This window comes from Vigna unguiculata, chromosome 10, assembly GCF_004118075.2.
Source record: "Vigna unguiculata cultivar IT97K-499-35 chromosome 10, ASM411807v1, whole genome shotgun sequence".
NCBI classification, from domain to species: domain Eukaryota; kingdom Viridiplantae; phylum Streptophyta; class Magnoliopsida; order Fabales; family Fabaceae; genus Vigna; species Vigna unguiculata.
In genome coordinates, this window is record NC_040288.1 from 34,356,575 (window position 1) to 34,428,663 (window position 72,089).

General features: G+C 31.4%; 6 protein-coding genes and 1 non-coding gene across 7 annotated transcripts; 2 read left to right on the forward strand and 5 right to left on the reverse strand.

The window, feature by feature from the left end:
• Positions 1-4,117: 4,117 nt before the first annotated feature.
• On the reverse strand, positions 4,118-10,550 carry LOC114165585. Its single transcript, XM_028050171.1, has 5 exons — positions 10,435-10,550; positions 8,063-9,527; positions 7,701-7,816; positions 5,231-6,815; positions 4,118-4,726 (listed from the first exon to the last, which is right to left on the reverse strand). The coding sequence occupies exons 1-5, from the start codon at positions 10,548-10,550 to the stop codon at positions 4,118-4,120; spliced, it is 3,891 nt and encodes a 1,296-aa protein (XP_027905972.1).
• Positions 8,889-8,995, forward strand: LOC114167973. Its single transcript, XR_003600572.1, has one exon. It is a non-coding gene; the product is annotated as a small nucleolar RNA R71 (small nucleolar RNA).
• Positions 10,551-11,058: 508 nt separating the features above from the next.
• Positions 11,059-12,741, forward strand: LOC114165586 (protein MAIN-LIKE 1-like). The gene is made up of 4 exons (XM_028050172.1): positions 11,059-11,076; positions 11,155-11,811; positions 11,899-12,486; positions 12,559-12,741. The coding sequence occupies exons 1-4, from the start codon at positions 11,059-11,061 to the stop codon at positions 12,739-12,741; spliced, it is 1,446 nt and encodes a 481-aa protein (XP_027905973.1).
• Positions 12,742-12,954: 213 nt separating this feature from the next.
• LOC114165587 lies at positions 12,955-14,104 on the reverse strand. The gene is made up of 3 exons (XM_028050173.1): positions 13,490-14,104; positions 13,210-13,401; positions 12,955-13,119 (listed from the first exon to the last, which is right to left on the reverse strand). Exons 1-3 carry the CDS (start codon positions 14,102-14,104, stop codon positions 12,955-12,957), a joined length of 972 nt encoding a protein of 323 aa, XP_027905974.1.
• Positions 14,105-17,763: 3,659 nt separating this feature from the next.
• Positions 17,764-24,020, reverse strand: LOC114167231 (protein REVEILLE 5-like). Its single transcript, XM_028052249.1, has 8 exons — positions 23,621-24,020; positions 22,336-22,393; positions 21,603-21,726; positions 21,329-21,505; positions 21,083-21,217; positions 19,429-19,538; positions 19,256-19,315; positions 17,764-18,387 (listed from the first exon to the last, which is right to left on the reverse strand). The coding sequence occupies exons 1-8, from the start codon at positions 23,851-23,853 to the stop codon at positions 18,289-18,291; spliced, it is 996 nt and encodes a 331-aa protein (XP_027908050.1). The 5' UTR covers positions 23,854-24,020; the 3' UTR covers positions 17,764-18,288.
• A 10,450-nt stretch (positions 24,021-34,470) lies between these two features.
• LOC114165245 (uncharacterized protein At1g01500) lies at positions 34,471-37,591 on the reverse strand. The gene is made up of 2 exons (XM_028049902.1): positions 36,694-37,591; positions 34,471-35,189 (listed from the first exon to the last, which is right to left on the reverse strand). Exons 1-2 carry the CDS (start codon positions 37,375-37,377, stop codon positions 34,959-34,961), a joined length of 915 nt encoding a protein of 304 aa, XP_027905703.1. The 5' UTR covers positions 37,378-37,591; the 3' UTR covers positions 34,471-34,958.
• A 31,657-nt stretch (positions 37,592-69,248) lies between these two features.
• Positions 69,249-69,635, reverse strand: LOC114165588. The gene has a single exon (XM_028050174.1). The coding sequence runs from the start codon at positions 69,633-69,635 to the stop codon at positions 69,249-69,251; it is 387 nt and encodes a 128-aa protein (XP_027905975.1).
• Positions 69,636-72,089: the final 2,454 nt, after the last annotated feature.

Here is a 72,089-nt window from a genome sequence, read left to right on the forward strand (position 1 = left end):
TCTTGCTTTCTCCTTTGCTCCTCCTAAATTCTTTCCTTTATCTACTCCATTGTACCTGAAATTCACCAAAACAGGGATCAAGTGACTTCTTTTCAACAAAAAGAACTTGGAAGCTCATTCTACTCTAAGTTTAAGGAGAATTAATCATGATACAAATACAAATTGAGAATATAAGTGCCCTCATTTCATATGAAAATTACTCATTTTAGGCACTTATCAACTCCCCCCAACCTAGCATTTTGCTTGTCCTCAAGCAAAGTAACAAAATCAACAGCCATTCAAAACTAAAACTGAAATTGGTTATTGAGAAATCATTTTCACAGTTCCTGTCCAGACAACTTTTACATTCCAAACCACAGATTCAAAATCAGAAGCAAATGGTGAGTCCAATTATCAAACAGCAGTAGGATAAGAGTGCAGCCAATTTTTCAGGAAAACTAATTGTAAGAACTAGTGATTATAACCAAGGAAATTCTCTCTTAAGTCTCACAGGCATGTGTCTCTTCTCATTTTCCACTGAATTTCAACTAATCAAAATTGCTAGTCATTTTCAATCCAACCACAAACACACAATCAGCATGGATCTTAAGGTCTTTTCAAGGTTGTAATGAGGCTAGGCTTTCAAGAATAATGGTTTTTCAAGATCACAAAAAGCACAACTGTAGAAAAGAGAGCATAACTACAATTCAAACCCAATTCTACTCTCCATTCCTCACAATTCAGACCTCAATACACCAAGTTTCTTTTTCATTCATAATTCACTCTTATTTCCTTTTTTTTTTTTTTTTTTTGAGTAAATATATACATTCCTACACAATACTAGAGAGTAAATTATGATACTCAGCCCTTTTCTTCCTTAAGTTCAATTCTACCAACCAATTACCCTTACAATTGAAAAATACACCTATGCTCTTTATCCCTAAGTGTGCAAAGGGAAAGGATAATAATTCAAGTTAAGGTTAAGGTGCATAATTCAAACAATTAGGCTCAAATGGGCTATCAACAAAGGATGATTATTTACAGGTTGACTATTTGGCACTGAGTTATAAATTCAACAAAATTGCCTTAATCATTTCCATGCTTTAAATGTGATGTTATTAAATGAAAACTCAAGCAATATCAATTTGTTAACAAACAGTGGAAACACTCAAACTGTTTAAGGATTCACACACTCACTGGGTTTTCTGGTTTATTTCCTTGGTATCTCACTTGTTGTTACAACTGATTATCTTGACTAACTATGCAGCACTAATATCCTAATTTTGTTTAATTATGAATTCAACCAAAATTTCCCTTTTTCACCTCTGTGTTCAGTTCACTCAGTTGTTCTAGACTCAAGATACTTACTGAAATCAGATTTCTTTTTAACCAATTTTCTCAAGAAAGATTTTCAAAGTGATTCCCAAAAAGTTTTAGCTGTTTCTAAGGATTATACAAAATACTAAGCCAAAAAGTAAAATTAAACAGTTAAGCAACTAGAAAATATAACAAACAACTAAAGCAAAATAGTAGTAATTACATAAATACTGCAAAATACTAAAATAAAAAGACAATGAAACCGTATTTATAGAGTTCGAAGGGTGGAATGATGATGTGGATCAATCTCCTCCAAAATCAATCTCATCCTCAATGTTTGCTCCATCTGCGTCAGCAGCTCCTGATGGTCCCTCACCTGCAACAGGTCCACCTCCCCCTGGGAAAATAGGACTGTCCCCAGGCCAATGTAGATAAGTGAAAAAATCTGGTGGAGTCATGCCTGGGTATGGTCCGCGGACATTGTGATAGAGGTACTCCTGAAGGTGGAGTTGTCCTCTATGAATGGAAGCATTTTGCTGGTGAGTGTGCTCCATCTGCAACCTCAGATATCTCATCTGCTCAAGCAACTCATTATTCATGTTGAGTTGAGGTTGCTGTGTGGGCCCTGTTTGCTGTTCTTCCATTGCTGGTTGTTCTGCAGCTGGTTGATCTTCAGCTTGTTGGTCCAGCTGGGGCTCTTCTTGCTGCTCCAAGTCCTCTGGATGAGTACAAAAATGTTCAATGAATCTCTTGGTAATTGCATGTCTTATCTTCTCAGTTAGGTCTACCTCCACCCCTTGTTCCTGGCAAAGAGCTGTGATCAAGGCCGGAAAACCCAAAGCACCTTTGGCCTTGTCATTCCTACTGTTGACTTCGTATCTCACAAATTTATGGATCTCTTCAGATATAATCGTAGCGATGTCAACAGTGAGATCCTCCCTCATTATGCAATAAAGGAGATGACATCTAGGCACGTTCAAGTCTGACACATGACCAATAGGCACTATGTTTGCAAGTAAAAATGTGGTCCAGACTTGGGCCAAGGTTTTCATATCCCCTCTTAGAATTCTGAGAGGATTTCCAGTGGGTCCGACCTGATAGGATCGATTTGCAGCGCATATAAGGAGGGCCACTTCATTTTCGTCATAAGGTTCATGACTCCTCCTTCTTGTTGTGAAGTCACAGCGTTGCCCTGGTTGTAAAGGTAGTGGGTTACTAAGAAACTCACTGATGGCTGCTCTATCATAGTTTATCCACCTCCCCCTAACTTTAGATCTTTTTTCACCAGGATTGTCCTCAGAGTAAGCATTTGCATAGAATTCCCTGACAATTTCTGGGTCAAATTTGGGAAGCGGGTCAGCCAATTTCATCCAGTTTCTCCTGATAAGGCCATTCAAGAAAGGATCATATTCATCTGGAAGTAGAACCACCTTTCTTTCCTTGATAAAGACCCAGTTCTTTATCTTTTCATAACGTTCTTCTCTTTCAGGGTCCCTAAAACGGTTGATTATTGGCCTTTCCGGAGAAGAGCTACTTGCACGTCTTCTCCTTTTCCCTTTATTGGTTTCAATAACGGGATGTTTAGCTGTTGTCTTCGTTCTAGCCATTGACCTGCAAGTATGAGAATTAACCCACCAAAAACATGACCAATTCAGCTTTCACAACTAAAAAAAAACAACCAATACGAAATTAAGTCACACATTTTGTCAAACAGCTTGAATGCACTCTTAAAATATGAAATTTTTGAATCAATTCGTGCATAAACAACCCACATTATTCTGTTACAGCATCAATTCATATTAAAACTCACAATATAACACAATATGCAGCAAACAGAACATGGGCACTCTCCTAGGGTTTGGAGCATACAAAACCGTGACTATGCTTGGTAAAAATGAAGAGAATGAGAAATAGAACTTACCTTGAAGTGAAATTAGCAGAAGGAGACAAAATTTGTGAGCTAAAATTGCAGAAAATTGAGTGAGTGAAGGCGCGCTCAAGCTGAGAAGGGCGAATTTTGGGCGAGAGTTGTGAGCAAGGGTTTGGGGAAAGAAAAGTGAGTGAATTCTGCCCCTGTCCCTCACTTAAACGCGAATTCTCGCTTAAGCGAGCCATTCTCGCTTAAGCGAGATGAGCGTGAGAGGAAAAATTAAAAAGTCTCGCCCAGGCGAGGCTTTGTCGCTCAAATCACCCCTGGTGCAGGGCATTCTCGCCCAAGCGAGCCTGTACTCGCTTAAGCGAGTATATCAGGAAAACTGGATGGCTCAGGTTCTGCATATCTCGCCCAGGCGAGACATGTTTAGCTTGGGCGAGATTTTGTGCAGTTTTGGAAAATTCTGATTTTGCCACTTTTCAGTTTTTGGTTCAACTTTCACACACTCAATTCATGATCCTTTCAATCCAATTAACTCATAAACACACACCAAACCATACTTCAATCAATCCTTTATCATTCCAAAAGGTTTCACATCAACAAACTCAAAATCAAGCTTATAAACTCAAATTTCATAACTTGGCCAAAACAAGGCAATTTTTAGCATTTGATGATCTCAATTCTGGCACCAAAACTCATTCTCATGCTTAATATACCAGTTTTGTTTGAAAACAACCAAAATTGCATGGTTTGCCTTATTGAGATGATTGGATGCTAAAATTCACCTTTTTACACACAAACATAGAACTTTAAATACAAACACATACTTACATACACAAACATATTTAATCACACAAGATGAAATTAAAGTGCAAAAACATAATTAAAACACTGGGTTGCCTCCCAGGAAGCGCTTGTTTAACGTCACGAGCTTGACGCCTGTTTCATTTAAGGTTCATCAAGTTGAATGATTGTGGCGAGCTTATCAATCTCACCACCAAGATAGGGCTTCAACCTTTGCCCGTTTACAACCCAGCTCCTTTTAGATTCAGGATCCTCTAGTTCAATGGCTCCATAAGGTCTCACATTCTTGACAAGAAATGGTCCTGACCACTTTGATTTTAGCTTTCCAGGGAATAGCCTCAACCTGGAATTGAATAATAACACTGATTGACCAGGATAAAATTCTCTTTTGAGAATTTTCTTGTCATGATAAGCTTTCATCTTTTCCTTGTAGAGCTTAGAGGACTCATAAGCGCTGAGTCTCATTTCTTCCAATTCTTGCAACTGTAATTTTCTCTTTTCTCCTGCTGCCTTTGGATCAAAATTCAAGAATTTCAAGGCCCAGAATGCCTTGTGCTCCAGTTCAACCGGTAAGTGACATGACTTACCATATACCAGCTGGAATGGGGATAAACCTGTGGGAGATTTATAAGCAGTTCTGTATGCCCAGAGTGCATCATCCAACTTCATTGACCAATCTTTTCTTGAAGATGCCACAGTCTTCTCTAGAATACGCTTGATTTCCCTGTTTGACACCTCCGCTTGTCCATTGGTCTGTGGATGATAAGGTGATGCAATTTTATGCCGCACTCCATAATGTTCTAAACATTTCTGAAGTTGAGCATTGCAAAAGTGTGAACCACCATCACTAATCAACACTCTTGGAGTACCAAACCTGCAAAAGATGTTCCGCTTGAGAAATTTGATTACGGTTTTGGCATCAGCCTTAGGAGCTGCTACTGCTTCAACCCACTTCGTCACATAATCAACTGCCACCAAAATGTATTCATTTGAGAAAGAAGATGGCAGTGGTCCCACAAAATCGATTCCCCAACAATCAAAAGCCTCAACCTCTAAAATGATATTCAGTGGCATTTCATGTCTTTTTGAAATTCCCCCTATTCTCTGACAGCTATTGCAGTGTTGCACATATTTGTGTGCGTCTTTGAATAAGGTGGGCCAATAAAATCCAGATTGGAGGACTTTTGCAGCTGTCCTCTCTCCATTAAAATGCCCTCCATATGGGGAACTATGACAGTGCCACAGAATGCTCTTTGCCTCATCATTGGATATACACCTTCTCAACAATTGATCAGCCCCAATTTTGAACAAATGAGGATCATCCCACACATATTGGTGTGCATCTCTCAGGAATTTCCTCTTCTGGTGCCAATTAAGATCTTCAGGTATAACCCCGGCAGCTTTGAAATTTGCCATGTCAGCAAACCATGGCCTTTCCTGCACCATCATCAATTTTTCATCAGGAAACTCCTCCTGCACCTCTGATTGAGTGTTGGTCACCTCAGTATTCACCAATCTAGACAAATGATCAGCTACAAAGTTTTCACTTCCCTTTTTGTCCTTAATCACCAAATCAAATTCCTGCAACAATAAGATCCATCTAATTAGTCTTGGTTTTGAATCAGATTTGGTTAACAAATATTTAATTGCAGCATGATCAGTATATACAGTGACAGATGAACCAATCAAATATGCTCTAAATTTTTCCAATGCATAAACTATAGCTAGCAATTCCTTTTCAGTTGTTGCATAATTAATTTGAGCTTCATTAAGGACTTTGCTAGCATAGTGTATAGCATGAAAAACTTTGGATTTTCTCTGTCCTAAAACTGCTCCTATGGCATAGTCACTTGCATCACACATTAATTCAAAGCCTAAATTCCAATCAGGAGCAATTATCACAGGAGCTGAAACCAATTTCTGTTTTAACAATTCAAATGCATGCAAACATTCAACATCAAAATTAAAAGGTGTATCCTTATTGAGCAGATTGCTGAGTGGTTTGGCAATTCTGGAGAAATCTTTGATGAATCGTCTGTAGAACCCAGCATGGCCTAGAAAACTCCTGATACCCTTTACGTTTTTGGGTGGTGGCAGCTTTTCAATGATCTCCACTTTAGCTTTATCAACTTCAATACCTTTGGCAGAGATTTTGTGACCCAGCACCACACCTTCAGTTACCATAAAATGGCACTTTTCCCAATTCAAAACCAGATTAGTATCAACACACCGCTTCAGTACAGTGTTTAAGTTTTCCAGGCATTGATCAAATGAAGCCCCAAATACAGAGAAGTCATCCATAAAGACTTCTATGCATTTTTCCACCAAGTCCGAAAAAATTGCAAGCATGCATCGTTGAAAGGTTGCTGGTGCGTTACACAATCCAAACGGCATTTTCCTGTAAGCAAACACACCAAAAGGACAAGTAAAAGCAGTTTTTTCTTGGTCTTCTGGATCCACTGCAATTTGATTATAACCAGAATATCCATCCAGAAAACAATAGAAAGCTTGCCCTGCTAACCTTTCTAGCATTTGATCCATGAAAGGTAAAGGAAAATGATCTTTCCTAGTGGCCTGATTTAATTTTCTATAATCTATACACATTCTCCAACCTGTGACTGTTCTAGTAGGAATTAATTCATTTTTATCATTACAAATAACAGTCATACCTCCTTTTTTTGGAACTACCTGGACCGGGCTGACCCAGGCACTGTCGGAGATTGGATAGATCATACCTGCATCAAGTAACTTCATTACTTCTTTCTTGACCACCTCTTTCATGGTTGGATTCAATCGCCGCTGAGGTTGTGCTACAGGCTTGTAGTCTTGCTCCATATGAATTCTGTGCATACAGTAGGATGGACTAATTCCTTTAAGATCAGATAAAGTCCAACCTATTGCACCCTCGTTGGCTTTAAGAACTGAAATCAGCTTTTCCTCTTCAGAAGCCGTTAAAGCACTACTGATCACCACTGGTTTGTTACCTCCATCTGCAAGAAAAACATATTTTAAATGAGGAGGTAATACCTTTAGCTCCAGCTTCTGACTTTCAGTTCTATTTTCTTGCTGCAATTTCTCAGGTTGTGTATCATTTGGTTCAATTTCTTTTGCTGAATTTAAATGTGTCATGTATTCATCAACTTCCTTTTCTTCATCTTCCTCCAGATCATCACAAGCACCAATTAAAGCTTTTTCTAATGGGCTTGCCTTTGTCAATTGCTTCCTGGATGACAGAAAAAGTTCATCTATCACATCCATCCTGAAGCATTGTTGCTTGTCCTTCGGGTGCTGCATTGCTTCAAATACATTAAAGTTGACTTCATCATCTTGCACTCTGACCTTCAATTTGCCATCATCAACATCAATAATGACTTTGGCCGTCTTCATGAAAGGTCTTCCCAGTATTAGAGGAACTTCAGTGTCTTCCTCAATATCCATTACTACAAAATCAACTGGGAACATGAATTTGTCAACCTTAACCAAGACATCCTCTGCCACACCATAGGGATACTTCATGGATCTGTCAGCTAGCTGTAATGTCATCCGTGTAGGCCTCACTTCCAGATCTCCTATTCTTTTTAGCATAGACAAAGGCATCAGATTTATACTGGCACCCAGATCAAGCAATGCCTTTCCCACTGGTAATGTCCCGATTGTAACTGGAATAGTGAAGCTCCCAGGGTCTTTAGATTTCTGAGGTAATGATTTCTGAATTATAGCACTACACCCTGCTTCTAGCTCCACTGTCTTTTCAGAAAATTTTCTTTTCTTTGTTAGGAGCTCTTTCATGAATTTTGCATATGTCGGCATCTGCTCCATAGCTTCCACAAAAGGAATGTTAATCTGCAGTCGCTTGAAAATGTCCATGAATCTTGCAAACTGCCTTTCCTTGTCTTTTTTGGAGGGATTTTGAGGGTATGGTAGGCTCTTCAACTGAGGCACCTGTTTCTCACCCTTCTCCCTCTTTTTCTCCTCACTTTTATTTTTTTCTTCCTTTTCTTCTTTTTTATTTACAAACTCTCTTTTATTTTTTTCTTCCTCTCCCTCATACTCATTCTTTTCATTCTCTCTCTCTTTTTCCTCCAACACCTCCTCCTCTACACCCAGGTTGTCTCCAATCCCTCTTCCCACAACTTTACCACTTCGGGTGGTAATAGATTTACAATGCTCCTTGGGATCAGTCTGTGTGTTGGCTGAAAATTGACTTGTCTGCTGATCTGATAATTGTTTCGCCAACTGTCCAACCTGTGTTTCGAGATTTCTGATTGAAGCTTCTGTATTCTTCTGATTAGTCAAAGAAGCTTGCATAAACTTTTCTAAAGTATCCTCCAGTTTAGATGTTCTGTCATGCACCGAAGGATAGTGTTGTTGCTGTTGTTGATAAGGAGGTTGTCTGTTTGAAGGACCAGCATCTTGCTTCCATCCAAAATTCTGATTTGGATTGTTTCTCCACCCCTGTGAAAAATTATTATTGTTGGAAAAATTACCTGGTCTTCCTTGGTTGCTCACATATTGAACTTCTCCTTGTGAGTTATTCTGATAAGAACAATGACCATTTGGATTATCTCCTCCACAGAAGTCACATCTCATGGGTTGTTGACTAGGAGAAGATTGCACAACTTGCAACTGCTCTGGTAATTTAGACATTTGCTTCGTCAATGCTTCAATCTGTTGAGTCAGAATCTTATTCTGAGCTAAGATCGCATCTGTAGTACTAAGATCAAGCACTCCCTTCCTCTGAACAGTCTGCCTATTATGCTGAGCTTGATGATCTGTGGATGCTAATGCCTCAATGATTCTTGTTGCTTGCTCCGCATCTACACTCATCATTGTTCCACCTGCTGCTGCATCTAATATCATCTTGGTGTCAGGCCTCAGACCATTACAGAATATGTTCAACTGAGCAATATCCTCAAATCCGTGATTTGGGCATTTCCTCAATAAGGAATTGAACCGCTCCCAGGCTTCACAGAATGGCTCATCTGGTCCTTGCCTAAACGTTGAAATATCAGCTTTGGCTTTGATGTAGCGAGACGGTGGAAAGAATCTGTTCAAAAATTTCTCCTCAACATCCTTCCAGCTGTTCAAACTCTGATTTGGATGTGACTTAAGCCATTCCTTTGCTTTACCTGCCAAAGAAAAAGGAAACAAACGCATGTATACATGCTCAAGATCTCCTTCTTGAAAGCCCATGGTTCCTATCAATTCATAGAATGTAGAGAGATGAGTGTATGGATCTTCATTATCCATTCCAGTGAATTGATGAGAACTGATCAAGCTGAGGAAAGCTGGCTTCATCTCCAGAGTTTTAGTGGTGGATGGTATTGCTATGCTAGAAAAATATCTTGGCCCTTGTTGCATAGCATAGTCTCCAAGTGTCTTCCTGGCTGGAGCTGGTCTTTGATTCTCCATGTTTTCTGATTGAGGTGTGATGGAAGTACTGGAAGATTCTTCCCTTGTCTTTCCTTGCTTCTTTTTGCTTTTGCCTCTGTTCCTTCTAGCTGTCTTTTCTATCTCCGGGTCAAATGCTAATTGATCTTCAGGAACCTGACCTCTTAAGAGCATAAATCAAACAGCTCAAGCAAGGATTAGTACAAAGGGAAAATTTAATAAGCTATCTAATAAAGAAAAATATATACAAAGCTGGATGAGATAACTAGAAATTTCAAAAGAACACCGTTCCCCGGCAACGGCGCCAAAAATACTTGTTATTCTCTTGGCAAGCGTACCAAAAGTCAACTGTAGTATAATGATTTGAAGTAAGAGTGTCGAACCCACGAGGAACGGATTCAGTTAAAATAACTAATTATCTCGATCAGCATATATATACAAAGATTTTAATTTGATTTGACATTAACTATTGCATAAAATTTATACAATAAAAGCGGAAAAGTTTAGAACAATACAGTAAAAGAAAATGGGATTGAATTTCATCTATCTCCCTTGTCTGTAATCTGGATGAATATAATATATAACATCTGAAAATACCAATATTGATGCACACTCAAAAATCATTTATACCGATCCCTCGCGTATAAAATTCATAAGATTAGTTTCCTGAATATTGATTCCTCACATATTCAACAAACTATCCAGCATTACGATCGAGTGTTAAAAGCAATTGATATATTGAGATCTATTCCTAGCATCACAGTATATCAAGTATCATTGTTCAAATCAGATTTTCAGAAATACTTTCCAGTCAGATCTAAAAATCAAAATCAAAACATCTATTGATCAAATAGAAGTAAGCATTAAGAGTAGAACAATAATACCAATACTGAGTAAAACAGAAATGCTATATATAAATATCACCAGATTACATCCAAGTTTGAGTGGATTACATTCAATCCCACGGAGAAGATTAGCCACTCATGGTAGCCAACATAATCCTATGAGCTAAGAAGAAGAAGAAAATGAGAACTGTGGTGCTCCTCTGGTATCAGCTCTGCAGCACGGACCTTTTCTCTCCCAAAATTCCAAGCTGATTTCGCAGTTCTGAACCTCCAAATATATATACCCACGAAGTCTCGCTCAAGCTACCAAAGTCTCGCTTGAGCGAGACAGCATTCTTCATCCTGAAGAAAGCCTCTCGCTTGGGCGAGATGTGCTGAAGCCAACATCTCGCTTAAGCGAGCAGAGTACTTCAAGCTGAAGAAAGGATCTCGCTTAGGCGAGAATGGCGGCCTCTGAACTCGCTTGGGCGAGAATGGCGGCAAAGGAGGGTCTCCACTGCACGAACTCTCGCTTAAGCGAGAGTTTGCGTCGCTTAAGCGAGAATGGCGGTTGTGGCTTTGGCTTAAGCGAGAGTTCTTAAATTTTGAGCGACCTTGACAGCATATTTTTCCAATTTTCTTCCTTTCTTGCTTTCTCCTTTGCTCCTCCTAAATTCTTTCCTTTCTCTACTCCATTGTACCTGAAATTCACCAAAACAGGGATCAAGTGACTTCTTTTCAACAAAAAGAACTTGGAAGCTCATTCTACTCTAAGTTTAAGGAGAATTAATCATGATACAAATACAAATTGAGAATATAAGTGCCCTCATTTCATATGAAAATTACTCATTTTAGGCACTTATCACACGCATGATATGGGATGGCCAGGTGAGTAAGAAGTTTTTATATAGGTTTAATTTTTTGTTGTTGTTAAGTATTTTTATTGTTGTTTGTTTCTTCTGATAGGATCGAGTTGTGAAAGTGGTCTCCCATATTAAAAAAGTTAAGAAATTAGGACGTCCTCACCCTGCTGTTGCACCTTTTGTGTTAGCTTCGGGATTATCGCCTTTGTGCGACATATTATATGAATATATCGACCTTGGGTTAGTATTGGGTTTCGTGGAGAGATGGCATCCCGAGACTAACAGTTTTCATTTACCCATTGGGGAGATGACCATCACTTTGGATGACGTATCGTCACTTCTCCATCTTTCCATCAGTGGAAACTTTTGCTCCACTGAAAATCTGGAATATGAAGATTCTGTTCAGATTTTGACGACACTTCTCGGTGTTGACCGGGCCATGGCATGTGTGGAGCTGAATCAAAGTCGGGGTGCACAGGTCCGACTGAGCTGGTTGAGAGACTTGTATCACAGCTGTTGTGAAAACGAGCTATGGGAGTTTGCTGCACGTGCATATCTTTTGCACCTTGTAGGGTGCACCATATTTGCTAACAAAAGCGCCACGTATGTTCGTACACATTATCTGGACCTATTTAGAGATCTTTCCACATGTCGTACATATGGTTGGGGAGTTGGTGCTCTTGTCCACTTATATGAGCAGCTAGGAGATGCCAGCTTTGCAAATACAAAGCAATTAGCTGGATATCTACCTCTTCTGCAGGTACCCATTTATATAACATTTTATTCTTTATTTCACTTGTTTTTAGTTTTATATGATAATGGTTAAATGAAATATTATTTGATACAGGCTTGGATATACGAGCACTTCCCTACATTGGGAAGGAAGGAAGTACGGGATACATATGTGGAGACCGAACCCCGTGCTCTACGTTATGTCACTGGACGCGCCATTTCCGCTATAGCTGATGTTAGAGTCCAGTTGGATGGCTTGACATATGATGGGATGATTTGGAACCCATATGTAGCACACAGAGCTGCACGACAACTGGTAACACATAGCATGTTTTCTGGCTTCCTGAGGGTTGGGACCGTCGTACAACGTCATTTGCCTGAGCGTGTGTTACGACAATTTGGGTTCATCCAGCCTATTCCACGACCGCCTAGTTCGCTTCCCATGATGGACTTTGAGGCTATTGATGATCGGTGGAAAAAGCACGAGCAGTTTGTTGTACATCAAGTGGTCCAAGCACCAGCTCCCTTTTCATGTTCGGATGGATATTTGCAGTGGTTTAGGAGAGTCTCCCATCCATACATTTTACGTGGAGCTGAGGCCGATCGACCTAGCCTTGTGCTTGTGCCCCGACTTCGTCGGAATTTGCCAGATGACATAACAGTTCAGAGGACGTCACCGTCATCATCTTCCAGTGGTTTATTGGTATGTCACACATTTAGTTGTTAATATTATTAGTAACTATTAATATTTGACATTAACTTGTTATTATGACAGGGTCTCGTTAAACGCATTGTAGGTAGTCTTCAGCGCATGATAGACTGCAGAGATGTTACTGAGGGCACAGTTGCCTGGGATCGCACTCATGAGTTATTGCAGATGGCTCAAGATGGACTTGAAGAGGAAGAGACTAGAGGAGGATGTAGAGTTCGAGGTCGACGACCATCTACGTCTGGATAGTTGATTTATTTGTATTTGATGTTAGAGTTGACATTTGTATTGGATTTTATGTTAAAATATTTCATCTATATATCGTATTTTATATTAAGTTATTTAATGTTAGCAATGAGGCCAAAATATATTCGTCCCTTGGCCAAAGGAGTTAGAATTTTATATATTGGTAAAATGATTACAAACAACAACAGTGAAATACTTAAATACAATCAACAAATATCAGTCTTCCATGAGATCTACATAACTACGATCCACTATGTGTAAATCTAGGAATGCTTGCATCCTATCTCTATAAAATGATGCCCACCCTTTTGCCTTTGGGTAACAATTGCTAGATGATATGATATCCACTGTCGGTAATGGACAGCCTTCTTGTAGACGAACCTGTAAATACGCAATTAGTCAATAGAGAAATAAAGTTATTTATAAAAATAATATATATATATATATATATATATATATAAACATATATACCTGAACAAAATGAGAATTGTAAACATGTCCGATACAAATTAGTCGATGTTGACTTTGCGAAGTAGGTGGGGATGTACGAAGTGGGAATATAGTCAAATTCTGAACTGATGACAAGCACACGAGGATTACATTATACCGATTAGCAATCGCATACCCCATGTCTGGTATAGTCATCCACTTGTCTCGATTGGCCTGTATATAATTAATTACATTATAATAAAACTAAATCAAAAAAAATTTGTAACACATAAATTTCAACAGTGTTGCATAGAAGTTATACCCCCGATGGTGATTGAACTAGCAAAGACTTTCTCAGTTCTTCCAGACGATCATAGCCTCCAACTAACGTTGCATATTCATCTCGCCATTGGCTAAGTTCTTTGTATAGATCATGTCTGATTAGAGGCCACGACTCCTCACCCATACCCAACAATGCAGCAATGCATCTATATCCACAATGACCGTCCGCCACAACATCGACAACATCGACTATATAAGGATGAAAAGCAGGATTGAACTGTTCTAGCATGGGTATTACTTTCTCTTCAATGACACGTTTGCTCTTCACCTTGTTATCTGTTTTTGCAACAATTGTGTCTTGTGTTGAGGACTCTATGAAGGCGTCCACATGCTCAAAATAGGAGGGATCACGTTTGGTTGACTTCTTTGATCTATGACTCTTAGCTGCACCTTTCGTCTTAACTTTACTCGGTGGTGGTAACATCGATGTCATGGAAGGGCTAACTATGTCAACTAACTTATGTTTTATGGTCACTTTTCCTGCAATATCAACTTGTTTGAAAAGATTAAGCAGTAGATCAACCTCCCTCTGAATAGATAATTGCCCTTCAGATTGTGAAGACGAGACATTGGAGAAGCTCAACCTAGTCCACATGACATGAATTTCTTGGAGAGGAATAATCCCAGGATCATATCGTGCTAATTCACACGCACATGGTAGACCATAAATTTGTCTGAGAATGCAGCCACAACGACTAGTATCGAATCCAATCTTTTTTACTCTTTCCAACTCTGGAGCAAGGAGTTCTAAGGCACATCTAGAAATATTTCCCACTAATCTTCTATAACTCAATGCCTTGAAAGAGTCACTGATCAGATTTATACTTCTTTCAAAAGACGCTTTAATTTCGTTATGTTGCAAGATAATGACGTTGTGAATGCCATCCCAACACGAACAAAGGTCTCCCATACTACTGCCAAGAACTTTCTTCAGACTCCAGTGAGCAGACTCAACCCTAGTACAATTTATACAAGGAAATCAAATAAACCATTAACAAATAATTTTAATTAATACCAAAATGCAAATATACCTGTTTGATGTTGTATTCCCCAAATGCATAACTTTGTTCGTCCATGCCTTCACAAAGAATTTCTTGTAAGGAATGATCCACGAGTCCTTAACATATTCAAAGAATATAGGCCACGGCTGGCAAACAAGCTCAAGACGATGAACACACTCCTTAAACTTTAATTCATCTTCACAGTCCATGACATTCTCCCACGCTTGAAGTACAACATCCCATGCGTCAACAGAATTGACTAACATTTTGCACTTTGCCTGCACATTTTTTTGAATGTGGAAACGGCATAGAAGATGATAACACTCAGGGAACACAATGCCAATAGCATTCATTAGAGCAAGATCCCTATCAGTTACAATTACTTGTGGACCACCCTCGCACGTCATAAACAGACCTCTAAGCCTTTCAAGAGCCCAAATGAAATTATTTTGCTTCTCACTAGATAAAAATGCAAAAGCGGCTGAGAAAGTTAATCCTGTTGAGGTCACACCAACAATCTCAAGTAATGGCAACCGATATTTGTTGGTTTTATAGGTACTATCCATTAAGAACACAATATTGAATGAATTTAACAACTTGACAGCATCAGGATGGGTCCAGAACAAATCGCTAACCACATCAGATTCATCAACACATCTACTAAAATGGATGTAGTGATCACGTTCCAACATCAACATTAACTGTTGTAACTCAGTTCTAGAACCTCTTATTGAGCGTTTGTACCTATATCTTGCATTATACACTTGCTTCATGGTTGTAACATTAAACTCATCTTTTTCTTTCAGGGTGAGAAGTATATTTGCAGGTTTGACTTGACTTTTAGTCATATCAACAAGCAATGAGTGTTCAGTAGACTTCAACCTACCAGCATAGGGGTGACCAACTAGAGTACATGACACATCGTGATTATGGTAACCACATTTTACGTTCAACACCCATCCCTCCCCTTGAGAGATGGGTCTCCCTCTCAATCTAAATGGACAATCACATTTTCTTGTCCCAGATAGACTCGGTTCTGCATCAGACTTGTATTTTCTATATTTTCCACCTCTTTCACAACCTAATAATACATGGGTTTTTCTTCCTGGTTGTCCATTATATTTATCTGATCTTAAAATAATGACAACAAATCCAAGATTATAAGCAACCCCTCTAACCCACTTAATCAAATCTTCACGTGTTGGGAAAATATCATCGGTTGTAAAATGAGATGTATAATCTTGTTCGCAGATATCATGAACAAAATCAGAAAAGTCTGACATGAGACTACAATTTACTTGAGAATCCGCTTGAGAATCCAAAAAACTCAAATAACTAAATTCATGATCTTCCATGATGAACTATAATAAAAATAAAGTATTTTAATACGTAAATTACTCACATAAGAATATTAAAAAACAATGCAATTAAAAGAAATGCATAAAGAATGAAAGACGAATCACATAAGAGAAAAACAGTGAATGCAACACCTATCAAAATTGGAAAACTGATTACATGCTCATATTCATAACTCATTGCATAATTTAGGTTATAATTAATTGCATAATTTAGGTTACAAAATTCACCCGTCATACAGTATAAATTCACTCACATTAAAAATTCACCAATAACACAACATACAAATTCACCAATAACACAACATACGTGTATCAACATTCAATACAGTTTCCATTTCATATATTTCTCAAAAGGATTCGCAAACGGCATACACTTTCCATATCAAATCCATTTCAAAAATTTGTGAAAAAGATTCCTCTCTTAAATTAACAACTTAGAGCATCCCACAACGAACATGTAAAACGGATTACACAATCCGTTTCAGAGTATAATGAAACGGATTGTGTAATCCGTTTCATAAAAAAATTTGCAAATTTTTTTATGAAACGGATTACACAATCCGTTTCACAAAAAAATTTACAAAACTTTTAATGAAACGGAATACAGATTCTGTTTCATAGGTTTATGAAACGGATTCTGTATTCCATTTCGCATACATTATGATTCTTTTGTATTTCACATAAGCAAGCAAACAGAAAAATAAAGTTCAACCTGGCTAAGGTGAAAACTACAGAGAAGAGAAGATAACGCACTTCCTTGCAACCACCTTCCTTCAACCTTCCATTACAAGATGAACAAAAGGCAACAAAACGCTAAGTAAATACAGTGAGTGAAGAAAGTAAAGAAACTGAGTGATACAAACCAGGGATCAGGGACCACGAACCACACAGAATGAAGGAATGAAATTAAATCTTTTCGGAAGCAGGACCACCAACACAGAGAATGAGAGAAAAATCTTAAATGAATTTCTGGCAAAATGAAATGCAGCGAACAAATAACGTTTGAGGGTGCAGGAGTTGGTGACGCAGTAAATGAAATTTACTGCGTCCAACGCACTTTCACCCACTCTTAATTAATAAGGGTATAACAGTACTTTTGGGGGGTACAGAAGAATTCTTTAGGGTGCAGGGAGAAGCCCCCTAAGGAGTTCTTTCACTTTCATAACTCATTATAATGATACTAATGTTTTCGCTCAAATTTAATATATTAAAATCATGCTTACAATGAAGTAGGTTATACTAAGGTGTTCTTTTAATCGAGAAAACAAATTTGATTGAAAAGTTAATATTAATTTATGGACTAAATATATTGTACTCGTTAATTTTATATGCAAAAGTAAAAATTAGAATTCATGTCGATCTCAAATTAAAAATTCCAAATTTTAATGCATTCTCAAATCTTTCAAATTCTAAATATAAATAAATATAATTTCTTTAATTCAATGATATTAATTTTTTTACCGTGTTTCAAACTAGATTTAAATTAAACAATATAAATTATAAGTATAAATTATAACTCAAATATCAGTGTCAACAATATTTAACGAAAGACTTATATCAAATTTTAATCCTTAAGTTTCAACTTACTCATTATTCTTCTTAGTATGAGATTCATAAACACCACAAATACAATAATTGTCTCCACATCAGATGAAGTGATCGCATTAAAAATAAATTAATCTTGATATATGTTTCAAGATCATATCAAGTCATCCATTACGATTTAAAAAACTATTTTAAATAAAAAAAATCTTATTTTTTTCATCCAAAATGTAAATCCAAACTTCAAAAAATCATCACGTGAGCAAAAACTGTTTGAATTTCTGAATGAAAAAGTTGGTGTAACCAGATAGGTAGCAAGAGAGGTTTTATAATAATATATATACACGCATGAAAGGAGAGAAACTTATCTACACTGTTTTATTGCTTTATATATATACAAGGCAAACGATTGCCCCTAATTCCTAACACTGCTCTTAAATATTAAATGCTAATTCAAAGCTTCGCAGCATAACACAAAAACACTCAGACTGTACAGTAAAGCCTCCACAAGTGACCTAACAGGACTCTCATTGTCCTACACTCCAAGGACAACCATCTTCAAAACATATACAAAACACCACCATATCTACCATCTATCACTGCCAGAAACAAACAAAACCTCAAACCAAAAGTTATACATACATATAAGTATATATGTATGTATATATTTATATATGTACGTCTTATATACATATGCAAGCATTAAGAAGCTACACTTCCTTTTACCAAAAACCTTGTCTTTTTTAACCTTCTCGCTCCCTCTTTATGTGCATTCTTCAGTAGATAGATTCAAAACACTCTTCAGTGAAAAACCACTCTCCACATCCTTATGCAGACAGAATAAAACACTCTTCAGTGAAAAACCACTCTCCACATCCTTATGCAGACAGAATAGCACTCTCGGATTTAGTAGTGCTGCAAATATTAACATGCTTCGATTCATCAGAGTCGGTATCATATGATGAAAGCAGCCTTTTCTGCATTATTAAAAAATAATTTGTCAGTAGACCATGAAGAAGTGCATGTTATGGAAAGTAAAATAAAATAAATGAAGCTAGGACTAGGACTTTGTCAAGCAGAATAATAATAAGACAACACTTGCATTTGCATGTCTGTGAATTCGGAACAAACAGAATAAGAATATGATGCGGCAGAATATCCGTGCATGCAATTCAAAATAAATAAATGCATAAAATAGCTTTTCTAAACTTCATACGTGTGTGAAAATAGTCATCTGCAATGAGTGTCATCATTGATTTTATATATTCTATCGAATCTATTAGGACGGGTTTTTCATGAAGACTTCTAAGGAAAAAAAAGACTAAAGATGAAATTAACTTATCCATAAGTTAAATTTAGATTATATATAAACTAATTAGCAGAAATTGTCTTGTATAACACTTCCTCAAAATTTTATTTTTAACTTCTGAATAAATTAATTTTGATTTATGGAAAAGTTAATTTAATTTATTTATTCTTTCTTTTCCTCTCCCAAAAATCCTTTAGGAGTAGCTCGTCTAAACATATCATGCTCCAGAAAATAAATTCAATTTTAAAATCACCCACACTGCTAAACAACAAACGTGCAGTGATAGAGCCAAAACTATAATCATCACAGACCTAGGGGCTTATTGAGGATTCCGGCAACAAAATATCAACATAGTGATATCAATTTATTTACTCGCTTAAAATAACCCCCCCATTTGAAAGCAATTTACATAAACTCACATCTTGGTTAAGTAGCATAATAAAAGCAAGCAACAAGAATTAAAAGATGACTTTGGCATCTAGCTAACGTGATGGGGTCAATAACTAAAAAATGCTAACTGTTGGAAACAAACTTACATGGTCCTCAAACTCTGGACTCATTAAATTGACCGAGAGATTTCTCATCAACAGCAATACCTGCAAAACAGAACAATATAAAATACTCAGGCACACAAACTACGACCATGAACCCAAAATTCTAGACCTTTACATCCCCCCACGATAAAGAGGAAAAGAAAATTATTAATTACCGTTTCTACATTTATTGGGTCCATCTGTCTTAGTTTCTGAAGGTGATTAGTCGAATTTGGATCAAAGACACTGCCAATGAAGCTGTAGACTTGAGCAAAATCTGGCATTACTGCATACACAAGTCAAACTTATCAACAAGTGCATGTATCATGAACATAGGAGTGAAACAATGCTAAACACTCGTAACAGCGGACATATAGCATAGCAAAACCTAACAAACTTAATAACATTAATACTGTTCATAAATATTTCTATTGTTGTGAAAATTGGAAAAAATTACAGTTGTTTATACACACTACTCACTTCAGAAATTATATTCTGAAAGGATAAAAATGCATATTATTCATTGTCAAAAGGTCCAGATGTGGTGGATATAATATACCTACTCTAGCCCAGCCCTACTTGTTTCTTGAAGCCCCAACAACATATGAAAATGCATACGTTGAATTAAGGGCCCAGGCCCAGCTTCAAATCTTTGGGTAGGAGTGGTACAGGGACAAAAAATAACAATTTTACTATCACTCCTACTGTCCCCTCAATATAGCAGCTCTAGAGCTCTATGTATAATCAAGTCACTTTCATGCTTTTGAACTGATTCTAAGGGTCTCTGGCTCTACTTGAACATGATTGAAGATAAACAAATGCAAAGTTCAAGCAATGTGTTATGTTAGCATAATTTTTAATTCCTTGAACTAAAAGCTTTAAGGAACGCCATGACATTCCTTGTGCAGCTTAATTAATTTTTCTTCTTGATCTTAGGTACATTTAAAGCTTATTTGGACGAAGTTTTCCATAACCTCTTCTAGGAAAAAAAAAAAAGAAAATTTGAAATCAAATTTTCCATAGCTAAAATTAGCTTATGCACGAGCTAATTTGTAGAAGTTCTCTTCTTTTATATAGCTTCTCTAAATTTTTATTTATAATTTGTGTTTGACCTAAAATTTTTTATGCATGAGTAAATTTGTAGAAGTTTTCTCTCTCATACAGCTTTTCTAAATTTTTATTTATAACTTGCTTATAAGCTAATTTTAACTTAAGAAAAAGGTAATTTCCTGTTTTTCTTCTTATTTTTCTATTCTAATAGGAGTTATGGAGAAACTCGTTCAAATAGGTCAGCTTCTTATCCATTAAGGTTGACCTAAAAATAACAGAATAATAATACTTCAAACTCCCACTTTTCTCCACTACTACTCCTGCTCATAGTTATACAATTGGCTACGAAACTACTAAAACTTTTGAGTACGATTGGACCTTAAAAATCTCGGCAACTTCTTTATCAAAGCATAACAAAGCTGAGATTCAGTGATGATATTCTAGATTTAGTGAAATAAGTCTATTCTAATTCTAATAGATAACAAGCTGATGCACAATTTCTTTTATTAGTTCACATGATACCTATAAATCAATCCACAACTAGATGAATAACTCTACTAGAGTTCGGACAAATACCTAAACAACAATCATCTCAGAAAGATGATCTTGTTACAATGAAAGTACAAGCTTCAGGACTTCTTTTTCTGTTTTAGTTCAATCAAAAACTCAAGAAGTGCCCCATTATCTAAAACTACAATCTCCAAGTTTTATGATAAGTTCCAGTTAAATATTTTGTGTGCCCACTTCCAGAAGTTGAAGTTAAAGAAAAAGTATTCTAACCTTTAATTGGCTTGCCCTGGCCACCTTGATTCATCTTTTTGCTACTTGGCCAAGTTGGAGGGGTGTTCTCATTACTACTGCTATAGCAACAGTTAAGAGGAATAGTTTGTGCCACTCCGGTCAAGCCCATGTCATCTAACAAACCAAAAAACTTTCCAGGTTAACAGAGCCTTCCTCAATGAAATACATATTTGAATAACAAAAAAAAATGTAAAACAAAACATTAGATTTCAGGACAAATAAAACCTTTAGTCACTTGTGGCACATTGACTGGTGGTTTAGCATTATAGTTCCAAGTCGACAAAGGCATGTTGGTAACTGGAGTTCCAAGAACAGATGAAGAATCCGAGCTATAAATATATGCAGGTTCAATGAAAGCAGATGGAGGTTGCAGTGGGCCCATAACTTGGGATACAGTAGGAGCTGATAAATTGCAAAAAAAAGAAAACGTGTTATTTAAAAATAGATTCAAGACAAAAACCAGCGAACATTAAACATGGTTGACATTGGTTATACTAACTGATTTTAGGAGCCTTTTGAGGGTATGGGTGAGTAGCTTTTCTCTTTGGTCGGGGAGGAGGAACATGTTCACTTGTTCCATTCTTCTGAACTTTTAGAAAATACTTCTGTGCATGACTCCTTATCTGCCAAATAGAATTTACATAGAATATTGAAGAAAGGATAGTTAACGGAACATGTAACAAATATCAGAGATTCGCTACAAGAAAATTGATGAAATAAACACCATAACATTATACAATACAAGATTATATAACTTTATGTCCTTTCTTTTCTTCTTAAGTACACATGCACCAAAGTAACAAATTACAAGTTAATGTCCTTAATCCCATCATCAACCCTTAGATTTTGAAGAAAAAGACATAATAAATTGCATTTAGTTATGATGCAACAAAATCTGACAAGAATTAAAATGACTTGCTAGTTAGAGAAGATATAAGAGCATAAAAAGCAATGGGAAGATCCAAACTCAGGTCAGAGCTTCAATTGACAGTCTTTTGGAATGATCATGTCTCCATTTACTCATCTACAATTCAAGTATGATATTCAGTTTTGAGACACTGAAAATTTCACTAAATAGCCAGTATTGAATAGAAAATCCAAGAATAATGTGAAATTGAACAAATTTATTGTTGAGAAGGTCAAGTTTCACTCCTTTTAAATACACACACTCAATCAGCTAGCATCCGCTAGTAACTTGTTCTTTGTTTTCCTTTGGCTTCTATAGTAATTACCTGGATAACAGTTTTTGAACCAACAAATGCTTCAATCTTTTTCCAGTCCCGATCAAATCTGAAATTAGTCAAGAAAAAGAATGAGAAATACAGAATAAAATAAGCAAAAATAAACAAATAACTTATAAACCATCCTATATACCGCTTTTGGCATGGGATCAACAAAACAAAAAAAATAACATTTTTACTTCAGGTGCATAGGTGATGTTAACCAGAAAACACGGAATTGCATTTCTTGGTGAGCACAATGCACACTTGCAAAATGGCAAAATACCAACCATATGGCTTTATGATCTTTGCCTATGCTTCTCTCTAAATGAACTGTGGAGTTTCTAAACCCTAATTCTTTCAATTCTAAACCTTCTAAAGAATTTGTATTCTATAAAAAAGCTGTGTACATGTAAATGTAATGATGTATGTTCAAAGTAGATAATTGAATGAAGATGTGAAAAAAAAAGTTTAGGCATACTAAGATGAGGTGTTCCCCTAGAACTTTATTCAATACACCAAGTATTGACAAACTGTTCTAACAATATATTGGCTTCCCTCCAAAAACATTCCACTACAGAATCATCACTCTGCCACTTGTCCCTGATTGGAAGGGGCAACCTATTGTTGAAAAAGTCTAAACAAAACACGGTGCAAATAAACCGTTAACCTGTGAAACAATAAATGCAATGGCTTAAGACCACTTTGTTTTCTGAACTAGTTCAAGTATGGGTGTTTTCAATATGATTAAATACAAAATGACAAAAAGTAGCAAGATTTAAATTCCTTCTCACTATAATACTGATAACCCACCCTACATGAACTACTCCGCACCCTACCAGAGTTGAAATTAAGCAAATAAGATCGATTTTACAATTACTGAAGAAAAACAAATAAGTTTAATTCTCCCGTGCAAAAAACTGTTCCTTTTAAACCTCATCTTCCTCAAAACTAAAAACCCAAATCATATTAGCAGATCATATTAGCGAAGTAGCAGCAACGAAACATTAAAATCATTAAAAAAAAGTAAATAATTTCGAAAACCCCAATTAAATAAACGAACCAAAAATACAACCCCAAACAAGTCCCAATACAGCCACCTATTCCTTATAAACTACTTAACTAATAAAAAACTCAATTCACCATTAACGAATCATCTAGAAACCACCAGAACAGCCAAATTCCCAAAAAGTCTAAAAGAATCACCAATCCTCCAATTCTTTGCCAGAGCTTAATTCACATCCCAGGAAATTCATTTCCATGAAAAATAAAAATAAAAATACAAAAACGGACTCACAATTGGAGAGCTTCTAGAAATTTGTCATGCTCCTGCTCGGTCCAGCTCTCCCTGGACTTGGTAATCGTGTAGGGTTTCCGGATCTTCTTATTTGGATCCTCCACGGCGGGGGCAGCGACTGGAGTCTGAGTCGGCGGCGGTGGCGGCGGAAGAGAATTCACGCCGGGAAGGGTCATATTGGAGGGATCGAAGAAGTAAAAGCCTTGGGCGGGGTTTGGGTTCACCGACACCATCAAGCAGACAAAAACAGTAACCTCAATTCGATTTCGTCACAAGTGTTTCGTGTTCCAAATCCTGTTTCGGTGTCTCCCAACAACTATGTATCTCTCACTCTGCGCGCTGTTCTCTTGTGTTCCGTTTCGTTCGTCCTCTCACGATTTTAGTCTCTGTAATCTCAAACTCCAACCAACCTTTTATATAGACCTCAAGAAGCAGAGGAAATTACTTTTCTGTCCTTAAACCCCTTCTGCGCCTGCGTAGTGAGTCACCACCCAGTGGCGGTTATCTTGTTATGCTGTTTGCATTTTTTTTTTTCTGGATACAATTTATTTGCCGATAAAAAATGTGTTTTCGTTTGGATGTGTTTTTTTTTTTCAGAAAATTAAATACAAAAAGTCTGTAAAACGAAATGCGTGAACATTATAAATTGGTAATGAAGGAAATATTTACACACGCATTTAAAAAATAAAAAAATTGCTAAAAGTTAATTAGTTGTCGTATGTGAATAATTTTTTAATTTAAAAAAAATTCAAATAATATCCATTTGTAGACGGTTATAGCTTTCATTAAGTGTACTTAGTGATACCGCTTCTTTATATTAATTAAGACGTAATTGTTGATGAACAAATAACAAACTCTTGTTCTCTTAATTCTAATTTATTATGATGTAATTGTCGATTATAATTCAGTTATGTGTTATTATTAATTAAAAGCAATTGTTAACCTTCTGTTTTAGGTACATTGAGTATTTTAATAAGATGGTATCACAAAGATTTTGAGATGATAAATCAATATAATTAAATGTTTAGATGGAGTTAATACGATAATTAATGTTTAAAGTGCAAGAGTGACGGAAGAATGAAGGGAAAAAGAACATAAGCGTAGCTTCAAAGGTCCTATGTTGACTTTTCTTGATGCTAAAATGATGTCTCCTTTTAGTACTTACAAAATCTAAAGTGATAAGATGAAAGGTCATGTGAATAATTGAAAATGGTGGCAATCATTGAAACTTAAGGTGAAAACAAGGGGTAACATAGCACACTAGATTTTGATAAGGATTAACTTTGGGTTTTGAATTCTTGGCTTAAAAAACAACTTATTTTATGTGATGATAGAATACTTTATATTATATTAAAGTTGGTGTTGAAGAAGGTAAACAAAAAGTTTTTAGGGTTTCTAGGATTGAAACGTGGAAGGTAAACACTTTTCCGAAGGCTACAAAATACGATGTCTATTTAGTATTTTTTAAATAAGCGTGAGTTTGGGTCTCGTGATCGTGATTATCATCATAGATAATGAGAATGCAAATGGAGTGTTACTAAAGTTACTTTCGTGTGGAAAATTCTGGCTTCATCCAGAACAAGAATCATGAATTCGTAAATACAAACACTATTATCCTATTTCTAGAAAAAAAATACAACAAAAGGAAAAAAAATATATTTACCTGCATAAACAATGTTTAAAAAAATAATGCAAAATAAATTTTTTAATGAGTAAAATTAGGACGGATAATGTGTTTTTATCCATTCCTTATCCCTTATTTGTCTCTCTAAAAAATAGTCGGAATGAAATTATCCCTATAAGACCTATTCTTAATGGGGGGTTTATAAATATTTATAATTCATTAATTTTGAATTTAAATATCTTATAATGCTAAAAAAGGGTTAAGATAGATAGACTTATCTTATAAGACCTATTCTCAAATAACAACGGATTACAGATATTTATAATTTATTAATCCTGAATTTAAATATCTTGTTTATGGATTTTTTAATTTATTATTTCTAAATTTAAATATCTTGTAATGCTAAAAAATAGTTAAGATAGACTTATCTCTATAAGACCTATTCTCAAATAACAACGGATTACGGATATTTATAATTGGTTAATCCTAGATTTAAGTATCTTAGTTATGGATATTTATAATTTATTATTTTTAAATTTAAATATCTTATAATGCTAAAAAAAGTAAGGATTGACTTATCCTGTAAGACCTATTCTCAAATAACAACGGATTTATGGATAACTATAATTTGTTAATCTTAAATATAAATATCTTATAACGATTAAAAGAAGAGTTAGGATAAACTTGTACATGTAAGACCTAACAGAATTGCTTACATTTATAACTTATTAATCTTAAATTTAAATATCTTATAATGCTAAAACATCTGTGAAAGACCTATTCTCAAATAACAAGGATTTTCAGATATTTATAGTTTGTTAATTCTCAACGGATTTGTAGAATGTGAATCATGTGCGATACACTTATGCAAATAAACAGACTTAAATGTTCAACTCACCTAATCTATCCTACATTATTATTATTGTATAAAAATAATAGAATTATATATATAAATTTGGTATAAAAGTTGCGGATAAAACACTTATTTTTTCACTAAAGGTATTTTTGGAGACTAACCATTTAATTGGATTACTATTTGGAATAACAAAATGATATTAAATATCACTTAGACGATCTCTTCTATTTCACGTTCGTTGTATGGTGTTAAGAAAAAATTAAAAATTAATTATAATTAAGTTTTAATTAATATAATAATATATTAAAACTAATAAAAGAGAGAATAGAAAAATGGTATCATGGCCACTTTGCACTTCGGTTTGGGTCCGTTTTTTCAATTTCCTTTCACAAGTAATCTTTTCTCTCTTATTTCTTTCATTTTTTCCCCTTTATTTCTTATCCATTCTTAAATCTAATTAAATCATGTTAAAATTGAAGAGTCGAATAACAATTTGAACCAACAGATCTTAAAAGTAAGTAAGTTTCTATTTGTTATATAAAATCATTATTCTTTAATTTTTGTATTGTTTTAGTTATCAAATTTAGTTAAGATGAATGAGAAGTTATACTCTGAAATTAATTTACCTTATATTGAACTTTTGTTTTAATTGGATATATTATACTAGGTTTCTAGTTTGGATATATATTCGAGGATGAGTCACTTTTATATTGGTACAATTTCGCGTAACCATGAGTACTCATTTTCCTTGTTGTCCATTTTTTTAAAGATACACGCTTACATGAAACTCTTGTCAGGAAGATATTCAATACATAAACCCTATTGTACTTGTCTGAGCTGGTCACTAAGACTAACTATTACCTTTAAAACCATTGTTAGGTCTATAAACAAGGAGGTTCACTAGAGAGATATAATAATGAGACCTGAATCTAACTATATAAGAGATTGACACTACTCTCACCCTAAAATCTTAAGACAATAGATTTATAGGTCTTCATCCTTATATAGTGTTCTACTTTCTTATTTTTATTCAATATGAGACTTAGACTCACATGTAGATTGATCATGCAGGTGATGAAAAGAACACCAGTGAAGCTACCAAACTTTTAAAATGTTATAATAGAATGTTTATATATGTGTATATTATTATATTTTACGGTTTCTCCCATGATTGTAATTTTTATATATTTAAAATAAAATAAAATACTTATTGAAGGACTATAAATATTATATATATATATATATATATTAATTTGGATAGTTGCATTCTTGATATCATGCAATTATTCTTGACAGAGACAAGTAATTAATAGTTTGCAACTCATTGATTTCTTTATTAGACATGATAATTCACGAAATTGAATAATTAATTATTCGTCTTATGTAGTCCTATAAATATTTTCATAATCATATTTATGAGATTATTTGATTCACTCGTGATTATTGTGACAATTTCATCATCTAGAGATGGTTTAACTTTGCAAGACCACCCTTTGTGAATTAGTTGGAGTTATTCAAAATATTATATTCACTTCTTTTAAGACCCAAACTATTTTCAAAATGTTTTTTAAACATTGAATTGAAAATAATATTTTATTTGAAATTTCACCGGATATTTGTATATTGATATGCACTTTTAATAAATATACATTTTAAAAGTATGTAGTAAAGATTATACGTTATAAATTCTGACATCTACCTATATAATAAAATAAAATAATGAAATGAATTATCAATAACTCTGCTAAAATTGTAAAAGTGAATCGTGACAGGGTCATTAAAATAGAATGATAAATCTAGTAATCAAGAAATACAAGTTTTTGAGTTTTTTCAATCAGAATTAATAAAAAAATAGTTTATTCATAATTAAAATGAAATATATGGCAATATAGCATTGCAATTATGTTTATTTTGTTCTGCTGGATAAATAACTTAGCTAATAACTAACTAAAGAAATACTTATCATTTAACAACGATCTGTGATTTACTTTTTATGGGACAAAAAATAAAGCTAATTTTTGTATATAATAAAATGATGCGCTATTTTTACGAGTTACTTGAGAATTTAACAGTATAAGCTAAAAGTAGCGTATAAACATCTCATAAGTCATTTTATAAATTCTCCAAAATTACTCAAGTACTCGCACTGAATTACGATAAGCCGAAATAAAAAATTATAAATAATGGTCTTATAAACTTTAGAATAAAATTTAACATGCTTTATGTTCATAAATGTAGCTAATTAATTTAAGACTTGATAAGTTTTTTATTTTAAAATGTGATATTCAAAGTATTTATTTAATGTGTTTTCTCAATTTTTTTTATCATTAATTCAATTCCTATTTTATTTAAAAGGAATTATATTTTATTAAATCAGTGATAAAACAGTTTGGAAGATAATAACGTGTACACTATTAAAAAAACATACATTTTTTACCAATTTTCTTTTAAAAACAACTTAATTAATACTTATAAATTTTGTCATGAATACAAATTTATAATAAATTATTATCAATTTATTTACAAAAATATTTTGCATAAAATATTTTTCATAATAAATTTTATAAGAAATATTTATAAATTTTATAATTTTATAGAAAATAGTTATTCACAAGTTAATTAAAATTTGTAAAAGAAGTAATAAAAGAAAATTTTTTCTTTCAAAATTTTATAACAAATTTATAAGAAAAATTTCATAAAATATAAAAATTTCTAATAATGATTAGTAACTTTAATTTTTGAACCTTTATTTTCTGTTTTTACTCGTCATTTATCTCTATTATCTTTCGAAACGGTTGTGAAGTGTGATAAAGAGTAAAAAACTAAAAATATTAGAGTCATTTTCACATCCCAAAGAATATCATCATCAATTTAATAAAATAGACCATATATATTGATAATAAAACAAGGACGGGACTATATAAAACAAAATTGAAAATCATATTGAATAAATTCTTTAAATATTGGGAAAAAAATTCTATTAAACCTTAATTTAATTTGTAATTTGATGCTAATTGAAAGTGATGAGTAATTCAAAAAGTAGAAAAATGATGAAGGGCTTGAATAGTTCATAGGAAGTTGTTTTGACGTTAAAGAATGGTGCATGGGACCTCCAAAAGGGTTGAGGTTTAGGTGAGGCACATGATGTTTTTGGTCGAAAGCTCCATCACTTTGGATGGTCCAAAACCTTGAATTTTACAGCCACATGCACATGCTTCACTGTTACGCCTTTCTATTCCTTCATTCTTTGCGACAAAGCAATGTCTCCCATAATGTGCACACTTCCCTGGCTATTGTTTTTCAGTTGTTGGACCATGAACATTTTTTTAACACGAATTTCATAATAATTAGAAAAACAAAGCTCACAATGATTTAATTGTATTTGTGACAGTAATTAAGTGATATTTCTAGTAAAATAATTGGTAAGGAAAAATCTAATGGTAAGTGAACTGTCCTAAAATGAGAAAGAACCTAATAATAAACTAGTGGAGACATGTTCTTCGGCAATGTGTAGTTCATATCTACTACAATCAAATAATGACTAAAGTTTTTTTACTCCATCAAATTTTATATCTCACACCATCAAAAGCTTCTCGAGAATATTTTTCGTGAAAGAAGTGATTGATTTTAGAAAAAAAAAAAAACTGTTTATTGTATTTCGAAAGATAAATTTCAAGGAGTAACAGGAGAAGCGATAGATGTAAGAAAAGAAATGATAGGATGCACAAAGTAATTGTTCTAATATAATTTAGGTTAAAATATCTTTTTGCTCCCAATTTTCGTTAAGTTTTTTTAAATAAGTCCTAATTTTGGTTTTGTGTTCAAATAGGTCCTAATTTTCGTCAATTTTGTTCAATTAGGTCCTGTTTTCCTAACATCATTTAAATCATTAACGACCATGAACAATGACTGCCACGTGTCACTTCGTGTTTTTTTTGAATTTTTTTTGAATTTTTTTTATTTTTAATTTTTTTTTAAGTTTTTTTTTATTTTTTTAAATGTACACGTGTCAACCCAGTAATATGCCACGTGTCACTTCGTGGTTTTCTTGAATTTTTTAATTTTTTTAAATTTTTTGTAAATGTCCACGTGTCAACCTAATATCGTGCCACGTGTCAAAGTCAATGTTCTATATTCAATTTGGTCCCTATATTTGTTATTTTTGTTCAATTTAGTCCTAATTTTTGTTGACATTAACCAATTTGGTCCCTATCGAAGATGTGATCAAATTTAATTTTTATATCAAAAGTTATAATTATGTGAATTTTAATATATTATATAAAAATATTTAATAAAAAATGTGAATTTTAATATAAAAATTAAATTTGGTTTCAATTTAAAGAGAGACTAAATTGGTTAACGTTAACAAAAATCCACGAGTAAATTTTGTTTTATCGATGATTTTATTGTGTCGCTAAAATTTGTTGGTAAATTTTATTTTATTGATAAAATTTGTTTCATCGATAAAATTTCATCATTAATATGATAATTTATTTCACCATTTTAAAATATAATATCTATTTTATTTCTATTTATTATAAATAAGGAACAAATAAAAAATTGATTTTTTATTAACAAAGAAGCAAAATGTTATAAATGAAGGTACACGCGATACTTTAAACCTACCTGTATAAACTAAAGAAACATGAAAAATTATAAAGGAAAAAAAATACTTAGTTAATCAACCAATCTCTCCATGGTACAAAAGGTGATTCTAATCCTAAAATTCACTTAACTTTATATCTTATCATAGCAAGTTGATGTTATATAATTGCGTAGACAAAGTTATGTTTTGAGCTTGAATTTTAATTAATCTTGTTGTTTTCACAACCTTAGTTGTCAACCAAAGTCTCTTATTATTGTTAAATAAGAGGTTGTTCCTTAATAAACAATTTCTTAAAGTTTTCTTTTATAATTAATTAAAGTAAAATATTAGCTTAGTAACAGTCAAAAATATATTTTACACTTTGTTGAACAAGGTTAGACATTCATTTAACAATTATTAAAATTGTGTTTCGTATACTACTTTAGATGAAAGTGGATATAAAAATTGAACGTAAACCTCTTACTAAATTAAAGTCAAATGTTGGAACGATCAAAATGAATGAGACCCTCTCATTAAAATGAATGTGATCAAAACGATCTACATCATGTCTCGTATTCAATCAAATGATAAAAATGACATAAAATGTGCTTATTATTGAAATGGACATAGAATGGTTGAAACAAGGTGTTTGTAATACACACCAATCCTTTGATATTGGCAGAATTCAAACACCACACTATTCACTCTCATCACTGAAAATTCTAATAAATTGAATAAGAAAAATCGCATGAATGTGAGAAAAATAAACACCTTTTCCATTGTGGAACAGTAAAAAATTGCAAAAATATATCCATTGGAGACTTTTGTCAAACATGTGTTAGAGTCATGATAATGACCACAAACATATATGGTCAAATGCATAACACTTATAAAGAAAAAAAAAATCCAGTTTTTCTATTGATTTTTTTGTGTTGTTTTTTTATTAAACATTAAAAATACACTATACTAATATTTTAAATATTTTTTTAATTTATTTTAAAACATTAAATTTTGTGATAATTATTATACTATAAAAGTATACTAGAAAAACAACACACAAAAAAAAAACTATTAGAAAATCAAAATTCAGACTCAAAAATAGATTATGAGCACATAATATATATCAATTAAAAGGCACAGAAAATTTACTTACATATTGAAACTCGACTTAAATACAACGAAAAGAAGCATATACAGAATTATATAATCACTTTACGAGCACGTTATATCATTTCTTCTATAGTTTTATTCATTTTTATGTTTTATTTTTGGTTTTTCTTCATTCATAAACATCTTTCATTTTTATTTCATTTTTCAAAACTTCTATTTCTGCAACTTATGTCAATATTTTTTTTTCTCTTTATCTCAACCAAACTCACTCTATCAATAAGTTTGGTGTGATGAAACGACGAAAAGAAGAGGAGAAAACTGGTTTGGTAAAGAGGAAAAGGCTAATATATTAAGAAAAATTAAATGAAATAAGAGGAAAAGGCTAATATATTATTGTTCACACTACTCTTCCAATTTTGTTGGTATGTGAAAATGTGTGCAATGCTTTCTTGTTGTATTCCTTTATGTTTTAAATTTGTTTAGCTTTCTAATAATAAATAAATGAAAATTAAAATAATATTATTTTAATAAAAAACATATTGATAATAAAAATATTAACATGTTAAAATATTAATAAATAATAAAATTTAATATTGATAAATAATAATATGTTTTTAAAAAATAATTTTTTATCTTATTTATTTTCATTATTCATAACCAAATAATCCGTATTTTTATTTTAACTTTTTTTGAATTAATTAACCCTTATTTATTTATTTTTATCTATATTTTTCTTCAACCAATATATTTTATTTCTCTTTTTTTCTTGTTGTTTTCACTACGCGGAACTAAGATTCAAATACTATAAGAGACCTTAGCTTATGTTTGGTTGTGGAGAATATAGTGTGGTAAAGAAAGGAAAGGAAATATAGAATAACAAAAATAACAATTTAAGGGTATGTTTGCTTCAAAAGATTTCCTGTTTGAAAGGAAATCAAAGGACCAATTACCAAGTATAAAAGATGTTTGTTTTGGATAAAATAAAGGTGAGTGGTTGTAGTGATTTGTAAGATGGATGAAATTTTTTATTTCATGTGTCTAGGATATATGTGAAGTATTTTGCAACAAAAGACACTTTTACTCATTGTCACGTTTTTTTTCACGTGCTGCAATGGTAAAGTTCCATGCCCTTTTTTTCTATTTAAAATAAAATGTCATTCACAAATGCTTTGCAACATTTTTTGCAATATTATGAAAAAATTAATTTATTTTATTATTTTTTGTAATTTATTTCTTTAAAGTGTAGTATTAAATAAAAATTTTAAAAATAATTATACATAAAGGACAAAATGGTAATATTTCTTTTCTATATATTAAAACATTTTTTTATCTATCATATTAATCAAATCACTAACAAACTCTACTTCCAAATTCACTCACAATCACTTCTAAATCTCTTAAAAAAAATTAACACAGATTTCAGTCTCAAATCCACTCAAATTCTTCATTTTTCTCCTTCAAACTCATCCAACCAAGTAAACAAAACATAAATGAATAGAAAAATAAAAAAAGTGTTATGAGTTCTGACATAATAAATCAAATATATACAGTTATTTATTTTCCCTTTTTACTTTCTCTATAACTAAACAACCAAATTTTTTATATATTTTTCATCTGTCTCTTTTGTTCTTTTTCTTCCCAATTAGAAATCCGATTTATTTTTTGGAGTAGATTTTAGGCCTAAACAAAAAATTCACATAGGACTGAACTTGAAGAAATCTGCCATAAAGCTTGAGTTGAATGGTAGGAACCTAAGATTTGAACGTGAGTCTTGAGCTGGATTGTTTGAATGATAATATTAGATAAATAAAATGAATAAAAGTTAAATTTATATAATAAAATTAAAGTTTTTAAATTTTATAAGCATCCAATTCTATATAAATTTATGTTTTAATATTTATAACTAAATATATATTTTAAATTTTATTTTTAATATAATATTTTTTAATAAATTTTAATAATAAATTATTTAAAATAATACATGCCATTTTTAAAATTCTTCTGACAATTATTATTAAAATAATACATATCATTTTTTAAAATTAAATTTTTATTATATTTATTTAATATGAATTTATAATATAAATAATCCAACCAAATTAACAGAACAATATCAATATGTCCAATTCACTTAATAAATTAGATCTTAAATATAAATTTTAAAATATTAAATTCAAATAACACTTAATTAATTAAGTTTGACCCAGTCCCCATCTCACCCGACCCGACCCGATACTGAGACCTGGTAAATTCCCTTTGTAACACTCAATCTCTTTCCAACTTCTTTTCTTTCCGTAATCTATCTATCCTCTCCCTTTCCTCAACAACATCATCAACACGACACCAAAAGCACAAAAAAATCTCAAAGTGTCTTTTCAGACATAAGTACATACTCTTCCTCCTTTGCTTTCACTGAATACGTGGCAGTCGCAAGTACAACTACTGCTGCAAGACACCTTTTGTCCTTTTATACACTCACAAAACAACAACATGACAGATCTTGAGAGTTCACACTTTTCTTCTTCTTCTCCATTAGTTTTTATTTTTTTTTCCAAGGAAATTCCATCAAATAACTGGTTTAAATTCCCATAATAAAAGCATAATGAAAACTTAAGATCATCGAAGGAGATGGAGAATAACATTTATTAGAAGTGAAAATAGTTGTGAGAAAATCATTTACCGTGGGAACAGAAACACATACGTGTTTATATATAACTTTATATATATATACTTGTCAAAATTTGTATGAAATGAAATAATATATCTACAAGGCAATAAAGAAACAGTAAAATCTGGGTACATGGTCGAAGTCAAAACCTCTGGCAACCTTAGAATGATGGTCCCTGAACACCAGATCCCCCTGGTACATCACATCCTCAAAGCAGTTGTATTGCATTGCGCTTTTATTGATAGCTATTGTTGTCGGAAGACCAGACAAAATTCACACGAAATGCAAATCTGCAAAGCTACGTGGACGTATCTGAGAGTAAGCTACAAAACAAAGAGGAAGCAGAATCTATCTCCACTCTTCTACAAAACTTACACTTCATCCATTTTGCTTCTTCAAATTCTGGATCCTAATGTCCCACGCACCCTTGATTGAGCTCCAATATATTTTCTTCATCTTGTCATTAAACTATGGTAGCAATTTCCTTATTACAGTTTAGAAAAATCTCCTCCTGAAGTTCCTGGTTGTTGTTTGGTATGAACGCATGAGAAGTCCAACACCAATCCCTATCCCCACGCACATCCCAAGGCCAATTCCAACACCAACTCTGACCCCAGCATTGAACCATGACAGTTGTCCATCCTCACCGGGATACATTTCTTGAGAGTAGAAACCATTCCCCATCTTCTCATCACAATCGTAGTCATCAACCTCTGACTCTGGTATCTGCAAGGTACCATCAATGCACAACAATTTATATTTCACAAATTACAAGCTTCTTCAGGTTGCACCGCAAAACTAGAACTATACTACCATTTGTACTTAAAAGAAACAAATGCATTTGGAAAGGTGCAAGTCAGATCCCTGGTGAGTTCATCATCATCTAAAACACAAGAAATTACTGAAATTAAGATTACTGTTCCCGTATGTTCAATCATAATCATAGTACTTGACATGAATTTTAGTTTATCACTTATCAGTTGTCAGCTTGATACCAATTCATTTATTAAGTTTGTTTTATTGTTTCAACACATTCCAAATTTGAACAGAAAAACATGCGAGAGGGAGTATTGGCTTCAGCATCTGTTTAGGCATTCCTGATTGAAATCCAAACAGAGGGATAGTGTTTAAACTGGTAATGGACGGAAATTAATAAGGTCTGACTATGATACAGAAAAAAAAAAAAATCAAACTTTGGCTCGGAATGATAACAGCACTATCAATTATGGCTCTTATCAGAACCAGCAGAATGCTTTCTTGTTTGTATACAGTTCATCAGTCCTTTACAAAATAACAATTGTTGGTATTAATCCTCACAAAATAACAATGTTCACCCCTTGTCATGCATTTTGACACACCACATCGTCAATAATCCCTAATAAAATTACTGCAGTAAAACCAAATTTAACATCTATGTTTTCTAGCTATCTAAATTATCTATTAATTCAATAAGGAAGACACACATTGCAAAGTTAATTTTCTTGGCATGACTCAAGCAATGACCTTAACATATCAACCACAAGGTCTTCTACATTTTTGAGCTTAATGCAGACATTACATATTACAGAATGTCATGACCACAACTCCATACAAAGAAACTGTCATGAACCACCAATCAACCACGTCATAAGCTTAAGCTGGTTTTGCATCCATCACAAAAACCAGAGTCATATACACACACACACACCTCATGTTCTCCATAAATCTTTCATTGAATGCTTAACATGTAAGAAATTCCAGTAAAAAACAACTATGAATCGCTTCCCAGATTCAATCCCAGAGGCAACAACCGTGTTACCAACACACGGTCACACAGCTAGCAAAAAATCATTAACTGCTTCCAAGACAAAATGAAATTCCAAAGAAAAGCCAAGTTAATTTGAGAAATGACACATCCCACAAAAAGAAATCCCCACCCTACTCCCGGAGAACATTTACCTCAGTTAATTTGTGGCTTCACAAAACAAAGCTAAAGTGTAGTTTTAATGGATCGCTGGATCATCATAACTTGGACAATTTGAATAATTTATGATTCAATGACTACGAATACATTTTAACCAAATTTATGAAACCAAATTACTAAAGTTTTCAAAAAGAGAGAGACCTCAGAAATTTAAACATTAGGACCAATGCTACAAACATGAACTCAACAATCGAATACCACAAACATTGCCACTCTCAATTCACAAAAACGATAACAATTACATGATAATTCATTCAATCCACATACCTGCAACTTCCGGTTGGGAGCAAAACCATTGACACGGTTCTTCTCCATCATCATCATCATCATCTCTTCATCCTCGGGAATCGCGTCCAGCGTGGCATGTCTGGGCACCCTCCTCCGCGGACTCATCTGAATCGTCTTGTTCAGAATCACAGGCACGCCGGAGCAGCACCCGGCAACGTAGACCTCGATCGACGGCGCGGAAACCCCGAGGCGCGGTCTGAAGAACGCTGAGCAACCCGACCCGACGGACCCGGCCGCCACATGGCAGTCCATGCCCCATCCCGACCCGGACCCGTTTCTCCATTCGGAGTCGAGGCGCTCGAGGGAGCCGCAGAGGAAGAGCGCGTCGTTCTCGTAGACCTCGAAGTCAGCGCTGCCGCTGAGGCTGACGGTGTCGGTGGCGACGTAGGTGACCTCGGCCGCATGGCGGTCGACGCGGCCGCGGTGGAGGTGGATCGTGGCGGGGGAGGAGGCGGGGACGGGGGCGGCGTTGACGACGAGAGAGACACCTGCGTGGCGCCGCGCGTGGCAGAGCGCAAGGTGGTCGGGGAGCGAGTCGACGAGGCAGGGGGAGATTCTGACATAGAAGAGCCGAATTTCGAGGCAGGAAGAATGGGTGAGAGAAGGGAAAGTCTTCAACGGCGTCGTTTTGGCAATGATCGGCTCTTCCTCTTTTTGATCCATTGATGAATCTCCGAATTGGGAATGGTTTGGGTTGGGGAATTCGCTAATGCGTTGAATCAGGTGACGATGATTGTGATGGGAAGAAGAAGAAGAAGAAGAAGAAGGGAAAACGCGGGTGCGGAAAAAAAGGGTTTTAACTGAAAAGACATGAACGAAGAAGAGAAGAGAAGGGTCAAGGGTGTGTTTGGTTTGGAAATATTAAGGTTTGGTTTGGCTTATGTTAAATATACTGAAGGGAGGGAGAAATTATTGGGAAGAGTCAATGAGAAAAAGATGAAGAAGGATTAGAGAGAGACACGTGTTTGTTTGTCTTATGTCACTGTACACCCTCTTATCGCTCTCACTCTCTCTCTCTTTCCACTTTCCAACATAAAAAAATAACACTCACTGCAACTTCTCAGCCTATGTGTTTTTTTTTAAATAAATTTAATTATATAAATATTTTATTAATAAAAAAAAATTGTAGATTTTTACATTTATGTGGTCACAAATTTTTGTTATTAAAAGAGCTTTCTTCAACCTATTGGTCGAGTAACTTATTGACTTTTTCTCTAATTATGGTAGTGGTAGGTTATTTTTCTGCGAATTGATTTTTTCTATATTGTATTTATGTCATTAACTTTTCAATAGTACCATTTACGAGTTTATAATATTTTTTCAAACAATGCATTGAAAAAGAAGGATTTTTTTGCAAAGTTGGTTAAGTGGGTGACTTAAGCATTTTTATAATTGAATTACGAGTTTAATACTAAATCGCTAAGGTTATAATTTTCGGACCTTGATTTTTTTTTCATATCTATGTCATTGAATTGAATGATAAATTTTTCTGAATTTTAATCTTCTTTTCTAAAGGATTTTATTCTTTAAATTGTAGAGCAATTATGAAAATAGATGACATACAAATTTTTCAATGGTTTGGATTTGACGTCTCAACCCGATGATTCTTGGAACATTTACTTTTGGTGTGACCATATATGTGAAAATAGAAATAAAATCTTGCATAATTTTATTTCCTAGTTTCTATTTTAGTTTTTGATTCGATTACACTTGAGATGAATTCGGATGGATTTGTAATCCCTAGTATGAAGGACAATATGTATCAATTATGAAAACAATTTGCTATTTATTTTTAGAAGTTCATCCAACAATTTATATACCCATTTACGTATATATTTACATATAGCAATTAAGTGATAACAAAGTATATCAAATTTTTAATCTCACAATCACATTACACTCAACCTACTCCTACTATGAAAACTATGAAAATTTCTAATACTTGCACCTTTCTCAAATTCATTCTCTCTTACACTTGAAAATATATTTCTATATCAACCAAATTCAAGTAGTATCAGAGTGTTTAATTGTGCATATTCCAATTGTAATCGTGTTGGAAGTCTCACATCGACTAGAGATAAAGTCAATTCACAATATATCAGTGGGTACAATCCTCACCTTACAAACTGGTTTTGTGAGATTGAATTAGGCTTAAAACCCACTTTTAATATGGTATCAAAGTTCGTTCTACACGATATCGGGCCGCTAACGGACCACCCACTAATTTCTAGTTTCACGCACAAGATATGAATATACCAAGCCGGTTTTATGGAGTTGAATTAGGCTTAAAACTAACTTTTAACATGTCATGACCAATTATAACAATTTTGTTTTTCTTCTATGAAAATTTTGTTACATTTTATATACATAATAATGACTAATAAAAATATAGGAAGATTTTATATATTTTTCAACACAGAATCCATCTTGTATCCTCAATGATCCATCATCCCTTGCAAATGTCTACATATTTCTTGAAATGTTATCCATGCATTATATTATATTTTGGATTTTTTACCATGACAACGTTATAGCAATAGTTGAATATGTACTCATTAATCTCATACATTATCGGGATGGTGAGAAAAAAGTATTACATTTGTTTAACAAGTAAAATAAGTAAAGTTAATTTATATATTGTATGCACATTTGTTATGAGGTGCAATATTTACACATATTTATATCATTCTTTTATGGTGTTTCATTCTTAAATTAAATTTTATGTAATGTCAAATGTGCATTAAATTTTCTTTTATCTAATAGCTATTTTATCCTAAGAATGCACTCTTAAGAGACCCGTGGCAACCCAAAATTTATAGTCCAAATCATCCTATGCTATGATATGTACTTCAATAGGTTCTTTAAAAAAAATCGAGCATGGATTGTCTCACTTTCAATTACAATAAACAGTGGGAATTGTGTTTTTTTTTTTTTCATCTTGCAGAACAATTACGAGTAAGGTCCTTTATATTGAATAGAATTTAAGAGGTGCAATATTTACACAAGAATACAACGTGAAAACTCCAAAACCGGAAAAAAACTACGATCGTTGTCTAAAGACAATCAAAAAAGAATAATACTATGTGAAAATTTGTACAACACATAGACTACTCTCCAATGCCCATTTAATCCCAAGTACACTCACACTCTCCAAAACAATAATTTAACCCAAATCTCATAACACTCTAATACAAAAGTATAAGAAAAGTCAAATACATGCTTAAAATGTCTTTGACTAGGACAAGAAACACCATGAACTTAAAGTATGTAGTTAGCAATACCCACTCCCTAGCTTATCCTAGGCAATATGAGACTTTCCAATACATATTATTTTCATCAGTCCAACAATTTCCACCCTGATTAAAATAAACACATCTTCATTGTCTATACCAATAATCATACTCCACCATAAAAAATATTGAATTGGAATTAAACGTCCCAATAATTTCTATGCACACTGCATTAATGTTAACATAATGTCCGTGTATAATTACCACATACCCTGCATCAATATTAGCCAATGGTCGTGCATAAACACTATACACTCTACATTAATGCTAACCAATGACTGTGCATAATTCTCACACACCTTGCATAAATATTAGCCAATGTTCGTGCATAAACACCATACACCCTGCATCAATGCTAACCAATAACTGTGCATAATCCCCACACATCTTGCATCAATATTAGCTAATGCCCATGCATAAACAACACCATACACCATGCATCAATTATGATCTTTCTATTTATAATAGTGACTATTTAAGTAATCTTTTTATTTTGTAAATTGGTTAATATAGTGACTAAAAACTTTTGGTCATTGAAATTATTTGTTAAAAAAACATTTTCTTGAAGTGATTAGTGAAATAAATTAAATGACTATAATTACATATATGAAATATAGTTTTTGAATTTTTTTTGTATCATTCTAATTCTATACTAAAACAAAACACTAAATAGCAGCTAATTTTAGATGCAGAAAACAATTAGTTTCATTGATTTAGATTCCTATTTATAAGTAAAAAAAATATTAATATTTAAAATAGCTTTTATTATAAATTAAAAAATTTAATCAGTTTGTAGATTATAACCTAAATTGATTTCTAACATTAACTATCAATATTTTTTATCTATTAAAAAATTAGTGTCTAAATTAGTCTTTATTTAATTTAGAAACTAATTTTTTATAGTCAAAACATTGGTAATTAATGTTAAAGACCAGCTCGAATCATAATTCACAAACTAATGTTAAGAATTTTCTAGTAATAGTGTATAATTGACCATCTATTCAATTTTTCTTTGTAATGCAATCCTAATAACTAGATAATTCGTTTCACTTAGAAAAAACTCGATGCTACATCATTTATTAAATCTCTTAACTTTATTAAGAAACATATCTCTTACCATAAAGTTATCGTAATAACGACGCATTATTAAACTTGATCGTGTAACAATCTTTGAGGCATAGATTGTTGCTGGCGCAGGTATCCCTTGAAGCTTCTTGTGCAATAGCTATTTCATTCAAATTTCATATCAATACCTAATTAACAATCAATGCAACATGCCACTTTATAAAAATAATTGTCTTAATTTCCTACGAACAAAAATTCCATGGCAATTAGAGATATAATATATTCCCGATATGGATGTGCATGTGCATGTGACTCGTGCACGTGTCAAAGCAAACGCCGCTTTGCAAGACTTTTAGATGATTAAAGGCAACAGTCACCGATATATATATATAGTAAGAAACACTTCTGATAAATCAGATTATTTAATTAAGGATGCAAGCATTAACTTTTTACAACCACTATCAGCGGCGTTTATGTACTCAATTATATATTTTTTTTATGAAAATGATATTTGAACATGATTTTTAGATTTTGGCACAACATCTAAGTTTTTAAAATTTATTTTTATTAAATGGTATTAACTCTTACATGTGTGTGCAATTTTGGAGATAAAGAGAAAAGTGTTTCGCGGAGAGAAGACAAAAGTATTGTGTTTGGCGTAGAGAAGATAGAGACGACGATAAAACATTGATGGAAAGACCTATTTATGTTGTCATCATCCATGTACATGCCTATGATAGTTTGTAAGTTTCCTTTTATTGTATCACACACATTTTCTAGACCTTTATCTTCATAATTTTTGTAACCTAACTGTGATTTGTTTATTTTTTTGGCATAGAGAACTCGCAATTAAAACATTGAAATGTTTGATTTTTGTGAGATTCACCACAAAAGTTAAAACATTGGGTTTATTTAAGGAAAATGTCATATCTTTCGATGGTAAGACTCATTGCAAGCAAGAGATGCGGTAGGAATGATTGCAAGATTGGGAGAATCAAGTTTTTTGGGTGCTGTTGTTGGAATCCTTCATTCGTCGACGTTCATTTCGTTGTGGGTTCTGTATGTGGGGAGTAGTGCTGGAATAAGTGAGGAGTTTTTCTTAATATTATGAGCATCACTAATAGTTTTTTTAATGCAAAATATGAAACTTAAGTGTTAAGACAAAATGTTCGTTGTCATCGTATCATAGGACAAAACTATTTCCATTAATACCAAATTGAAAAGAAACTTTTTTGGATGCTGATGATGAAAAGATGTCCCTTAAAGTATGTATGAGGTATGTGGGGAGTCCTGTTGGATTAACTTGCGAGTTATTCTTATTATTTTGAACGTCAGTTACAGTAATTCAATGTAAAATATAAAAATGGAAAATATAAAACTTGAGAGTCAAGAGAAAATGTTCATTGTCATCATATGATAGCACAATAATATTTTCAAGACTACTAAATGTTAATTGGATAGGGATGATGGAAAAGGGTCGAATGAGGTATGTGGGGACCAATGATGGATTAAGTGGAGAGTTACGGTGGACATTTTGATCTTGAATTATGAGCAACAAAAATAAACTATTTCCATGATTGACTAAATTGAATAACAGCTTATTTGTTATTTGGATGATGAACATTACAAATTGTCCCATAAGTAATGTAAATCGTATATGGGGAGTCGTGCTGAATTAACTAGGGAGTTATTATAAATTTTGTTATTATCAGTTGCAGTAACTGAATGGAAAATATGAAACTTAAATGTTAATACAGTACGTTGGTTATCATGCATCCATAACACAAAATTAATTCCATCACCATCAAATTGTAAAGTATCTTATTTGGATGGTGGTAATAAAAAAAATTTCCCATAAGATATGTATGAAGTATTTGGAGAGTCGTATTGGATTAAATTGAGATTTGTTCTTCATATTTCGAACATCAGTTGCAGTAATTCTATGAAAAATATCAAACTTAAATATTAACACAATATGTTCAATGTAATGAATCCATAACTATTTATATTAGTACTAAATTGAAAAACAACTTATTTGGATTCGAGTGATGGAAAAAAGTTTCATAAGTTATGTATGAGATATGTGAGGAGTATTGATAGATTAAGTGGAGAAGTATGTTGGATATTTTGGTCATTAATTAAGGAAAATAAAAACTTTAATGTCAGTGACATGAAATTTCCTACATAAGTTGCATGACCAAATAGAATATGCTTGACATCGCACATCAAAGTGAATGCTTAGTCAAAAAATGCAGCGATAACAAAGGAGACAATTATCTCCCGAAATGTCGGCTTCTGCGAAACTTAATTGTCCAATGACACTGACCCCATGGAATGAAGTGGCGCTGCTGCATATATTGACTTTGTAACCGAAACATTTGTACTTTGTCTATGATGCTTGACACACAAGGTTCCATTATAAAAGCTTCAACCTCATACCTTTTCATTCATTTTTATACTCTCTTCTCTGTCTTTAATTTCTGGCTTCTTTGAGCTTCTCCTCAAAACCAACACATGAGTTTCAATTCAATGCCTGATCTTGTGAGGCCAAGACCCATTTCTTTGGGTCGTGGTTTCAGAGGTCGTGAAGCAATCACCTTGAATATCCTGTATGTACAAGTACGTAGCATAGCAATAGAAACCAATCCTCTGCATGTCCTTGTTGCTTTCACTTTCTTTGCACTTCTCGGTTTTATTCAAATAAGGTATCCCGAAAATCCCACCCCATTTCAACTTCATCCAAAGACCACCATGCTCTCCATTGCTACCTTTCTTCTTTATTGCCTGGGCTTCTTGGGCACCCTCATGTTTGGTATTAGGGTTCATCACTTTGGCATCCTCATGCACGTCTTTGGTTCACTCTCCTTGATTTCCTTGCTCTTGCTCTTGCTACCTGAAACTTGGGATTCGTTAGGTTTCGTTGTATATACATTGTGGTTCATTACTCTCCTGCTCTTCATCGTCAGAACCCGGTTGCAGCGTCAACAAATAAGAAGGGTTCGTCCACTGTTGCCAACCACTTCATGGGATTTCAATTAGAATTGAGATTCCCATAACTCCTTTAGAATTGCCTCTGATATATATATATATATATATATATATATATATATATATATATATATATATATATATATATATATATATATATTTATTTATCTATCTCTCTCTATAGAGATGTTGTATGAATATTTTTCCTTTCGTTTTACTGAAATATCCATATTATAATATTATTATTATAATAAATTATTAAATATCATATTTCAGGGATCTTCTTCTCTGAATTAACTGCTGCAGCCATATATGTAGATCTCAACGCTTCAAAAGTGTGTTTGTTCTTTTTAAAGCTGATTCAGTGTCTTGTATATTATTTTAAATTCATAGTGCATGTCTTTGTTGAGTGTTTTAACTCCTCTAAAGTCTTTTTTTTGTGTGTGTGTGTGAAAAATGGCTGTCCGATAAAGTCATGTAACATTTACATTAAAGAGTCTCATGTCAAGGACATAGGAAATTTGATATTGGTTATATCATTTTTTTTAAAAGCATTTTAATTAAAAGTGTTGTTCTATTTTATTTTCTGAAATAAAAGGGAAATCGGTTTCCCCTTAAAGAGTCAATTTAAAGAGTGTGTTGACATCTCAGAGAATGAAGGAACCATATAATAACAATGTTGTGTCGTCAGCTTTTTATTTTATTGAAATATTACATTTAGATTACTAATATAGGGAAGATTCTTAAAGGAGACATTCCACAAGCCGCAGTCCAACGTTAAATTGACCTAAAACAACAACACAAATAAAGACTTAAAAGTCATTTTTACATTTAATAAAACACAAAAAGTCAATATTGGTTGCTTTTACTTGTACATGTTTATTAGGATGGTTCACGTATGTGATATTCCCAGTTAACATTTGTGTTAACTAAAAAAGGATTAGACTCATGATGAGATTGTCTACATCCGACCAAATCTCATCAACCTGCTGCAATTCAAAATTGTTTCTACACTATTAGTGTTAGCAACAATCTTTTCCATGTCTCCCATTCGTCTTTAATTGATTTTTTGCTAATATTGTATATTAGTTGTGAGTTTTGTTTAGCCTTAAATGATATTGTCTTTCTTGAATATGATGGTCTAATTAGAGTAACCTAAGTATTCAATTTTATATTTACTGGGAACATAGATATGATTCGGGAGTCATAGCTTCCCAACGTTTTCTAATTTTATTTTTTATATATATTTTAAAATTATACTTATATATTATTATATTATTTATATCAAATTCATAAGTTATAATATATATTTAGTTTTTATTTTTGTTCAATTTTGTAAATTTGGTAGTTTTTATTTGTTTAATAAGATCTCAATTTTCATCAATATTGTTCAATTTAATCATTTTTGCTAATGCCGTTTAAATAACTAATTGACAGTGAGTTGTGTATGCAACATGTTAGTTTGTGATTTTTTTTTTAATTTTCATCTAATTTATATATATATATATATATATATATATATATATATATATATATATATATTCTCTTAATTAAAACAAATGTCTACGTGTCAAGGTATGATCGTGCCATGTGTCATTGTCTTATATTCAATTTAGTTTTTATATTCGTTATTTTTGTTTAATTCGGTCTAAATTTTCTTTTTTAAATTTAACAATTTTTTTCCTTTCTAAATTAAGATCAAATTTAATTTTTATACAAATGTTATACGAATTTTAAGGTTAGACTATTTAATTGATTTTTAACCTAAAAATCACATAAAGTATTAAATAGTTTAATTGATTTTTAACCTCTTGAAATTCCAAACCAAAGATGTTAGGCGCACTTTTAAAATTTGAATTCTAATTTTAAACTAATTTTAAGCCTAAATTAGGAATATTTTAATAAAAATTATATAATATTTATATAAAAATTAAGTTTGGTCTCAATTTGAAAAAAGATAAGTTTGCTTAATTTAAAAAAAATGACTGAATTGAAGAAAAATAATGAATATAGAAACCAAATTAAATATAAGACACTCACAAGGATACATGGCACTAACGTCACTCACCTTGACATGTGGCACTACTATTACCACGTGACATGATCCTGACTCAACGCATACATTTTTTAAATTAAAAAGTTAAAAATAAGTAAATAAATAAATCATGAACTGACACTTGACATACATTATTCACTGTCTGTTAATTATTTAGATAACGTTAGCAAAAATGACTAAATTGAACAAAATTGATGAAAACTAGATTGAACATAAAAAATATTAAGACTAAATTGAAAAAATCAAACAAAAATAGGAACTAAATGTGTATTTTAACCAAATTAATATTATGAAAAGTTATAACAAAAATAAAATAAAGATAAAATAAAAACCAACTTGATGTAGACGTTGGTTAATAAAAAAGATTAATGAGGTATGTCTCTTTGACCATAAGGTTGTTTCACACAGTAAGTTATCATCAAAGTGTGTGTAAGTTATCATCAAAGTGTGTGAGAGGAGAAAAAAAAACAAAGAAATAGTTTGGGAAATAGAGATTGAGAATAGAGATATTGAAGTACACATCCTCACTGATCAATGTTAGTATTCTATTATGATTTATGGATGTTACATTTGTGATTCTTCTATTACGATGTTTCTTCCAAATTAGTATGAACCATAATTATGATTTTATGGATTCTTTAATAAGATTGACATGAACTCTAATTATATTTTTTCCCCAATATTAATATAACCCTAAATTATGAAATTTAAAGATTTTGTACTTTTCGTTGGGTATGGTAAATTTTTTAAAATTTTGAATTTATACAATATTGTTTATTTAATTAAAGTGGTATGAGTTTTGTTATGTTTTGCATTGTGCTAATTTTGATTTTTGAAGATAAAGGTATCACGATATGGCGGTATGACGGTATGACGGTATGACGGTATGACGGTATGACGGTATGACGGTATGACGGTATGACGGTATGACGGTATGACGGTATGACGGTATGACGGTATGACGGTATGACGGTATGACGGTATGACGGTATGACGGTATGACGGTATGACGGTATGACGGTATGACGGTATGACGGTATGACAGAAGAAAAAAAAGAATGAAATGTTTTTTAGTTAATGGTAAATAAAACAGGGTTTCAAAGATTTTGAAACTTTAATTTTAGTAAAATAAGAAAAAAAAAAAGATAAAAAAGAAGAAGAAGGAAAAGTTGATTTTGTTTAAATTATCACACCCTTGATATAGAAAATAGTGATATCATGACCAATTCCTTGTTTTGCAAATTTTATTTTTTTTCATCGTCGCGATTTCGATTGTGACAATAACGATAATAAAATTATAATTTATAAAACTTTAAAAATAATAAGATAATAAAATTACGAATGGCAGAAACTCAATAGAGCATAAAAATTTATCAAGTATTGGATTGAAAGTTCCCTAACGTATCAAGGACTTGAAACATAATTAAGCCTAAATTCATTTTCTAAAACAATAAATATTAATTTTAAAAGTATAAACCATAAATAAATTAAAATTTTCTAAATAAAGAAAAAAATTATTTAAACATCTCTTTAGTAGGGATATGGCAAAGAGATGGGGATAGGTTTAGTTATTCCATACCAATGATAATAAAACTATAATTTATAAAATTTTAAAATAATAAAATAATAAAATAATTTATGATGACAATAGAGCATAAAAATTGATCGGGTCTTCGATTGAAAGTTCCATAATTTATTAAAGACTTAAAACATAATTAAGTCTAAATTCATTTTCCAAAACAATAAATATTAATTTTAAAAGTATAAACCATAAATAAAATAAAATTTTCAAATAAAGAAAAAAATATTAAAACATCTCTTCAATATTGGACATGGCAACGAGACGGGGACGGGTTTAGCTATTCCATACTCGTCATAAAAAAAAGTTCATCCACATTCCCCTACCTAAATGTGATGGCTATCAAATTTGTCTCATCCTTATCGGGTAACGAGTATATTCTTGTACCCATATTAGTACCCATTTTTTTACTGTCTCAATATCAATTAATTAAATTTTATAAAAAAAATAATTAGGGTAAAGAAAACATAATCTTATCAAATATTAAATATTAAAAGGAAGGTACTATGTTTCTTCGATACTCTCCAATACCAAATATTTAGAAAGAAATTGTATTTGTATACATATCAAATTAAAATACCAACAAATTTTTACGACAGCCAAAACATTTATTAAATTTTCAAACACTAATATTACCTAGTTGATAAAATTTAAAATATCTAAAAAAATATGAAAGTAAAATAAATGTTTAAATTAACAAATATTTTAAAAGCGTATTCACTTCACTTTTTAAATACTAATGAAATTTCTCTTTTTTTTAACACTGATAAAAGTTATAAAACATCACATAATCAAAATAACAGAAAGAACAAAGATTAAACTATCAATAATTGAAATTTAACATAGATCTTATATATTTTGAACTTAATATATGTTGAATCGTGATAAAAAAGATAATAAACATTATTTTAGTGAAACATGAAAGAGTTCTTCAAATAAAACAAAAATTAATAATAATTACACAGAGAAGATAAATTTTATATATTATTTAATGAATAAAAGGTTATGCTATCGAACACTTAAATTCATAGTGTTAAATATTCTAATGTGAAATGAAAATATATAGTGCATAAAAATATTAAAAAAAGAATAGAAATATTTAAATGTGATAAATAAAAAATATTAATTAACATACATCTCATCTGAACATAATTGCACAAATGTTGTGATAGACAAAAAAATATTTTGGAGATACGAAATGAATTTCATGACATATCAAATAATTACAAGAAATAAAAAATAAAAATTGTGTAGTATATATATATATATATATATATATATACTTACTAAATTATGAGTATTTTAATAATTTAAATGGAAACGAAGATAGGACGATGATGGGTATTATCAACGGTGGACTTACGTTTTGACATAAGGCAGCCATGCCCCCAAAATTTCTTTATACTTACATAATTTATTATATATTTTTAAATATATTTTTTTAAAAAATTAATATTTTTAATATATTTTATATTTTAAAAAAATTATATATTAATGCATAAGATATATTTTTCTATTATCTACATTTATTTTTTAATTTAGCATTTTGAATATTTTTAAATAAAAATAATTATTTTCTTAATATTTTTTTAAAGTGATTACTTGTTTAATTTTACTATCTTTTTATTTAATTATTTTTTTAAACTGAATCAATATAAATGAAAATTAATTATAGTAAAATAAAAATTATTTATATTTCATTTATAATAATAATAATAATAATAATTTTATTATTTTTTATTATCATAAAAAATAAAAATAATATTTTTACTAGTTTATATAAAAGATTTGAGATTACTCTTTTGGTTTTTATTTCAGTTCAAAAATATCAAGTTGATCTTCTGGGTTTTTTTAGTTTCAATTTGGTCACAATTTTTTTAAAAATAATGCAATTTGGTCTTATTTTTGTTACATTTCTTGAATTGGATCAAGATTTTTTCATAAAAATTGAAGTTATAAATAATGATGGTTTTCTTTGTTGATGTAACTGACATGATTTCATTATCAATTTTGATAAAAACTCCTTTCTTCGCTTCAAAAAATTTGACGAAAGTGATCAAATTGCATCAATTTTTAAAAAATCAGGACCAATTTGAGCTTAAAAGACTAGAGGATCAATATAATATTTTTGGATGAAAAAATAGACCAAAAGAGTAATTCAACCAAAATTTTGGTATCTCCAAAATCTGAGCTCAAGATTCGCCACTGGGTATTATGACAGGTATGAGGACAAGACGAGACAAATATGTACATCATCATCCTCATTCTCGTACTCAAATGAAAAACTCAGATATTCTCTACACTCATATCCAATTAGTGCTAAAAATTTTCGTCAAAACAAAGACGAGTTTGGACAATACCTATGAGGTCAAATTTATTTGTCATCCCTACTTTTCATAAGCCGTTTTAGTAAAAGAATACGAAATCATAGATCCGTTTAGAAATAAAAGATCACAGTGTACCAAAATCGTGCTTGCAAGTTTTTTTTTATTTAAAAATAAATAAATGATCCCAATAAGCCCAATTTTAAAAGAAAAAACAAAATCAAACCTTTAAGCATAATTTTTAGAATATTAAACCTGATTTAAAAAATAACAAAAAGCAAAAATCAAACCTTTAAGCATAATTTTTAGAATATTAGAAAAAACAAAATGGAGCATCTGAACCTGATTTAAAAAATAACAAAAAGGCCATAAAAAATAACAAAAAGGCCAAAATCACGTTCATAATTTTAACTAGACTAAAATTAATAAAGCTAAACTAGAATTTGAAAACACATTTATTTTCACTTTAAAATTATATTTTCAAGAACAATTTATCCTTTCCTATCATTTAAAAAAGAAAAGTTATCCACTTCCATCAAACTCACATAAAAAGTTCACCACCACCATTTTCTTAAAATTCCTACCTCCAACCAATCAAATCAGGGTAATTCTACTGAGTTGATATTCGCACAATCTAATGTAGCCTACTAATAGACTTGACTTTTATAAGAAAAAGCTCTTTTCCCCGAAAATATTCTCTTTCCTACAAAATATGAAAATTGTGATTTCCCGTGTTTCATTGTATTGATTTGTGCATGAGTGCAAGCGACGATTTATAGGATTGAAATTAAATGTTTTTTTATCGGGTTCGACTCAGAGGTGTTAATTTGGGCAAGTTCACAGAGTTTGGCCCTCACTCCTATAGGGTAGGACCAAAAAAGTTTACATTGAAAAAAACTTTTATCAAAGAAGTTCACAGACCAAAAACTTTACAAAAGCTTTATGGGTCAGGGTTAACCCATGAATTTTCATCTTCAACATGAAAAATATATTATTATTTGTGGAATGGGTTCAACGATCCAGACGAGTCTAATAACCTGGACAAGCATGATAACCCGAATAGGCCCAACGACGCAGATCTGCCAGACGACCCCGACAAGCACGACCACCCGGATGGGCTCGACGATCCTGACGGGTCCAACGACCCAAACGGATCTGACGACCAGAACGTTCTCGACGATCCGGACGAACCCGACTTTTCGGCCTTGCCCATCGATCCGGATGGGCCAAACGACCCGAACCAGTACAACAACATGCACAGGCTCGACGACTCGAACCAGCACAACAACATGCACGGGCTCGACAACCCGAACCAGCACAACATCACGCACAGGTCCAACGACCTGAACGGACCCAACGATTCAAATTGGCCCGACAATTCAGATGTGTCAAACGACACAAACAAGCGTGATGACTCGGACGAATACGACAACCCGGACCAGCACGACAACTTATGAGGTAACCAGATTGAGTCGTCACTTTTCTTTTCTTTTAGTTTTTAATTTTTAAATTTCTTATATATATATATATATATATATATATATATGCCTATAAATAAATATTTAAAACATATTTAATAATATAAATATTATATAAATTTTTAATTTATTAATTAATATTTTTAGTTGAATAAATTAAAATAATTATTATATTGATATATTAAATTATTTTATTATGATTAATAATTATAATTTAATTTATAAACATTAATAATTTAAATTATAATAATATTACATATCTATATTTTTATAAATATATAATATAAAAATTCAATTTTTTAATTATTTTATTTTAATTTTTAATATAAAAGTAAAAATAAAACAGACCAGCAAGTCAAGGACATGTTGGCTCGTCTCTGACTTACCAATTTGGTGGTCTTTTCCATGTGAGGAAATGAATTTTGTATGGGAGGGTGCAACTCCATTGTGTGAGGGAACTGGTTTTCTGCAATTGCATGGGTTGGACCACATGAGGGAACCGGAGAACCAATTAACAGTGCACAGAGAAATGAGTTGGGTCACCGTGGTGGCGTTGGCGTTCGGTGGACTGGTGCAGCCTCATCGTGGCGGCGACGTAGAGTTGCGCGACAACGTTGATGGTGAGGGTACAACAGTTTCCAACTTCGGTTTAGGAATAGAAGGGACGAAGAAGGAGAAAGTGGAGGCGACGTTTTTCCAATTTAATTTTTAAAAATAAAATTATATTATAAATCTATTTTTTAACTCTTATTTTTTAGTTTTTGACTTCGTGTGATAGAATAAATAAATAAAAAAAAAAAATATATATATATATATATATATATATATATATATATATATATATTTTAGCCCGACGTAATACCCAATTGTACTGAAACTGTTACAAATAAACACATGAAATTATATTTTCTATTCAAATCATTCCAAGTGTTTTCCTATGATCACTTTAGCCCGCGATCAGCGGCGGAGCATAAGGAGCGGGGAGCACATGTCCCCCAATTTTTTTCTTTCAAATTATATAAATATATATATATATATATATATATATATATATTAAAATTTTTAAAATTATAAATAGTACAATTTAAAATTGGTGTAAATTAAATTTTGTTTTTTATTTTTTACCATATAAAATATAACCTTTAATAAATTATAAAACATAAAATTAAATATAATAAGAAATAAAAGTAGTTAGGTATAATTATTTTTTTATCTCTATTCTCGTCTAAAAATATGAAATTGCGATTCAAACATTGGGACTAAACTGAGATTAAAAAAATTGAATGACCAATTTAATATTTTTGAATACAGTAACAGTAAGCAAAAGAATACTTAAACTAAACATTTATTAAAATATTTTATATTTTCTTCAGTTATTGCCTTTTTTATTTTTTCACAAAATTGTACCCATCTCTCACTCTCATGTTTATTTTTTTTTGAAGAAAAAATGAAGTTAGACACATATTCATTATTTTTGCTATCATTTCTCATTTGTTTCCTTTATTTCTCGAAAAAAAAAATATAATTCTCTCTTGTCTCATTTGATGATGAAATATTAGTTTAATAGTTTTTTAAAATATTTTTTATCTCATGAGCATTTTGTATACTCATTTTCTATGATTATAATGTATTATGTGTTTTTTTATAACTGATTTTTAATTGTGACTTAATTATAATATTTTTTCTTTCTAATAATTATGTCTCTTAATCTTTTATTAAATTATAATAAATTATTTTTTAATATATTTAAAAAAGTATATCGAGGAAGAATAAAATAATGAATTTATTTTGTAAAAATGATAAAAGGGGAGCTATACGTGAAGATGAAAACAACATAAATTATATTTCTTAACCTTCACTTCTTTTAAAACATTATATTAATGATCAAATCTAATGATCCAATTGTTTGATAGAAGAGTCATTCTTTAAAGTGTTATACTAATGATCTAATCAAATGATCAAAAAATTGTATTACTTTGGTCCTTCCAAAACTTTCGACCAAGATCCACCATTGCCCGCAATAGTAGCGGAAATGAAAAGAAAAACATATTATTAAATTAAATTTATTGGTGACAGTGGCGGATCTTGACTACAAAAATTGGAGAGGCCAAAACAATATAATTATTTTATTATTATATTGAATCATTAGTATAATACTTCAAAAAATAACTCATCTAACTGAAAAATTTGATCATTAGTACAATACTTCAAAATATGTGAAGTAAAATATATCTTGTTTTCATCTTCACCAACAACTTCTCTTCTAACACTTTTAAGAATGAATCTAATGTTTTATTCTTCATCAATATACTTTTAAAAAAATTAATATTAAAAAATAATTTATCATAATCTAATGAGAAATTGAGAGTCGCAATTATTAAAAAATATATATATTAGGATTAAAAAATATATAATCAATTCACAAAATCGATTGGTTTGAAAAAACACATAGTACATTATTTTTTCTTCTTTATTCATAAAAAATGAATATACAAAGTTTATGAAATAAAAAAATGTTAATAACTATTAAAATAATAGTTCATTATCAAGTGAGACAAGAGAGTTACATTTGTTTTTCTTCAAGGAAGAAAGAAAACAAATGAGAAATGAGAAAAAAGTAATGAGTTTGTGTCTAACTTCTTTTTTTCTTCAAAAACAAAAAGAAAACATACGAGGTTGAAAGATTAGTATAAGTTTGTGAAAACCTAAAAAAACAATAAGAAATAAAATAAAAAATATCTTAATAAATATTTGTTTTAATTACTATTTTTATTTTTGTTTTCAAACATGTAAGTTGGTATTCTCAATTTAGTTTCGATTTTTAGTCGAAATTTGACTTTTTTTTTTACAAAATCAAAGACAAAAAAAATTAAACCTAAATATTTTTACTCTTTATTATATTTAATTTTATATTTTATTATTTATTAACATTAAGTATTATGCTTTATAAAAATATTAAAAAGACACGCAATTTAAATTTTTATCCAATTTTAAAATACATTACTTATAATTTAAATGAAATTCAAAATTTTAAAAATATATATATAATTAAGAAAAATTAAAAGTATATACATAATTAAAAAAATCAAAAATATTTTGCTCCAAATATAATCTGCCTGGTGAGATAAAATGCCTTATAATTGCATATATGAAATTTAGTTTTTGATTTTTTTTTAACTAATGATTCCAATTCTATATAATTGACCATCCAAGGTTTTAGTATTCAGCTTTTCCTTATAATGCAATCCTAATAACTAGAAAATAATGACATTCATAATTTATTTCACTAAGAAAAAAGTTGATGCCACATCATTGATTTAACATCTTTACTTACCTCTTACCATAAAGTTATCATAATATATAATTAACATTAATAAACTTTGAGGCAGAGATTGTTTCTGGCGAAGATATATAGAAGCCTCTTATGCAATAGCTATTTCATTCAAATTTCATATCAATACCTAATCAACAATCCATGCAACATGCCACTTCATAAAAATATATACTTTGTCTTAATTTCCTACCAACAAAATTTCCATGGCAATTATAGATATAATATTCACGATATGGATGATATGTGCATGTGACTCGTGCACGTGTCAAAAGCAAACGCCGAAATGCAAGACTTTTGGGTTGATGCCAAAAGTGACTGATAAATATCAGTAAAATACAACATCATTAACTAATTAGTAGTAAGAAACATCCAAATGGAAAGTATTACTGACAAATCAGATTATTCAATTAATGATACAGTGACCGTTAACTCTTTACAACCAATATCAGTAGCATGAAATTTCCTAAACAAGCTGCATGACCAAATAGAATATATGTTTACCATAGCTCATCAATGTGAATGTTTAGTCAAAATTGCACCCAATTATCTCCGGAGATGTAAGCTTCTACGAAACTTAATTTTCCAACCACATATCCCATGGGATGAAGACGTAATTATTGACTTTGTTATATTGACGGTGACTATTAGAAATGACACCAGGTCAGATTGGATATAGATAATGATAATGTATATTCGTAATTCGATTTATAACAAAATTATTTATCTATTATTTGTTTCGTTATTCATTAAATATTCATAGATTTTTTAAAATATGTAGATATCTGTAAATAGTTCTGAATATTTGAAAAAATATATTTTATAAATTTTTAAAATGAAATTTAAATAAAATTATAAAATATAAATTTAATTTAATATAATAAAATAAAATAAAATAAATTTTAATTTTTTACATGTTACGGATATACGTGAATATGGATAATATTATGGATAATATTTTACTCACACTCGATTCAATTATAAGTGGATATTAAAATACATGTTACCCATAGATAATAAATATCCACTGACATCGATTATCCTGCAAATTTTATTCATGAATATTTACATACACGAGTATTTTTTTCATCTAGTGACAACCAAAACATTTGTGCTTTGTCAATGATGCTTGAGAGAGAGGGCTCCATTTCTATAAAAGCTTCAACCTCATACCTTTTCATTCATCGTATACTCTTTGCTCTGCTTTTGGCTTTGAGCTTGTCCTAAAAAAAATTCAATGCCTGATCTTGTTAGGCCAAGACCCATTTGTTTGGATCGTGGTTTCAGAGGTCGTGAAGCAATCACCTTGAATATCCTGTATGTACAAGTACGTAGCGTAGCAATAGAAACCAATCCTCTGCATGTCCTCGTTGCTTTCACTTTCTTTGCTCTTCTCGGTTTTATCCAAATAAGGTATCCCCAAAATCCCACCCCATTTCAACTTCATCCAAAGACCACCATGCTCTCCATTGCTACCTTTCTTCTTTATTGCCTGGGCTTCTTGGGCACCCTCATGTTTGGTATTAGGGTTCATCACTTTGACATCCTCATGCATGTCTTTGGTTCACTCTCCTTGATTTCCTTGCTCTTGCTCTTGCTACCTGAAACTTGGGATTCGTTAGGTTTCGTTGTATACACATTGTGGTTCATCACTCTCCTGCTCTTCATCGTCATCAAAACCCGTTTAAGGGAAATATTGTTGCAGCGTCAACAGATAAGAAGGGTCGTTCGTCCACTGTTGCCAACCACTTCATGGGATTTCAATTACAATGGTGATATATATTGAGATACCCATAACTCTTTCAGAATGGATAATGATACAATGACCCTTTTATTTGACCCCCAAATGACCCGCCTACGTGGCATTGAATATTTTATTCATTTTAAAGGAAGCGGTAGCAGAAGGCGCGTGAGAGGATTAAGAGTGAATGGTGAGGTTGTGAAACACGCGCGAGAGGAAAAATGAGAAGTTAAAAAAACAGAACTTTGGTTTGCGGTTTATACTAAAGGCGAGAGGCGAGACTGCGGGCAGAGTGCGGTGACAGTGCGACGTTTGCGGCGACAGTGCGACGACAGTCCGGCGAGAGTGCGGCGAGAGTGTGGCGAGACTGCGGCGACAGCTTCGTGCGTCGACAAAAAAGCCCTAATTTGAAGTGTTCTTGTTCTGCAAATTAAAGGGTGTTGTGGTATGTTTTACTATCCTATTAGAAACACCTATTTTTGTGATGTTGTTCCGCAAATGAAACCATTATTTATGTGATGTTTGAGCGGAAATGAAACCCCATTATCTTCCCCAAACTGATGCTCTGTAAATCGTAAATGTTTTCGTGGATATTTAATTGAAAATGTGAACCGTTTTATGTAAGAAAAAATGCGAATTGTTTCGGCAGTTAGGGTCGGGTGGGTACAAAATTGGATGTGCATTTGTGTTGTTGGATGTTGGTTTCGACATTTAGGAATTGGTGGGTAGAAAAAGCAAATTGGATTTGTGTTTTTGAATATGCGTATTATAATTGCAGATCAGTTGACATGAGTGGCATCAGTGAAGGTTGTGAAGGTAGTTCAGGTTGTGAGGTTGGACATTGTAGTTGAGGTTTTGTGGTTGGAGATTTAAGTGTCCTCTTCTGACTTCATAACTGCCTTTTTGTGTTCAAGTTTTTGTACACCTAGTACTGCAAGTGTTTTTGTAGTATATAATGTTAAATTTGGACACAATCCAAAGGCCCTCAAAATAATTCCATGACCATCACTCATCACCATAAAACTTCATTAACTATACCAAATTGAACATTGACTTAAAAATAAAGTTTTGTGGTTGGAGATTTAAGTGTCCTCTTCTGACTTCATAACTGCCTTTTTGCGTTCAAGTTTTTGTACACCTAGTACTGCAAGTGTTTTTGTAGTATATAATGTTAAATTTGGACACAATCCAAAGGCCCTCAAAATAATTCCATGACCATCACTCATCACCATAAAACTTCATTAACTATACCAAATTGAACATTGACTTAAAAATAAAGTTTTCTGCTTGGAGATTTAAGTGTCCTCTTCTGACTTCATAACTGCCTTTTTGCGTTCAAGATTTTGTACACCTAGTACTGCAAGTGTTTTTGTAGTATATAATGTTAAATTTGGACACAATCCAAAGGCCCTCAAAATAATTCCATGACCATCAATCATCACCATAAAACTTCATTAACTATATCAAATTGAACATTCAATTAAAAATAAAGTTTTCTGCTTGGAGATTTAAGTGTCCTCTTCTGACTTCATAACTGCCTTTTTGCGTTCAGGTTTTTGTACACCTAGTACTGCAAGTGTTTTTGTAATATATAATGTTAAATTTGGACACAATCCAAAGGCCCTCAAAATAATTCCATGACCATCAACCATGACCATAAAACTTCATTAACTATATCAAATTGAACATTCAATTAAAAATAAAGTTTTCTTCTTCGAAATTTAAGTGCCCTTTTCTGACTTCATAAGTGCCTTGTTACGTTGGACTTTTTGTACACCAAGCACTGCAGCTTTTTTTCTAGTATACAATGACAAATTTCAATCCAAAGGCCATACAAATTTCCATGACCATCAATCATCACCATAAAACTTCATTAATTATATCAAATTCAACATTCAATTAAAAATAAAGTTTTCTTCTTCGAAATTTAAGTGCCCTTTCCTGACTTCATAAGTGCCTTGTTACGTTGGACTTTTTGTACACCAAGCACTACAGCTTTTTTTCTAGTGTACAATGACAAATTTTAATCCAAAGGCCATACAAATTTCCATGACCATCAATCATCACCATAAAACTTCATTAATTATATCAAATTCAACATTAATTAAAAATAAAGTTTTCTTCTTCGAAATTTAAGTGTCCTTTCCTGACTTCATAAGTGCCTTGTTACGTTGGACTTTTTGTACACCATGCACTGCAGCTTTTTTCTAGTATACAATGACAAAATTTAATCCAAAGGCCCTCAAAATAATTCCATGACCATCAATCATCACCATAAAACTTCATTAATTATATCAAATTCAACATTAATTAAAAATAAAGTTTTGTTCTTCGAAATTTAAGTGCCCTTTCCTGACTTCATAAGTGCCTTGTTACGTTGGACTTTTTGTACACCAAGCACTGCAGCTTTTTTTCTAGTATACAATGACAAATTTTAATCCAAAGGCCATACAAATTTCCATGACCATCAATCATCACCATAAAACTTCATTAATTATATCAAATTCAACATTAATTATATCAAATTCAACATTCAATTAAAAATAAAGTTTTCTTCTTCGAAATTTAAGTGCCCTTTCCTGACTTCATAAGTGCCTTGTTACGTTGGACTTTTTGTACACCAAGCACTACAGCTTTTTTTCTAGTGTACAATGACAAATTTTAATCCAAAGGCCATACAAATTTCCATGACCATCAATCATCACCATAAAACTTCATTAATTATATCAAATTCAACATTCAATTAAAAATAAAGTTTTCTTCTTCGAAATTTAAGTGTCCTTTCCTGACTTCATAAGTGCCTTGTTACGTTGGACTTTTTGTACACCAAGCACTGCAGCTTTTTTTTCTAGTATACAATGACAAATTTTAATCCAAAGGCCCTCAAAATAATTCCATGACCATCAACCATGACTATAAAACTTCATTAACTATATCAAATTGAACATTCAATTGAAAATAAAGTTTTCTTCTTCGAAATTTAAGTGCCCTTTTCTGACTTCATAAGTGCCTTGTTACGTTGGACTTTTTGTACACCAACCACTGCAGCTTTTTTTTCTAGTATACAATGACAAATTTTAATCCAAAGGCCCTAAAAATAATTCCATGACCATCAACCATGACCATAAAACTTCACTAACTATATGAAATTGAACATTCAATTAAAAATAAAGTTTTCTTCTTCGAAATTTAAGTGCCCTTTTCAAACTTCATAAGTGCCTTGTTACGTTGGACTTTTTGTACACCAACCACTGCAGCTTTTTTTCTAGTATACAATGACAAATTTGAATCCAAAGGCCATACAAAATAATTCCATGACCATCAATCATCACCATAAAACTTCATTAACTATATCAAATTCAACATTCAATTAAAAATAAAGTTTTCTTCTTCGAAATTTAAGTGCCCTTTTCGGACTTCATAAGTGGCTTGTTACGTTGGCGTTTTTGTACACCAAGCACTGCAGCTGTTTTTCTAGTATACAATGATAAATTTTGTGTTTTTGTACAGGCAGTACTGCAAGTTTACTAAAACAATCCAAAATAGCATGTGATCATTATTGTATCTGTCAATCTACAAACTACATATTAACTCCAACAAATGATTAAACAATATATACAATTGTGCCAACATAACTGACTTTGTCAACCTGAATCTAACTATCCCTATTATCCCTATGTAAAATTGTCTCAAAAATCCTCTTATGGCATTCTAACTTCTACTCTTTCCAGCCATGATTCATCAACAACCTATCAAAATTTATTAATAATACAATAAGGAATAACAACAAAAGAAATTCAACAAAAAATACACTTCACAACATGCTAAGTAAAAAAAAACCACATTAAATCTTCGAAAAGGGGTTTTCCACCATAACCTACCGGAGAAATGTTCGTTCCGCCAATGACCTTAATCAACCAACAAGAGAGCGCCCAACCAATGAATCGAACGCTACCCACCAGTTTTCGCGGAAGCCGCCGCCTCCAACAACCCAAACCACTCTCCACACCTCCGCTATCCGCTTCCACTGCGACCCACAACACCAACCTTTATGGAACGATAGGCTTTTTGGGAAGACAAAGCTTCGCATGAATAGGTTTCTGGAAGCTCGTGCGTCTCTGGTCGAAGAAGAAAGTGGAGGGGAAGAAACGACGGAAGGTCGAAGAAGAAAGTGCAGGGGAAGAAACGAGGGAACTTGCGAATGAATGTGTTTTTTTAAAAACTTAACCCAATGCATAGCGCGTGCAAATCACGCCAACTATCCCTTCTCGCTGCCTTCTGCTACCGCTTCCTTTAAAATGAATAAAATATTCAATGCCACGTAGGCGGGTCATTTGGGGGTCAAATAAAAGGGTCATTGTATCATTATCCCTTTCAGAATAGCCTGTGATGTGATATAAATATATCTTTCTATATCTATATCTATAAATCTATCTATCTATATATATATTATATGAATATATTTTTCCTTTAGTTTTACTGAAATATTCATATTATGAGAAGATTATTATTATAATAAAATTATTAAATATTATTTCAGTGATCTTTCTTCTCTCGGTTAACTGCTTCACCCATATTTGTACATCTCAATGATCCATTTGCTCTTTTTAAAGATGATTCAGTGTCTTGTTGTATTATTTTGATTTCTTAGTGCATGTCTTTGTTGAGTGTTTTGTTGAAAATACATATTGGAAATGGCCGTCCTTTAAAGTTTTTTTTTTTTGTTAAATATACTTTAGTCCATGAATTTTGATTTCATTTTGAAATTCATTTTTATATGATATATTTTGATCTTTCAACTTTAAAAATTAATAGATATAGTTATTTTAACCTAATTACATCAATTGTTTTATATATCAATCATATCTTTTAACTGATATTAAAGTAAAAATGTGTTAAACGAAATAAACAACTCAAATATTAACATGAATTACATTTAACAGGTAAAAAAAATTTAATGTTAATGTAATTATGTTGAAAGAATCATATCAATTTTTTTTGAAGTTTAAAAATTAAAATATATTAAAATTTTGGAAAAAATAACTAATTCTAATTTCGCATTTAAAGTTTAAAATATATTTCACATTTTTTTATGTGAAAAATAGATGTCCTCTAAAGTCATGTAACATTTCCATTAACGAGTCTCATGTCAAGGACATAGGAAATTTGATATTGGTTATATCATTTTTTAAAACTATTTTATGTTGTTGATCTGTTTTATTTTCTGAAATAAAAGTGAAATCAGTTTGTCCTTAAAGAGTCAATTTAGTAATAATGTTGTCAGCTTTTTATTTCATTGAAATATTACATTTAGATTACTAGATATCAGGAAAATTCTTAGAGATATAAGAAAGATTCTTAGAGGAGACATTCCACAAACCGCAGTCCAATGTTAAATTGACCTAAAACAACAACACAAATAAAGACTTAAAAGTCATTTTTACTTAAAAATTATTTAAGAAAACACAAAAAGTCAACATTGGTTGCTTCTACTTTTACATGTTTAGGATGGTTCACGTATGTGACATTCCCAGTTAACATTCGTGTTAACTAAAAAAGGATTAGACTCCTGAGATACACTACAAAAGTTACATACACTAATTTGACATTATTTATGTGAATTTTAGGTAATAATTATGCTAATTTAGCCAATGCACCGGTTTAACCAAAATGTTTTGATCCTGAAAAAATATTTAAGGATGCCATATGTCTCTATCATCTTCACTCACTCCTTTAGAGTAGTATGATACACTCACTCCTGAAAAAATAATTATGACTCTTGTGTGATACATGATTTGGAAACACGTTGAGAAAATTGATTTTATTTGATGTGGGAAAATCAATTTTGATTGATGGAGAAATTAGAAAGAGTTATTTCTTTTTTATGTGAATTTTGTATCTACAATCAATTTTAGAAATTGATTTTGAGTACTTGCAAACAATTTTATTAACCATCAATTGATTTTAGAAATTGATTTTGACTGTTTCTACAAACATGCACACACATGTCTAATTGAGACCCTTAACACAAAATTTGAGTTATGTAACCAAACCAATTACTTCAATTTATTTAATCAATTAGATTTGGTCAACATTGACAAATATATTAATAATTCATTATTCCTGTTATCAGTGATCATTATAGATATTTCACATGGCTTTTTAATTGTTATATAGTATTACAATTGATTTCAAAAATGAATTTAACCATAAGTATAATCAATGTGTTATCACTACTAGAATTTTTCATATTATATAAAATTTGTAAAAAATGACTTTTTATTTTTATTTATTGTTTTAAAAAAATTAATTGATAGATAATTCTTTCGTAAATAATTATTTTTTTATAAAATTATAAAATTCACAAATATTTTCTATAATTTTTCTTTTAAAAAAATATTTTATACAAAATATTTTATAAAAAATTAGCGACAATTTCTTAAAACTTTTTATAATAAAATTTGTAAATATTTTATAAAAAAATTAAAATAAAATTGGTAGAAAATATTAATTTTTTTATAGGATGCAGTAAAAAAAACTCATAAATACGGTATGAAGGTGTATGGAATGATGCACCATAAAAAGGTGCATGTTTATCATTTAAAAAAAAAAGTATATTGTATTTCTTTTTTATCGTCATGGTTGCTTCTCTAACTTATACATTACCATTATAGATAGTAAACACGTGCTAAAACTTTTCTAAGGACAAAAAAGTCAATAATGTTTTAAAAAATAAAATTTGAAAGATATATCAACAACTACTTAAAAGAACTAAAAGAATTTCAGAAACCTAATAACATAACAAATTTAGGGATGAAAAAAATTGAAAAATAAAATCCATACTATTTTCACTAATTTATTTTTATATGTAAATGTTCAATTTTTATAGTATTTTATTTCCACAAATCATAACGAAATTAAGAAAGTTATCATTATATATTTTATACTACACTACAAACCTATAAATCAAATATCTTTATCTCAATAGTCTTCCTTGAGTTGTTAAATGGCTGAACATTCTCAATTTGTCTAATAATCTTCCAAAATCTTGGTTTGTCACAACTTTGATAAAAATATCATCAAGTTGATCTTTAGATAGAATATTTGAAAAATTTACAATATTTTTTATCAATATTTTCCTTAAGAAAAAACTATCAACCTCCACAAGCTTCATATTAGATACGATTGTGAGAATATATATCACAACTTTATTATCACAATACAATTAAATTATATGTATATGTACATACCTAGATCCTAGAGAAGTAATTTGAGTTGGAAACCTTCACAAAGTCCAAGAATCATTCCTTTAAGTTTAACTTGTACACTGGATTTATCCACAAATTTATGCTTCATGCTTCTCCATGTGACAAGGTTACCTCCTACAAATGTGATTCAGAAGTTAATATTCTATCATTAACGATACCTACCCAATCTAAATCAATATAAATCATCACATATTTGTAGTTAGAGTTTAGGATTTAAAGTTTAGAGTTTAGCAACTTTTCTGTACCTAAAATTCATTTTGTAACATCCATGTGTTTTTCATCTGGATTGCGCATGAAGCAACTAGTCACATAAAAAGCATTTTCTAAATTTGGTTTGTTGTGAGAGATACACCAATCTCTATGTCTCTCATATCTCCCCTCTTTATCCTAGTTTTTTTATTTTAAAAATTCAATCCTATTTTTGTTGGGAGAGAAAATTACTTGATTTTGATCTTGAAACCTCCATTCCAAGAAAGTGTTTCAAAGGTCTAAGATCTTTCATGTCTAATTCCTTCTCCAGGTACTCTTTTAGTGTCTTGCATTCGACTATATCATCTTTTGTAACTATCATATCATCAAAATAAGCATTCAGAATTGTAATATTTTTTTTTTCTTTAGAAACAAGTTATGATTTTGGTAGTTATGATTCTGGTGATTGTTTTAGTTTATATAATGACTTTTTCAACTTACACTCCTTTTTGTTTTGAGTATCCAAATCCCACATCTTTCAAGTACTAAACTTCTTTAGACAACTCTACATGTAAGAAAATATTTTTCACATCAAATTGTTGTAAAGACCAATCAAGGTTTACAACTAGAGACAACAATACTAATTGTGCTACTTTTGGTTAGAGGAGAAAATGTTTCAATGTAACTTATTCCATATGCTTGTCTATATCGCTTTGCCACTAATACATTACTTTGGTTTATCTCAATTGCACCATTTGCATTAAAATTTACAACACACATTCATCGACATCTTATTTGTTTCTTTCTATCTCGACAATCTACCAAATCTCATGTTTTATTCCTTTGCAAGGATCTCATTTCCTCATTCATAACATCATTCCACCTAGAGTCAACTAAAACTTTTTGCACACTACGAGGAATAGATACAAATGAAATTTACTTATAAATGTGATATTTGAATTAGAGAAATTTTGGTTACAAGCATAATTACTCATAGGACATTTCAACTATACGAGACAATTTATTTCTTTTACGCTTATATAAGTGAACATAAGTAACATAACAACTTTGTGTATGAATTCAAAAATTTTGGGACTTTTAATATTGTGTTTCTGAGTGATTGACGAGGTGTTTTATACTCAAGAGACTTAGACAATGTTCAATTAATAAACTATTTTACATATGTGAGAGCTTATCTCCAATATAATGTTGGCATGTGAGCTCTAATTAGTGCAATTCGGACCACCTAAGATAAATATGATTTTTTTTTTATCCTGCCACTCCATTTTGGTGTGGAGTACACAAAATATGTGATGAACAATTTCTTTCAGGCTTAATACCTCTTTTGGTCTTAATAGATTTTTCCTCTTACAAAAACACAAATTAATTAATATGCTTGGTCATTGTCCTCTAACGATGTTAATGTTGATCTAACAGAATTGACCACATTGACTCCTTTTAATAAATATTGGAACCATATTGAATAAAAAAATTGAAGAAAAACATTGAACAATTACTAGAAATACTTGGACTGAAAAAGTATCAAGTGTTCCCTCTAGTATTAAAAAAATGTTAAACTTCTGATAGCATATATTATCCCCCATTATTAATAGTACTTGAAGTTGTGCTTTGTAATCTTAATCATTTTGCAAAATTTTTAAATCATACAACATCACTTTTAGACTTTATCAAACATAACCAAGTCATTCGAGCAATAATCAATAAACCTTAAAAGTCACATTGAGTCACCCTACATTGTAACCTTGGATGGACCCATACATAAGAGTGAATGATCATAAAAGGAAGACAATTTTTAGTTGAAAGTAAAAGAAAATAAGTTTTGTGACTCTTTACATGCTCACAAACATCACACAGTACAAAGTTTAAGTGTTTATTTGATAAAATAGACTTGGAAATAATTTCTCTATGTAACCAAAAGATGCATGTCATAAACACCTAGCTCATCCGTTCCATCATAAAAAATTCTATCAAAGCATTCCAAATGTTAAGGGTGGTGTGTTAGCAAAGATAAATTTTCATGATTTTTAGCTTCAAAGACATTAGCCATCATCTTTTTACTTTTTAGTTTTGAGCGTGTAATTTTTTATATTTCACATTTTCTCTTAAAAAATGTGAAATTTAGGATGCATACCTTAAAAGGCTTCACCTTCCTACATATATAGGACAAATTTTTCGCTCTCTCTATTATGTGTATTTTCATTATTTATATCATATATATCATAATGATATTCATTAAGGATGCATACCTTAAAAGGTGTATTCATATTAAACTACCACAGAAATTAATTTCTTTGTCATCTCTCCAATTAAGATCTCCAAAAATTTAGAAAAGAAAATGAAAAATAAAATTCATTTTATACTTTTTATTCGCGTATTTTTCTATAGAGATGTTATGTTCTTATAACATTTTAATCCTGCAAAGATTATCTAAACAACATTTGATTATATAATATTTTCTACAAGTTTACTAACTAATCAAATATTTCGTATCATCAGAATATAAACACAAATCAAAAGAAAGGCTTATTATTATTATTATCAATAATTAATTAATTATAAGAAATAAAAAATGGTCTAGCCAATTTGTTATAATTTTTAGGGTCCGGAATTGGTTTTTTTTTTTTTTAAAGTATGCACACTGGTCCAAAAATTTTCAGAGTAGAAATGGGTCAAAAAATAACAGACCCATTTGTATGGGCTTAAACAGACTAGGGTTTTGTGGACCGCTCTGCATCTAACATATGATTAACAAGGGATGTGCATGAGAGATAACAATTCAATAAATGCCGCACTTTAAGATTATAAATTATAAGGGAAACCATACAAAACAAGAATTGAAATAAGATTTAAGAATAAAATTGTGTATTATTCTTCAAAGGGATAAAAAATATAAATCACAACGGTTTATAAGAGATCACAATTAATAACTTGAGTTTTTTTAATGAAAAAGTTCCATGAAATATATATTTAATAATCAAATGTTGTTTAAAAGGCTTAATTATATACTAATTACATCAACCTTTCCAGTTTACAGGAATGAATTAGTAATTACAATATATGCAGGTTAGTAAAATGTATATAGGTAAAAAAATTGCTAATAACTGTTGAATTAAATTTAGTTAAAATATTAATAACTTGTTTTCACGTGTAATAATCCAATATAGACATTATCTTAAAGATGTTACTTTATTTCTAAAATTATTTTCTTTTATTTTATGTATTTAGAAATTATTATTTTGAATAATTATTTAAAAAAAATTCTAAAAACTTATGTATTAATCTGTGGCAATGAGAATGATTCAACTACCGGTTTTGGTCCAACCTAACGTGCAAATCAGAAAATAAGTTTGCATTAGTTGGCCAAATTATTAAGCCAATCACTTAAAACTATAATAAACACAAAAACAAAACAAAAATAATTGTATTAATCATGCACACAATGAGTGAACATTTTGATGTTATTATTGTGTCATAAACAACATAAGAAATTAACATTTTCTTCTTCTATAATTGCAATATGTTTGCTAGAAAGTGAAATAACAAGTACTAATTATAATTAACCTATGTCATTGAATCGCAAAAGCAAGAAGAATATTTGACTCTATAGATCTCCATTTATTTTACCTATGTACGAATATATGCATCGTATACAAATTCTTAAGTTTTTATTTACCAATACTTTCTCCCCACATAACACATATTCTTGAGAGATAATCGTAATTGAATTTCATAAAATTATTATAAGATACAAACGTAATATTTTTAATCTGATAAAATCACGAGTATTATACATTTTTTCTGTCTATACCATTTCTATTGAACTCAACTGAAAATTGAAGAAAATTGTTATAATTTAAAACAAACAAGCCCACACCTCTTTTACAAGTTTCCGTATCAGTAATTATTGGGATTTTTAGGCCTTTTAAAATATGAGAGATATGAGAGATATATGTGATATGTTATACGGAGGAACATATTTTTGTATTTCATTGACATACCCTATATATAGAGCAAAATATAACAAAATATAAGTATAAAATATTTAGAATATCTCACTCCTAATCTAAAATAATAACTAATTTCCTAAAACTGAAATATATCTCTAAACCTGAAATATTTTCTAAAAACTAATTTAAATAAAAAAAGATATTAAGTAATATTCTCAACATTCCTCTCTACTTAATATCTGTTTATTTAAATTTTATATCTTCATATTTGATTCTCCATCTTTTAATGCTTGATTTTCTCCTCTTTTTGTACTTGCAATATTTGTTTTTCTCTTTCTTTCATGGCATCACATCTTTCTTCAATTTGGCATCATTCTTCATATTTCTTCTTATATCAGCATCATCTTCTTTTTCTTTGTTCGGTGTGGATTTCATTGCATTGGACCTTTTGTGAATATTAGAATGTGAACCTCCATCTACTTTCTTCACTTGGACATCTACTTTCTTCCAGATATATTTATCTTCTAATTTTGATCCTTCTTTCATACTCACTTTATTTGTAGCAAATTCCTCCTTCATAAAATCCAGCGCAAATCTTTTGTCTTTCATGTGGACTTTGAATACCTCTATGTTGTTAGTATTTTTTATCACACATATTTTATTTTCAAAGGAGACTTTACAACCTTTCTCTAACAATTGAGCAACACTTAACAAATTCTGGGTAATCTCAGGAACATATAAGACATCAAAAATTAATTTGATACCTGAATGAGTTTTAATTGAAACTGTTCCTGTACCTTTAACAGCAAGTTGTTCTCCATTCCCAATTCTTACCTTGGAAATATTTGACTTATTGAGCTCCTTGAAAATTTCTCTATCATGAGTCATGTGGTTTGTGCAACCACTATCTATAATCCAATCTTTTGTAGATTCGTTGGTTGTGACACATGATGTTGTAAGAAGTAGATCCTCCTCTAATTTATCCTCATTTATTCTCCACAATCTAAACAACTTCTTCAGAATCTTTAGATTTGCATACCTTTTCCACATGTCCCAATTGACCGCATTTGTGACATTTGCATCTGGCCTCCACCAACACCAGTTGGGTTGATGACCTTTTCTCTTGCAATGGGGACAAGATGGAAAAACATGTGTGTTGTTGTATATGCTCCTTCTATTTTTCTTGACTATGAGAGCATTATCTTCCGTGTAATTTAAATTACCTTCAACCGCCTTATGATCTTCTCTCATCAATCTTCATTGTTCTTGTGCTTGCAAGGCATGTATCACCTCTGTAAAGGTGATTATAGATAAATATTTTGTGTTTTCTAAGGAAGCAATAGATGCCTCATATCTTTCCAGCACCGTCACCAGAATTTTCTCAACGAGTCTGGAATCTGAAAACTCTTTTCCCAACAATTTTATGTTGTTGGCAATACCCAACAATTTGTTTGAGTATTCTTTAATCGTTTCCGACTCTTTCATTCTTTGCATCTCGAACTCCCTTATCAAGTTCAACACTTTCATGCCTCGAATCTCCTCGTTCCCTTCATATTTTGCTTTCAAGTATTCCCGGATTTCTTTGGAGACTTTAGAGTCATGATCCTGGTCATAATCATTTGTGAAACACCTGCAAACAAGCATGATTTTGCCTTTGCCTTTCTTGTTTTCTTTTCTTTATGCGCTTTCATTTGATACCAATGGCTCTTGATACTAGTTGTTGAGATTTTTAGGGCTTTTGAAATATGAGAGATATGAGATATATGAGAGATATATGTGATATGTTATACGGACGAAAATATTTTTGTATTTCATTGACATACCCTATATATAGAGCAAAATATCAAGTATAAAATATTTAGAATATCTCACTCCTAATCTAAAATAATAACTAATTTCCTAAAACTGAAATATATTTCTATACCTAAAATATTTTTTTAAAACTAATTCAAATAAAAAAAGATATTAAGTAATATTCTCAACAATAATATACTATTCAAAAGTCAAAATAATATGCTATTCAAAACACAACTTAGTTACGCACCTCAAATTCAATATTTTAACTCTCCAAAAGTTCTTTACCTCTACTTAAAACGCTTAATGACCAATACCAACCAGTTGTTGAATCTTCACTGGACAATATAGCCTTCACTCTTGGTGTTCAAATTAAAGAGCCGCAGTTGAAAAGCATATCTTAAACATCAATAAAGCCTCCTAGAACATGCCTCCCAGAACTTGCATCAGGCAAATAGAGAAAGCAAGAATGACACAAAATCAATCGAATTTAATCATCCCAACACACAAAGCAAAGAAACCTTAATAGGAAAAACCCAAAAGGAAGAGAGGTATAAGGAGTTACTGGGAATTGAAAATGGAAATCGAAACCTCTTTGCTCCCCTTGTTGGCTCGTGGGGTGACTGGAACGGAGAAGCGAGAGTGTTGCTGGAAGGGGCTTTGAAGGTGAGCGCAAAGGTGCTGCACTCAGACCAATGCAGTGTGCGATAGGTCGTGGAAGAGTGCAAAATGACTTGAAGAAACCCTTACCGATACTAATGATTTTAACGTGTATAAGTTGTAATTAAGCTTAATTACTAATTTGGTCTCAAATTAGAGAGGACAAAATTGAATCATTTTAAAAACTTGGAGGACTAAATTGAATCAAAATTGTAAATAGAGGGACTAAATTGAAAACAACCAATGTTAGTTTGACACGTGGCACAATCATAACCTGCACAATCATAACCTACCACATGGCACTTTTTTTTAATTAAAAAAATTAAAATTAAAAAAAATTATTAAGTTGACATGTGACACAACTATGACGTGACACATGGCAGTTTAATTTCTTTTTAAAATATAATAAAAAATTTTAAAAATTGAAAATTTTACAAAATGACACGTGACATGTACGGATACAGTGTTAACGTCAACTTAGCGGTATGGACCAAATTGAATCTTTTTAAAAATTTAAAAGACTAAATTGAACCAAAAATAATAAGGAGACTAAAGGAATCAAATCAACAAATTAAAAGACCAAATTGGTAATTAAACCTATATTTTAAAAACGGACAGATTTCTTCTTAATTATGTGATCAGGTTTTAAAGTTAGAGAATGTTATTTTAGGTTTGGAATAAACCACCTTAAGAAGTACTATTTACTGAATCTGGGTAATATAGTATTTTTTTTTCTACAATTTTAATTTTATTATCAAGTATTTGGCGTGCTTTTATTTTATTATTTTCTAGTTATCATTAATATTATTATTGGAATTGGCTTTAACTGATAATTTTTTTTTTTTGTCAATTAGGTTTATAGAAAGAGGAGAATTTTGGAGTTCTTAATATTCTACTACATATTTTAATCCCAACAATAATTTTTTCAAGAGTTTTTATTTTGTACGAAGAAGATAGGGAAAAGCACATGAATAAAATTGATGAAAAATGTGCTTCTAATTAATATAAATATTAAAAAGTATATATTTAGTACATTTGTCGGTCGATTGATGATGATAATAGAGAGATACGCATGCTCAAGCATTTATGGACCACCTTCAACCTTCAACGTTGCCATATCAATATCACATAACAATATAAACATTGCTATCTTTTCATAAATCATTTAAACACTTTTCACAAATTATGAATAAACTTTATTTTAGATAAATGTTGAGTTTAATCAAGAAACTCAAATTATTTCTTCTTAGTCTTAGTTGGATATAATTTAAATGAAATTAAATTTCTATCAAAATTTAAAGCTAAAAACGTAATAAATACAATGATATTTTAATGAATTTGGATTCTATGCTATTTTGTTGTGTGTTATTTTTTTACTGTGTTTTTATAATACGTTGATTACCACTAATTTTAATATTTTAAAATATATTAAAAAAATATTTAAAATATCAGTACAATTTATCTTTAATGTTTAGGGAAATACAAAATCAAAAAAAGTAGAGAATTTGAACTCTATTTAATCCATCATGCACACTCCTGATTAAAATAACAAGCAGTTAGCATATTAATTATGTACTGATATTACTGCCATATATAACTAGTTTAAGTATATATTTTTAAATGCTTATATTGATTTTGTTTAAA

Excerpts from the sequence above, each read along its gene's own strand:
- LOC114165587 (XM_028050173.1), bottom strand. The coding sequence starts at position 14,104 with ATGTGGACTAGGTTGAGCTTCTCCAATGTCTCGTCTTCACAATCTGAA. Across the intron at positions 13,402-13,489 it reads TAGTTCAATCACCATCGGGG|GCCAATCGAGACAAGTGGAT; the intron begins GTATAACTTCTA and ends AATTATATACAG. Across the intron at positions 13,120-13,209 it reads ACAATTCTCATTTTGTTCAG|GTTCGTCTACAAGAAGGCTG; the intron begins GTATATATGTTT and ends GCGTATTTACAG.
- LOC114165585 (XM_028050171.1), bottom strand. The coding sequence starts at position 10,550 with ATGAAGAATGCTGTCTCGCTCAAGCGAGACTTTGGTAGCTTGAGCGAG. Across the intron at positions 9,528-10,434 it reads GGAATTTTGGGAGAGAAAAG|AGGTCAGGTTCCTGAAGATC; the intron begins GTCCGTGCTGCA and ends TATGCTCTTAAG. Across the intron at positions 4,727-5,230 it reads GGTGTATATCCAATGATGAG|ACCAATGGACAAGCGGAGGT; the intron begins GCAAAGAGCATT and ends TATCATCCACAG.
- LOC114167231 (XM_028052249.1), bottom strand. The coding sequence starts at position 23,853 with ATGGTGTCGGTGAACCCAAACCCCGCCCAAGGCTTTTACTTCTTCGAT. Across the intron at positions 22,394-23,620 it reads TTTCTAGAAGCTCTCCAATT|ATTTGATCGGGACTGGAAAA; the intron begins GTGAGTCCGTTT and ends GACTAATTTCAG. Across the intron at positions 21,218-21,328 it reads TGTGCCACAAGTGACTAAAG|ATGACATGGGCTTGACCGGA; the intron begins GTTTTATTTGTC and ends TTGGTTTGTTAG.
- LOC114165588 (XM_028050174.1), bottom strand. The coding sequence starts at position 69,635 with ATGCTTGTTTGCAGGTGTTTCACAAATGATTATGACCAGGATCATGAC.
- LOC114165586 (XM_028050172.1), top strand. Across the intron at positions 11,812-11,898 it reads GATATCTACCTCTTCTGCAG|GCTTGGATATACGAGCACTT; the intron begins GTACCCATTTAT and ends TATTTGATACAG. Across the intron at positions 12,487-12,558 it reads CATCTTCCAGTGGTTTATTG|GGTCTCGTTAAACGCATTGT; the intron begins GTATGTCACACA and ends TTATTATGACAG.
- LOC114165245 (XM_028049902.1), bottom strand. The coding sequence starts at position 37,377 with ATGGATCAAAAAGAGGAAGAGCCGATCATTGCCAAAACGACGCCGTTG. Across the intron at positions 35,190-36,693 it reads CTCCCAACCGGAAGTTGCAG|ATACCAGAGTCAGAGGTTGA; the intron begins GTATGTGGATTG and ends GGTACCTTGCAG.